Source organism: Lolium perenne, chromosome 2 (assembly GCF_019359855.2).
Source record: "Lolium perenne isolate Kyuss_39 chromosome 2, Kyuss_2.0, whole genome shotgun sequence".
Taxonomy (NCBI): Eukaryota; Viridiplantae; Streptophyta; class Magnoliopsida; order Poales; family Poaceae; genus Lolium; species Lolium perenne.
In genome coordinates this window covers 27,775,715-27,846,574 of record NC_067245.2, presented here as the reverse complement: position 1 = coordinate 27,846,574, position 70,860 = coordinate 27,775,715, and the positions used below count along the sequence as shown (strand labels likewise).

General features: G+C 47.1%; 4 protein-coding genes and 1 pseudogene across 4 annotated transcripts; 2 read left to right on the top strand and 3 right to left on the bottom strand.

The window, feature by feature from the left end:
- Positions 1–23,007: 23,007 nt before the first annotated feature.
- Positions 23,008–28,046, top strand: LOC127331619 (putative ubiquitin-like-specific protease 1B). Its single transcript, XM_051357790.1, has 9 exons — positions 23,008–23,739; positions 24,156–24,235; positions 24,331–24,424; positions 24,625–24,723; positions 25,099–25,191; positions 25,289–25,408; positions 26,999–27,099; positions 27,327–27,399; positions 27,617–28,046. Exons 1-9 carry the CDS (start codon positions 23,215–23,217, stop codon positions 27,677–27,679), a joined length of 1,248 nt encoding a protein of 415 aa, XP_051213750.1. The 5' UTR covers positions 23,008–23,214; the 3' UTR covers positions 27,680–28,046.
- Positions 28,047–28,581: 535 nt separating this feature from the next.
- Positions 28,582–32,394, bottom strand: LOC127331618 (probable E3 ubiquitin-protein ligase BAH1-like 1; annotated as a pseudogene).
- Positions 32,395–32,533: 139 nt separating this feature from the next.
- On the bottom strand, positions 32,534–36,071 carry LOC127331617 (probable E3 ubiquitin-protein ligase BAH1-like 1). The gene is made up of 6 exons (XM_051357788.2): positions 35,558–36,071; positions 33,962–34,206; positions 33,324–33,575; positions 33,084–33,221; positions 32,951–33,009; positions 32,534–32,838 (listed from the first exon to the last, which is right to left on the bottom strand). Exons 1-6 carry the CDS (start codon positions 35,760–35,762, stop codon positions 32,733–32,735), a joined length of 1,005 nt encoding a protein of 334 aa, XP_051213748.1. The 5' UTR covers positions 35,763–36,071; the 3' UTR covers positions 32,534–32,732.
- A 4,023-nt stretch (positions 36,072–40,094) lies between these two features.
- LOC127328319 (probable apyrase 3) lies at positions 40,095–42,704 on the bottom strand. The gene is made up of 6 exons (XM_051354926.2): positions 42,471–42,704; positions 42,252–42,380; positions 41,479–41,535; positions 41,276–41,368; positions 40,977–41,182; positions 40,095–40,906 (listed from the first exon to the last, which is right to left on the bottom strand). Exons 1-6 carry the CDS (start codon positions 42,702–42,704, stop codon positions 40,261–40,263), a joined length of 1,365 nt encoding a protein of 454 aa, XP_051210886.1. The 3' UTR covers positions 40,095–40,260.
- A 1,221-nt stretch (positions 42,705–43,925) lies between these two features.
- LOC139835430 (uncharacterized) lies at positions 43,926–62,451 on the top strand. The gene is made up of 4 exons (XM_071825282.1): positions 43,926–44,056; positions 44,189–44,300; positions 61,231–61,546; positions 61,844–62,451. Exons 1-4 carry the CDS (start codon positions 43,926–43,928, stop codon positions 62,449–62,451), a joined length of 1,167 nt encoding a protein of 388 aa, XP_071681383.1.
- Positions 62,452–70,860: the final 8,409 nt, after the last annotated feature.

Below are 70,860 nucleotides of genomic sequence, written 5' to 3'. Positions count from 1 at the left end.
CTTGCTCAGATGAAAAAGCTCAAATTGAATGAAAGTTGCGTACATATCTGAGGATCACGCACGTAAATTGGCAGAATTTTCTGAGTTACCTACAGATGGGGCTGCTAAATTTCGTGACAGTAAGAAATCTGTTTCTGCGCAGTAATCCAAATCTAGTATCAACACTACTATCAAAGACTTTACTTGGCACAATAATGCAATAAAATAAAGATAAGGAGAGGTTGCTACAGTAGTAACAACTTCCAAGACATAACAAAACAGTAATAAAAACATACATGGGTTATCTCCCAAGAAGTGCTTTCTTTATAGCCATTAAGATGGGCTCAGTAATTTTAATGATGCTCTTGCAAGAAATAAGATTTGAAGCAAAAGAGAGCATCAAAAGCAAATAAGAAACACTTTTAAGTCTAACCCACTTCCTATGAAAAGGAATTTTGTAAGGGAACAAGTACTGAAAGCACAAAGCAACAAGCATAGAAAGGCAACACAAGCGCAACTTCAAGATTCTCAACATAAAGAGGGGAAACTTAATATTATTAAGATGCATATAACCATGTTTCTCTCTCTCATAATAACTTTCAGTAGCATCATTGATGAAATCCACAATATAAATATCACATGAAACATTCTTATCATGAGCTACATGCATAAAATTATTACTCTCCACATAAGCATAGTCATTACCATTAATTGTAGTGGGAGCAAATTCAATAAGATAGCTATCATTATTATTCTCATCACCATAATCATCATATATAGGAGGCATGTTGTAATCATAATTAATTTTCTCCTCAATAGTAGGTGGACTGAAAATATGATAGTCATCATTGTAATCATCATATATAAGAGGTAAAGTATCATCAAAGTAAATTTTCTCCTCTGTGCTTGGGGGACTAAAAATATCATGCTCCTCAAAACCAGCTTCCACAAGCTTAGAATTTTCCATAGCATTAGCAACAATGGTGTAACATCACAAATTTCAAATAAAGGAAGAAGAACAATTACAAATATCCAAATTTCAGAACCAACAAAAACTTTTACTTTGCATATAGTACCCTGCATAGGACTTGTGCATTTTGAGTGATATGCCATGATGATTGTTATATTTGTGAGTATGATGAATTCTAAAACCCTAGAGTGATCAAGTGATGATCACAACTCAAATCAATCAAAAAGAGAAAGAAATCAAATATTATTAAAACCCTAAAAACCCTAACATATGGTCTATGTCATTTTTGTAAATTTGACCCTAGACCCATTTGATCTTCACCAATATTTGTAAAATGATATCAAAGAGTAATTACAACTTTGAGAATCAAAGATATACCATTTAAACCAAATTCAAAATTGAAAATATGATCACATATGATAATGGTCATTTCTGACTTTTATAGTCTGGTCACCACTTTGAGCCTCTCTATTTCAAAATTTCTAAACTAAACAAATCCAACTCTTTGCATGTCATCCAAGTACACAACAAGTTGAACAACTTTGGTAAAGATCATGATATCAAATTCAGTATGGATCAAGAGTTATGATCAAGAGAAGATGAGACATTGAAACATATGTAAGATTCCCAAAATTCAAAATGTGATCAAACCTGGCCAAACCTTGACCGCTACTTGCCCTAGCCATGACCCCTAGACACTCCTACACCGAGCCCATGCCAAGGAAACACCAGGAGAGGCCAGACATGGCGTGGACATGGCCATGCCGGCCACGTTCCACCTCGACACCTTCCCCTCTCTTTCCCTCCACGATCGGCCTCGCCACCTTGTCCAGTAGCTCGCCCTCGATCCCAGAAGATCTCCCGTACTCGCCTTTGACCGAGGAGACGACGACAGGACCCGGACGACGCGCGCCCAGGTACGCCTAGGTACGCCGCGAGCGGCATGGGCGACGTCACTGGCGCACGGACACGCCCACGCGGCGCCCACCAAATCTCACCGTACCCGACCACATCCGCGCGCCGTAGTACGTTTCTCGCCACGCGGAGCTCGCCGGACACGCCGACGTCATGCCTTGGCGACCACGGCCGCCGGAGAGGACGAACGCGCCCGCCACGGCCGCGACAGTACACGTGCCCGCCCGACCACCGTACGCGTCGCATTAACTCGCCGCGGACGCTCGCGGATTCGCCGTACCCTCACGATCGTCGCTGCATCACGCCTAGCCCTCTAGCTCGCCGGAGACGCCGCGCTCGCGACGACCAGCTCCATGCCTCGCAGCACCCCCTCCCTCCTATAAATAGAGCACTCCCTGGACACAACCAAGCACACCACCATGATCACCACTCACCACCGCCTCGCCCAGCACCAGTAGCCACCTCAATCGTCGCCGGAGCAAGGCCAATCGACGCATCACTGCCGCGGAAGCTCTGCAGCAATCGCCGTCGATCCAGGCCTCCCCAAGCGACGCCACTGCTACCAGGAGCCTCGCCGTCGTCTACAACCTCGTCGAGCATACTGCCAACCCTAGCTGGAGCTACAGTAAGCCCTCCGACCCCCTACCTGCGCCGCCGGCGAACTCTCTCTCGCCGTCGACGACGACGCACCAGAGCCGTTAGATCGCGTTCTAATCCAACGCCCCCTGTTGATTCATACCGCTTCGGCGTTAAGCGTCGCTGACGGGTGGAGCCCACTGTCAGGCGGCCCGCGCGTGCACAGATGCGTGGTGGGCTGGCCTTGGGCCGTTTTTAAACAATTGAGCCCAGTAGTTTTTCCCGCCAGCCCGTTTAATTCAAAACTCGTTTAATAAATTTAGTTTGAATTCAATACAGAACCCAACTTTGAAAATTCATAGAATCTGTTTGGCTTGGCCAAATTTAACAAACTTTATATATTTGGAAAGCTAGCAAAAAGATCTACATTATGCCACTGGTCTCACCTCGAGATCTGTTGTGGAAATAAAATGATAAAAAAGAAGAAGGCAGGGATTTTTTCATATTCAAATAATTATTAAAAATCAACCAAAATAGATATTGAATTAATTCCAACTCCTATAGCTCACATTTGACTTACACAAATTGTTTCTGCAAGGAAATGGTGTGGTCACTCTGCATGATCATGCCCTAGCTTAATTAATGGACTATATGGCTAGTTTAGCTATGTGATATTGTCCAAAACTATTATGGAAATCATATGAAGTATTTTACTTCATTTAAATCCTGTCCCAAATAAATTCATGTGATGTTTGTACCCCAGGTCCAAACACTCCTATATGAATATTTGGAGATTTAAATCATTTATAGAATTATAAAATGGTATGAGGTGACATACCTCATTTAAATCATTTTCTCAAATACTAATAATGAATGTTGACTTTGGTCAATATGAATTCAAGTATGGTTATTTGAGAAGTTAAATCTTAAGAAGATTTCAATGAGAGGAAATTAGTTTCCTCAAGAACTAAATGAAGATTTATTAACTACACATGCTATGAGAGGGAATCATTTTTCTTTAATAAAGAAAACCAATGCACCTAATTATTTTATGTGTGTGCTTAGCTTAGATTGTGTGAGATAATGATGTGCTTAGCATAGTCCTTGAGCTTGTTTAGTGATTATACCTCGTATTCAAATTTAGACGCTAGCACCGGAGATTTCCAAGAGGAAGGAGAATTCTACCCAGAAGAGGAAGAAGAAAACCTAGAGAACTACCAAGGCAAGCTAATACTCTTGCAAAGTGCAAAGCCCTCCTTGGGCAAGGCACCATGATTCTTATCTTTATTCATACCATCCTATCCTACATTTATACCATACAAGTTTTACTTGTTGTGTTTTCAAAAGAGTTGATATCAAATGGTATAGTGAATACAACTACTAGAGTAGCAAAGTTAGCAAAGCAATGTAGCACCCCTCATGATTAGTGCTAGTGCTAAAATACTAAAACTTGACTACTCTAGATGGGAACATATGACTTGTTAAATTTGAAACCTTGGAATGGTGAGCATTCCATTGAATGATGTGAAGTGGAAGGTGAACAAGAGAAGATAGTGATTTTTGATAAAACCCTGATATTGGTTTGAATGCGATACCTTTCCAATTTTTGAGTACCCCCACAATACCTGATTATGGGTAGGGCTTAACTGGAAGTTTATAGATTTTAGTATGAGTTCCCTCTGAACACACGTCATAGGGGTTATGCTGAGGCTGCCTCCGTTGTTCAGATATGATGTGACTTGCGGTGAAATTGTACGGCCAAGCCCTGTGCAGTTCCCAGGTTAACAGTTGGTTTTCACTGGGAGGCCAAGCTCATGGGGAGAGGTGCTCATACTAGGATGTGTAAGTGAAAGGTTATGGTTGATGATCCATGTACTGTGTTACGGTGACTCGGAGTTATTCCGACGGATGAAATCAAATGTTGTGGCACAAGTGTGCAACCTCTGCAGAGTGTCAATCTATTCGAATAGCCGTGTCCACGGTTACGGACGGTTGGAAGGGCCATACAGTTTCCGGTGTCAGATATTTTGAAAATCTTAGTGAATGTGAATGGTGATGTGTTGACTTGTTGAAATATTACCAATGATGTGGGAATGACACTAATGTTCCCATTTGAGTTAGTTAGCACATGATCCAAGCTTGTGAACTAAAATTTGGCTTATGCAAGTTAAACTAGAGCTTTAATACCTTTCGTGAGCATTTTACACTAGTACTAGTTTGCAAGTACTTAAAGTACTTACGGCTTTGTCCCTGGCTATTCAAATGGCCAGACTACGATGATGAACAGAATTATCACGAGGATGACCAGCAGGACGCCTACGACAACTAGGGGTTTCTGACGTCAGATGTTGGCCTGTGGACTAGAGAGTCCATCTATAGTTACGCTTCCGCTATGTATGAACTTGTGTATGTATGTTGATTGAAGGATCAACTATTTATGTAAGATGAATCATGTGATTCAAGATTGTATGACCTTATGGCTTGTAATAAATAATGACTGTGATATTCGACTATTATGCCTCGCAACAACATTATCCTGGGATTGCGATGAATGACATAATAGGCATCTGGACTTAAAAATCCGGGTGTTGACAAGTTGGTATCAGAGCCATTATTTGACCTTAGAAAACCTTAGTTAGAATGGGCGTTCATAAAAACCTACCTTTGAAATCAACATGAAAAGAATATTTATGAAAAACTTATTCGTACTCTTGTCTTGGAGGATTTTTCGAAAGTGGTTAAAACATGCTCTTTCTTACTATGTCTACTTAAAATTTTGCCACACTTGTTCAAATCTCTAACTTACTCTCCCAATTCACTTTCAGATGGAGCCCAACGCACCCGTCAACACCAAGTTTTACCAACTTGGTAATGGAGGCAGCTTGATTTTTGAGCATGATCTCACTGCGGTCTCGAACTTTCTGGGTCGCCTCCAGCCCGAGTTCCATGGGATCCAAGTGAACGATCAGCCTGTCGGCGAGATGCAATGGATCATTACTGTAGATCTGAGGGGGAACATGGAGTCTCCTACCACGGAGAGAATCCTGTTCTCTTTCCGTGAGAGCAACTGGCTCGATGGCCTTGCACGCGGCCTGCAGGAGGCACTGGCACGCCTCTGCGGACAAAACGCGGTGCGCCTGCTTGCGTCCCATTTCGCTCACCTAGTGAAGCGCGATGCCGCAGGAATACCCATGGCACTGCAGTCTCACCCTGAGCTGAGGCATCACGCCGAGCATCTAGACTTCATGCTGTACCATACTCAGCAGGATCTGGATAACGCCAGGATGTACGCGAACCAGACTCACCTCGCCCTGGCCACCCATGGCGACGCTATCAAGATGCTGTCTCGGGACCGCAACAAGCTTCGCCTGCGGTGTGCGAAGAAGGATGTCACCATCACGCGCCTTCGCGCTCAGATAGCGTCACTTGAGACCACGGTGAAGGCCCAGGAGGAGCAGCTACAGGAGATGGAGGAAGACGAAGCCGGTATCGATATTCAGGGAGGAGGTGCCTTCCTGAGTGACGATGATGACTTCGAGGATGACGAGTTCACTGAGGAGGAGGATTACGCGTTCCTGGAGCCAGGACCTGATGATGTCGTTCACATCGACCTTGAGGATGAGGGCAGCCACACCTGAGCACTGATGTAGGCATGAGTTGTATCCCGTCGGTTGTATCGTAGCATGTGAAATGGTTCTTAAAACCATTGGAGTGTTGAACTACTAGTTTGCAATATGTGATGTGGAATGAATGAATGTTTGTGTGTGTCATCCAAAGCATTCAAGTTTTTTTTACAAGTTTTTGACTCAATTCAAAATAAACCATAGAATTTCCCTCTTATCCTATAATCTCCTGTATATTCAGATGGCCCCTCCCAATCGCAACAACAATGATGCCATGATGCAACTGCTGCAAACCCTGCTTCAAGACAGGGAGACTGAAAGGACTGAACGTCAAGCCAACATAGCAGCCCTGCAAAACCTTGCTAATCAAGGCCATGGGAATCATGATCATCCTGGATCCAAACTCAAGAACTTCCAGAATACCAACCCTCCGGTGTTCAGTAAGACTGAAGAACCCCTCGACGCCGACGACTGGCTCCAGACTATGGAGAACAACTTAGAGGTCGCCGGAGTGGAAGCCAATGAGAAGGTCCTGTTTGCAACCCACTATCTTGCCGGACCAGCCCGAGCCTGGTGGACCAGCACCCGTGCCATGAACGGAGGTCAAGTCATGACTTGGGCAGATTTCAAGCTCAAATTCAGCAAGTACCATGTGCCCCCGGGTCTCATCAAGAAGATGCAGGATGAATTCTGCGAACTGAAGCAAGGACGAATGACGGTGGTAGAATACCGCGACAGGTTCCTTACACTGTCAAGGTATGCCCCCGATGAGACTGACACCACGGAGAAGAGGCAGGAGAGATTCCTGAATGGACTGCATGATGAGATGCAAACTGTCCTTGTCAACATCCCCTTTGCCGACCTTGAAGCCCTTGTTGACTCCGCCATTCAGATGGAGGGCAAGTTGAACCAAGCCAATGAGAACCGCAAACGCCGCATGATGCACCAGAGTGGGCCCAGCAATACTCCCAAGTATCGCCCCAGCTCAAGCGGAGGTTTTGCCCCCAGAAACAACAAACCTCATATGCAGACTTCACGCCCCGGTTTCCAGAACCGGAGTGGAGGAAACTCCAGGCCAGGAAGCCATCCCAACCACAACCACAACTACCAGAACAACACCAACAACTTCAACCGTGCCCCAATGAGAACTCCCAGCACCAACACCGCTCCAAGGACTGGGAGTAACGCCATTCCTGTCGCTACCAAGGACAAGTCCACCATCACTTGCTATGAGTGCGGTGTAGTGGGACACTACTCCAACGAGTGCCCCAAGAGACTCGCCAAGCTCGCCGGCAACCCTGCTGCACCTGTTCAGCAGCAACGCCGCGTCTCCACCGGAAAGAAGTTCGCCCCCAACAATCCCAATAACCGCAATGGCCGTCTCTTCCACATGAATGCCGAAGAAGCCCAGGAAGCACCAGATGTTGTGCTGGGTATGTTTCCTGTCAACTCAGTACCTGCTAGAGTGTTGTTTGATTCCGGAGCATCTCATTCTTTTATCACCGAAGACTTTGCATCAACCAGTAAAATTCAACCTCTCAGTTTGAAACATGTCATGATAGTTCAAATTCCCGGATCAACCACTAAAGCCAGAAAATTTTGTAAAAATGTACCCATCAGAATACATGAAGTAGATTTCTATGCCAATCTAATAATTCTGGGAACCAAAGGTTTGGAAATAGTGCTGGGAATGGATTGGATGGCCAAACACCATGGAATGATTGACTGTGCCAAGAAAGCCATCACCATGACCAGTAGCACCGGTATCATAGTAGAACATGTCTCTGAACTACTACCCAGAAAATTTACCTGCAACCAAAGTGTAGCCAAGCCAACCTTGGATCAAATCAGGGTCGTTTGTCGATATCCTGATGTGTTTCCTGATGGTTTACCCGGTATGCCCCCGGATCGGGATATCGAGTTCATTATCGAGTTAATCCCCGGAACTGGACCTATAGCCCAGAGAGCCTATAGCATGAACCCAGCAGAGCTCGTGGAGCTGAAGAAGCAACTGGATGAACTGTTAGCCAAAGGTCTGATTCGACCAAGTGCGTCACCTTGGAGATCCCCAGTTTTGTTTGTGGATAAGAAGGATGGTGCCAGTTGTTTATGTACGGACTATCGTAAGCTTAACGATGTCACCATCAAGAACAAATACCCCTTGCCAAAGATAGAAGACCTGTTTGATCAGCTGACAGGTGCTGTAGTTTTCTCAAAGATTGATCTCAGGACTGGATACCACCAGCTGAAGATTCGTGCATCAGACATTCCCAAAACTGCCTTTACCACCAGATATGGATTGTACGAGTACAATGTCATGTCATTTGGATTGACCAATGCTCCCGCTTATTTCATGAATCTCATGAATAAGATCATGAACTTTCTGGATAAGTTTGTTGTCGTTTTCATCGATGACATCCTCATCTACTCCAAGTCTGAGGAGGAACATGAGCAGCACCTAGAAGCTGTCCTGGAGACCCTTAGAGAGCATAAGTTGTATGCTAAGTTCAGCAAATGTGAGTTTTGGCTGAAGGAAGTAGGATTCCTGGGACATATCTTGTCTGCAGGAGGAATTGCCGTAGATCCCGCCAAGATCAAAACTGTTGCAGAATGGAAAGCCCCAACCACCCAGACTAAGGTCCGCGCTTTTCTTGGACTAGCCGGATATTACCGCAGATTTGTAGAAGGCTTTTCGAGTATCGCTCGACCAATGACCCAACTGCTGAAGAAGGACAAGAAGTTTGAATGGAATGACAAATGTGAGGAGAGTTTCCAACAACTCAAGCTTAGACTGACCTCAGCCCCAATTCTGATCATGTCGGACATCACCAAACCCTTTGACGTTTACTGCGATGCATCCAAGATAGGTCTCGGATGTGTGCTTATGCAAGAAGGCAAAGTGATATCTTATCTGTCCCGGCAATTGAAGCAGCATGAGCAGAACTACCCAACCCATGACCTCGAGCTCGCAGCCGTAGTATTAGCACTGAAGGTGTGGCGTCATTACCTCATGGGTAATCGCTGCGAGATCTATTCGGATCACAAGAGCCTGAAGTATATCTTTACCCAGAAGGAGCTGAACATGAGACAAAGGAGATGGTTAGAATTAATCAAAGATTATGATATGGAGATCCACTACCACCCCGACAAGGCCAATGTGGTAGCGGATGCGTTGAGTAGACTGCCGTGTCAGTTAAACTCAATGATAGCCGAAGAACAACCCAGCCTATACCAGGAGTTTGAGCAGTTTAGAATGGAGTTAGTCAGTGAAGGATTCCTAGCCAGCATGGAGCTGCAACCCACCTTGATTGGTCAAATCAAGGAAGCTCAGAAGGGAAATGCCAGCATTGATGGAATCAAGACCCAGATAACCGCCGGAAAAGCACCGGGATTCACCGTAGATGAAGAAGGAGTCCTTTGGTACAATGGACGTCTGTGCGTAACGTCAGACTCAGAGTTGAAGCAAGTTATTCTGAAGGAAGCCCATGACACCCTATATTCTATTCACCCCGGAGGTACCAAGATGTATCAGGACTTGAAGGAACAGTTCTGGTGGCATGGAATGAAGAGGGAGATCGGAAGCTACATTGCCAAGTGTGATATCTATCAGCGAGTCAAGGCAGAACATCAGCGACCCGTGATGCGTGTGGTTGGCACGTCCGTTGGGAACCCCAAGAGGAAGGTGTGATGCGCACAGCGGCAAGTTTCCCTCAGTAAGAAACCAAGGTTTAATCGGACCAGTAGGAGTCAAGAAGCACGTTGAAGGTTGATGGCGGCGAGATGTAGTGCGGCGCAACACCAGTGATTCCGGCGCCAACGTGGAACCTGCACAACACAACCAAAGTACTTTGCCCCAACGAAACAGTGAGGTTGTCAATCTCACCGGCTTGCTGTAACAAAGAGTTAACCGTATTGTGTGGAAGATGATTGTTTGCGTAAAACAAGAGAACAAGTATTGCATGATGATTGTATTTCAAGAAAGAGAATTGGACCGGGTCCACAGTTCACTAGAGGTGTCTCTCCCATAAGACGAACAGCATGTTGGGTGAACAAATTACAGTTGGGCAATTGACAAATAAAGAGAGCATGACCATGCACATACATATCATGATGAGTATAGTGAGATTTAATTGGGCATTACGACAAAGTACATAGACCATCATCCAACTGCATCTATGCCTAAAAAGTCCACCTTCAGGTTATCATCCGAACCCTCCGTATTAAGTTGCTAACAACAGACAATTGCATTAAGTATGGTGCGTATTGTATCTAGTGACTACATCCTTGAACATAGCTCTATTGTTTTATCCCTAGTGGCAACAAAGACAACACAACCTTAGAACTTTCACATCACTGTCCCAGTGTCAATGCAGGCATGAACCCACTATCGAGCATAAGTACTCCCTCTTGGAGTTACAAGCATCTACTTGGCCAGAGCATCTACTAGTAACGGAGAGCATGCAAGATCATAAACAACACATAGCATAACTTTGATAATCAACATAACAAGTATTCTCTATTCATCGGATCCCAACAAACGCAACATATAGGATTACAGATAGATGATCTTGATCATGTTAGGCAGCTCACAAGATCCTACAATGATAGCACAATGGGGAGAAGACAACCATCTAGCTACTGCTATGGACCCATAGTCCAGGGGTAGACTACTCACACATCACACCGGAGGCGACCATGGCGGCGTAGAGTCCTCCGGGAGATGATTCCCCTCTCCGGCAGGGTGCCGGAGGCGATCTCCTGGATCCCCCGAGATGGGATCGGCGGCGGCGGCGTCTCTGGAAGGTTTTCCGTATCGTGGCTCTCGGTACTGGGGGTTTCATCACGGAGACTTTTTATAGGCGGAAGGGCAGGTCAAGAGGCGGCACGGGGGCCCCACACCACAGGGCCGCGCGGCCAAGGGGGGGGGGGCCGCGCCGCCCTAGGGTGTGGCCCCTCCGTGGCCCCTCTTCGTCTCTCCTTCGGACTTCTGGAAGCTTCGTGAGAAAATAGGCCCCTGGGCTTTGATTTCGTCCAATTCCGAGAATATTTCCTTACTAGGATTTCTGAAACCAAAAACAGCAGAACAAAGAATCGGCACTTCGGCATCTTGTTAATAGGTTAGTTCCAGAAAATGCACGAATATGACATAAAGTGTGCATAAAACATGTAGATAACATCAATAATGTGGCATGGAACATAAGAAATTATCGATACGTCGGAGACGTATCAACCCGCAGGACTGCTGCAACCCCTACAGATTCCAGAATGGAAGTGGGACTCTGTAGGAATGGATTTTATCACCGGTTTGCCCAAATCCAGCAAAGGAAATGACTCCATATGGGTAGTTGTCGATAGATTGACCAAGGTAGCCCATTTCATAGCTGTCAAGACCACCTACCAGGGCCCAAAGTTAGCTGAGCTGTACATCTCCAGAATTGTCGCCCTGCACGGAACCCCGAAGTCAATAGTGTCAGATAGAGGTTCACAATTCACCTCAAGATTCTGGCAGAAGGTGCATGAAGGACTAGGAACCCGTCTGAATTTCAGCACCGCTTATCACCCCCAGACCGATGGACAGACTGAGAGAGTCAACCAAATCTTGGAGGACATGCTGAGAGCATGTGTACTGGAATATGGATCTAAGTGGGAAGACTGTTTGCCGTACACAGAGTTCTCGTACAACAACAGTTACCAAGCCAGTTTACAGATGGCCCCCTTTGAAGCTCTGTACGGAAGGAAGTGTCGTACCCCCCTGAACTGGTCGGAAGTCGGAGAAAGTCAAGTCTTTGGACCTGATGTACTTCGTGAAGCCGAAGAGAAGGTGCACAAGATTTGAGAGTATCTCAAGACGGCGCAATCCAGGCAGAAGAGTTACGCTGACAAGAGACGCCGAGAGATGACCTTTGAGATCGGAGATTTCGTCTATCTTAAAGTATCCCCCTTGAAAGGAATGCAGAGATTTCAGCTGAAAGGAAAGCTTGCACCCCGATATGTCGGACCCTTCAAAGTTCTGAGTCGCCGAGGAGAAGTATCCTATCAACTGGAGTTGCCCGAAGAAATGTCAGCTGTACACAACGTGTTTCACATCTCACTCCTTCGGAAGTGCCTTGAAGTTCCTGAGAAGACTGAAGTGTTCAAGAACATCGATCACCGTTCGGTGGATATCAACCAAGATCCGACATACCGCGAAGTGCCAATTCGCATCTTGGAAGAGGCATACAGAACCACTCGCACCAAAAGCATCAAGTTCCTGAAGATACAGTGGAGCAATCATACCGAAGATGAAGCCACTTGGGAGCGAGAGGAAGATATGAAGAAGGAATACCCAGATCTCTTTAGCACCTAATTTTCTTTAAGATCTCGGGACGAGATCTTTTGTAAGGGGGAAGGGTTTGTAACATCCCAAATTTCAAATAAAGGAAGAAGAACAATTACAAATATCCAAATTTCAGAACCAACAAAAACTTTTACTTTGCATATAGTACCCTGCATAGGACTTGTGCATTTTGAGTGATATGCCATGATGATTGTTATATTTGTGAGTATGATGAATTCTAAAACCCTAGAGTGATCAAGTGATGATCACAACTCAAATCAATCAAAAAGAGAAAGAAATCAAATATTATTAAAACCCTAAAAACCCTAACATATGGTCTATGTCATTTTTGTAAATTTGACCCTAGACCCATTTGATCTTCACCAATATTTGTAAAATGATATCAAAGAGTAATTACAACTTTGAGAATCAAAGATATACCATTTAAACCAAATTCAAAATTTAAAATATAATCACATATGATAATGGTCATTTCTGACTTTTATAGTCTGGTCACCACTTTGAGCCTCTCTATTTCAAAATTTCTAAACTAAACAAATCCAACTCTTTGCATGTCATCCAAGTACACAACAAGGTGAACAACTTTGGTAAAGATCATGATATCAAATTCAGTATGGATCAAGAGTTATGATCAAGAGAAGATGAGACATTGAAACATATGTAAGATTCCCAAAATTCAAAATGTGATCAAACCTGGCCAAACCTTGACCACTACTTGCCCTAGCCATGACCCCTAGACACTCCTACACCGAGCCCATGCCAAGGAAACACCAGGAGAGGCCAGACATGGCATGGACATGGCCATGCCGGCCACGTTCCACCTCGACACCTTCCCCTCTCTTTCCCTCCACGATCGGCCTCGCGACCTTGTCCAGTAGCTCGCCCTCGATCCCAGAAGATCTCCCGTACTCGCCTTTGACCGAGGAGACGACGACAGGACCCGGACGACGCGCGCCCAGGTACGCCCAGGTACGCCGCGAGCGGCATGGGCGACGTCACTGGCGCACGGACACGCCCACGCGGCGCCCGCCAAATCTCGCCGTACCCGACCACATCCGCGCGCCGTTGTACGTTTCTCGCCACGCGGAGCTCGCCGGACACGCTGACGTCATGCCTTGGCGACCACGGCCGCCGGAGAGGACGAACGCGCCCGCCACGACCGCGACAGTACACGCGCCCGCCCGACCACCGTACGCGTCGCATTAACTCGCCACGGACGCTCGCGGATTCGCCGTACCCTCACGATCGTCGCTGCGTCACGCCTAGCCCTCTAGCTCGCCGGAGACGCCGCGCTCGCGACGACCAGCTCCATGCCTCGCAGCACCCCCTCCCTCCTATAAATAGAGCACTCCCTGGACACAACCAAGCACACCACCATGATCACCACTCACCACCGCCTCGCCCAGCACCAGTAGCCACCTCAATCGTCGCCGGAGCAAGGCCAATCGACGCATCACTGCCGCGGAAGCTCTGCAGCAATCGCCGTCGATCCAGGCCTCCCCAAGCGACGCCACTGCTACCAGGAGCCTCGCCGTCGTCTACAACCTCGTCGAGCATACTGCCAACCCTAGCTGGAGCCACAGTAAGCCCTCCGACCCCCTACCTGCGCCGCCGGCGAACTCTCTCTCGCCGTCGACGACGACGCACCAGAGCCGTTAGATCGCGTTCTAATCCAACGCCCCCTGTTGATTCATACCGCTTCGGCGTTAAGCGTCGCTGACGGGTGGAGCCCACTGTCAGGCGGCCCGCGCGTGCACAGATGCGTGGTGGGCTGGCCTTGGGCCGTTTTTAAACAATTGAGCCCAGTAGTTTTTCCCGCCAGCCCGTTTAATTCAAAACTCGTTTAATAAATTTAGTTTGAATTCAATACAAAACCCAACTTTGAAAATTCATAGAATCTGTTTGGCTTGGCCAAATTTAACAAACTTTATATATTTGGAAAGCTAGCAAAAAGATCTACATTATGCCACTGGTCTCACCTCGAGATCTGTTGTGGAAATAAAATGATAAAAAAGAAGAAGGTAGGGACTTTTTCATATTCAAATAATTATTAAAAATCAACCAAAATAGATATTGAATTAATTCCAACTCCTATAGCTCACATTTGACTTACACAAATTGTTTCTGCAAGGAAATGGTGTGGTCACTCTGCATGATCATGCCCTAGCTTAATTAATGGACTATATGGCTAGTTTAGCTATGTGATATTGTCCAAAACTATTATGGAAATCATATGAAGTATTTTACTTCATTTAAATCCTGTCCCAAATAAATTCATGTGATGTTTGTACCCCAGGTCCAAACACTCCTATATGAATATTTGGAGATTTAAATCATTTATAGAATTATAAAATGGTATGAGGTGACATACCTCATTTAAATCATTTTCTCAAATACTAATAATGAATGTTGACTTTGGTCAATATGAATTCAAGTATGGTTATTTGAGAAGTTAAATCTTAAGAAGATTTCAATGAGAGGAAATTAGTTTCCTCAAGAACTAAATGAAGATTTATTAACTACACATGCTATGAGAGGGAATCATTTTTCTTTAATAAAGAAAACCAATGCACCTAATTATTTTATGTGTGTGCTTAGCTTAGATTGTGTGAGATAATGATGTGCTTAGCATAGTCCTTGAGCTTGTTTAGTGATTATACCTCGTATCCAAATTTAGACGCTAGCACCGGGGATTTCCAAGAGGAAGGAGAATTCTACCCAGAAGAGGAAGAAGAAAACCTAGAGAACTACCAAGGCAAGCTAATACTCTTGCAAAGTGCAAAGCCCTCCTTGGGCAAGGCACCATGATTCTTATCTTTATTCATACCATCCTATCCTACATTTATACCATACAAGTTTTACTTGTTGTGTTTTCAAAAGAGTTGATATCAAATGGTATAGTGAATACAACTACTAGAGTAGCAAAGTTAGCAAAGCAATGTAGCACCCCTCATGATTAGTGCTAGTGCTAAAATACTAAAACTTGACTACTCTAGATGGGAACATATGACTTGTTAAATTTGAAACCTTGGAATGGTGAGCATTCCATTGAATGATGTGAAGTGGAAGGTGAACAAGAGAAGATATTGATTTTTGATAAAACCCTGATATTGGTTTGAATGCGATACCTTTCCAATTTTTGAGTACCCCCACAATACCTGATTATGGGTAGGGCTTAACTGGAAGTTTATAGATTTTAGTATGAGTTCCCTCTGAACACACGTCATAGGGGTTATGCTGAGGCTGCCTCCGTTGTTCAGATATGATGTGACTTGCGGTGAAATTGTACGGCCAAGCCCTGTGCAGTTCCCAGGTTAACAGTTGGTTTTCACTGGGAGGCCAAGCTCATGGGGAGAGGTGCTCATACTAGGATGTGTAAGTGAAAGGTTATGGTTGATGATCCGCGTACTGTGTTACGGTGACTCGGAGTTATTCCGACGGATGAAATCAAATGTTGTGGCACAAGTGTGCAACCTCTGCAGAGTGTCAATCTATTCGAATAGCCGTGTCCACGGTTACGGACGGTTGGAAGGCTATACAGTTTCCGGTGTCAGATATTTTGAAAATCTTAGTGAATGTGAATGGTGATGTGTTGACTTGTTGAAATATTACCAATGATGTGGGAATGACACTAATGTTCCCATTTGAGTTAGTTAGCACATGATCCAAGCTTGTGAACTAAAATTTGGCTTATGCAAGTTAAACTAGAGTTTTAATACCTTTCGTGAGCATTTTACACTAGTACTAGTTTGCAAGTACTTAAAGTACTTACGGCTTTGTCCCTGGCTATTCAAATGGCCAGAGTACGATGATGAACAGAATTATCACGAGGATGACCAGCAGGACGCCTACGACAACTAGGGGTTTCTGACGTCAGATGTTGGCCTGTGGACTAGAGAGTCCATCTATAGTTACGCTTCCGCTATGTATGAACTTGTGTATGTATGTTGATTGAAGGATCAACTATTTATGTAAGATGAATCATGTGATTCAAGATTGTATGACCTTATGGCTTGTAATAAATAATGACTGTGATATTCGACTATTATGCCTCGCAACAACATTATCCTGGGATTGCGATGAATGACATAATAGGCATCTGGACTTAAAAATCCGGGTGTTGACAATGGTGTTCAAAGCATTTATACTAATAATATTGCCATTAGCATGCATATAAAGTTCCATAGGTTTTTTAATTTTCTCTTCAAACACCTCATGTCCTAACTCAAGATAAATACTATAAAGATCTCTAATATTTTTGTTGTTTTCCATTAAGCCTAACTAGTGAAATCACACTACTTAGTGTTCTCAGGAGTACTCATTTTAACAATAATAAAAATAAGTAAAGCAAACTAAATTAAGTAAAGTAAATGCAAGTAACTAATTTTTTTGTGTTTTTGATATAGAGAACGCAAACAAGACAGTAAATAAAGTAATGCAAGTAACTAATTTTTTTGTATTTTTGATATAGAGAAAGCAACAAAACAGAAAATAAAGTAAAGTAAAGCAAGACAAAAACAAAGTAAAGAGATTGGAAGTGAGAGACTCCCCTTGCAACGTGTCTTGATCTCCCCGGCAACGGCGCCAGAAAAAATCCTTGATGCGTGCAGTCGACACACGTCCGTTGGGAACCCCAAGAGGAAGGTGTGATGCGTACAGCAGTGAGTTTTCCCTCAGTATGAAACCAAGGTTATCGAACCAGTAGGAGTCAAGGAACACGTGAAGGTTGTTGCTGTCGGAGTGTAGTGCGGCGCAACACCAGGGATTCCGGCGCCAACGTGGAACCTGCACAACACAATCACAATACTTTGCCCCAACGTAACAGTGAGGTTGTCAATCTCACCGGCTTGCTGTAAACAAAGGATAAAACGTATGGTGTGGAAAATGATGTTTGTTTGCGAAGAACAGTAAAGAACAGAGTTTGCAGTAGATTGTATTTCAGATGTAAAAGAATGGACCGGGGTCCACAGTTCACTAGTGGTGTCTCTCCCATAAGATAAATAGCATGTTGGGTGAACAAATTACAGTTGGGCATTTGACAAATAGAGAGGGCATAACAATGCACATACATATCACGATGATTACTATGAGATTTAATCAGGGCATTACGACAAAGTACATAGACCGCTATCCAGCATGCATCTATGCCTAAAAAGTCCACCTTCGGATTAGCATCCGCACCCCTTCCAGTATTAAGTTGCAAACAACATATAATTGCATTAAGTATGGTGCTTAATGTAATCAACACAAATATCCTTAGACAAAGCATTGATGTTTTATCCCTAGTGGCAACAGCACATCCACAACCTTAGAGCTTTCTGTCACTGTCCCAGATTCAATGGAGGCATGAACCCACTATCGAGCATAAATACTCCCTCTTGGAGTCACAAGTATCAACTTGGCCAGAGCCTCTACTAGCAACGGAGATGCAAGAACATACACAACACATATGATAGATTGATAATCAACTTGACATAGTATTCCATGTTCATCGCATCCCAACAAACACAACATGTAGCATTACAAATAGATGATCTTGATCATGATAGGCAGCTCACAAGATCTAACATGATAGCACAATGAGGAGAAGACAACCATCTAGCTACTGCTATGGACCCATAGTCCAGGGGTGAACTACTCACACATCAATCCGGAGGCGATCATGGTGATGAAGAGTCCTCCGGGAGATGATTCCCCTCTCCGGCAGGGTGCCGGAGGCGATCTCCTGAATCCCCCGAGATGGGATTGGCGGCGGCGGCGTCTCTGGAAGGTTTTCTGTATCGTGGCTCTCGGTACAGGGGTTTTCGCGACAAAGGCTATAAGTAGGCGGAAGGGTAGGGTTGGAGGCGGCACGGGGGCCCCACACCATAGGCCGGCGCGGGCCCCATGCTGGCCGCACCGCCCTATGGTTACGGGCCCTCGTGGCCCCACTTCGTATCCCCTCCGGTCTTCTGGAAGCTTCGTGGAAAAATAAGACCCTGGGCGTTGATTTCGTCCAATTCCGAGAATATTTCCTTTGTAGGATTTCTGAAACCAAAAACAGCAGAAAACAGCAACTGGCTCTTCGGCATCTCGTCAATAGGTTAGTGCCGGAAAATGCATAATAATGACATAAAGTGTGTATAAAACATGTGAGTATCATCATAAAAGTAGCATGGAACATAAGAAATTATAGATACGTTTGAGACGTATCACCTACTTTTGCATGTTTTACACCTGCATCATTGTTTCCACCCACCGCTCCAATTCTATCGGTGGCGAGCTTGATTCCAATAATTTGATAGCTAGGGTCTTCAAACTAGCTAGTGGCTTGTGGGGGGAGACCTATACAGTCTCGACAATCCCCTTGTCGATTCTGCTCCATCATATAGCTTGTGAGTGCCTCAACTCCTGCTACTCCAACATGTGGAGGCAACAAGTTTCTATGATCATTGATGCAACATGTATTACAGAGCAAGAGTGTATTTTCATGTTTTTTGAATCCATCATTTGTGTTTGACGTACACGGGAAGAGATAGAATGTGAATTTGATGCCACGAATCAAACGAGATCACTTATTGGTTGGTATAATGGAAATTACACAATTTCCAATGGTTAATATATAAGTATACACATAAAGGTAGACATGCCATCAACTAACACCATTACATGCACATGTTTCAATAGTTATATTTAACACCGGTAACCATACATTTCATACTTTACCTTTTTTTTATTTCTTTATCCTATGAAATTTGCAATGAATTACATGCAAGAGTGGTATCAAGCCTGTACGCAATGAATCATCCTTCTCTAAATTATTTCTCCACCGTATAGAATCCGCTGACATGACAAGAGCACATGACCTACTTGATATATTCATTTGTGGAATATCACATGATATTAGCTTCTAACAAAATATAATTATGTCATATGGAAAATAAACCAATAAACATTTCATAACACAACACAACACAGGAGTGAAGTATAATTCACTTAACTCATTTGTGATTCCACACATGAGTCAAGTTAATAAACCTTTTTTTTGTTCTCACATATAATTATTGTTATCATATGCTAAACATAGTACTGAACTGAATCACCAATCATTTATAGTACATGTGCTAATTATGGCTTGTTGGATATTTCATTCCCTTGTTTGAAACCTTATATTTATCCAATTTTATATCATTTAAAACACTAATGACAACTATGTCAAAACCACACTCGTATCAAAACAATTTGACGCAACATCGGACTAGTGAGAATGTATGGATTAGCACCTTTCGCGGGTGTTAGAAAAATAGTCGATATATTTATATTAAACAAGTTTACTTCTTTCTTTATAATCCATTAGCTAGTACACTTTCGTGCTAGCCTTTTATTTTTGCTCCATCCTATATAACAATGTCATGACATGAGTGTGTTGGTTGTATTGAATATTAAAATTTAATAATTTGTAATTAGAAATAAACTAGATCTAAAGTATAACTACACTTCTAAACCGGTTTATATCAAATAAACCCATATAAAATGAAGAAAAACACACATTTCAACAGGTTAGTTGGTGCCACCGAGATGTACTACGATGTGGTTGTATTTATCTTAACATATTTAAATATCATTATAAAGGATCTTACAAATTACGACATTAAGAAATATCCAAATTTTGGATGCTAGAATTGTCTTGCTTGGCAATAACTAATGAAAATTGTAATGTGTGTGATAGGTATGTGCAAGTGGTTTGTTCATGAATCACTTATGCTAGACCTTCTAGTAGGCCTTGCTCCCGTTTTCATTTATTCGGGATATAGAATTTTCCCGCCATGTCATTCAATATTTAGCATGTGTATAAGAAAACCAGTCTCGATCTAGGATTTTTTTTTTTGCCTTTTCTGCTTCTTTCAACATATATAAGAGGATAGTAGCCTGTCTAAACTAAGAAAATCCTATTTGGGAACCAGCAAGACTTTTTAAACCATCTTAAACCAACTATTTGTAACCATTAAAATTTATACACTTGAGGAGCTAATTTAGAGTTAAATATTGTACCAAAAGTGTGAACATGGAGTATCAATGTATGTCTACAGGTTGGGTTTATAAGGTAGAATGTATCGTAAGCGGGTGACCTTATTGTTCTATCCTACGACAGGCCAGACTGTGAACTCTGTCTTTGTTTTCCACTAAGAAAATAACCGACCAAGCTCAAGATGAATCATATAACTTTTTGCTAATTGCATGGACAATAGATGAGATATAAATGTAAAGCGTTTCTTGATACTCCATGGTTGATCATGGTTTGGTGGACAACTGGACTGGATTCAAGCTCGTAAGACTGGCGGTCTTGAGCTTATTTGGATATACTCGCTCTGTTCATTAATATGAGATACTTTAGTAGATATGTAGAAGTAGAGTAGAGGAGGAGCAGGAAGTGCTGTTCGAGTTCGTCGTCGTTCTTAAGGGCGATCCCACTCGGCATCCAGAGGATGCCGAACAAGTTTGCCGACTTTGTCGCCGGCAACAAACTGGCATCGCTGCATCTTCGGGAGGCTGCCTGCGATTGCTGCCGGTGGCCGGTGGACGTGCTCTTCGACGGGCGCGGCAAGATGTACCTCCACACCGGCTGGGAGAAGTTCGCGCGCTACCACGACCTCGAAGCCGGCTGCGTGCTCACATTCTCCTACCTAGGCGAGGGGGATATGAGCGTCAATGTGTTCGACAAGACGTGATACGTCCATTTTGCATCACTATTTTATATCATAATTTACTGTTATTCATTGATATATTTCATATTTAGAGATGATACTTATGTTATTTCACCTATTTTGCATGTTTCATGATTATTGGAGAATTACTCACCGGAGTCAGGATTCTGCTGGAAAAAGCACCGTCAGGATACAATATTTCTGAAGATCAACAATTAACGGAAAATATACCGAAGCTCCTATTTTTCCAAATGACGGAGCCGGCCAGAAGGGGAGGCCGAGGAGGGCCACCATGGGCCCTCCCCATAGGCCGGCGCGACCACCAGGCCTGGCGCGCCGCCATGTGGGGAGGGGGCCCACGACCCCCCTCGGCCATCGCCCTTTCGCGTACTTCATCTCCCAAAAACCCTAAGGTGCGGGGGAATCATCGAGGATAGTCACAGCCGCCTCTGCGGGGCGGAAAAACACCAGAGAGAAAAGAGCTCTCCGGCAGGCTGAAATCTGCCGGGGAAATTCCCTCCCGGAGGGGGAAATCGTCGCCATCGTCACCGTCATCGAGCTGGACTTCATTGGGATCATCATCAACATCATCTCCACCGCCGACACCATCATCTCCACCGCTGCACCTCGTCTCCGCTGTAACATCTAGGGTTGAATCTTGATTATTTCATAGGGGAAACTCTCCTGGTGTTGATTACTCCTTGTTATTGATGCTATTGAGTGAAACCATTGAACCAAGATTTATGTTCAGATTGTTAATCATCATCATATCACCTCTGATCATGTTCCATATGATGTCTTGTGAGTAGTTCGTTTAGTTCTTGAGGACATGGGTGAAGTCTAAATGTTAGTAGTGAACTATGTTGAGTAATATTTAATGGTTTGATATTTAAGTTGTGGTGTTATTCTTCTAGTGGTGTCATGTGAACGTCGACTACATGATACTTCACCTTTATGGGCCTAGGGGAATGCATCTTGTATTCGTTTGCCAATTGTGGGGTTGCCGGAGTGACAGCAACCTGAACCCCCGTTGGTATATCGATGCATGAGGGATAGCAGGATCTCAGAATTTAAGGCTGTGGTTAGATTTATCTTAATTACTTTCTTGTATTTGCGGATGCTTGCAAGGGATTTAATCACAAGTATGTATTAGTCCTAGGAATGGTGGTGCATTAGCATAGGTTCATCCACACAACACTTATCAAAACAATGAAGATTAATCAACTATATGAAGCGAAAGCACTAGACTAAATTCCCGTGTGTCCTCAAGAACGTTTGGTCATCATAAGTAAACAAACCGGCTTGTCCTTTGTGCTAAAAAGGATTGGCCACTCGCTGCAATTATTACTCTCGCATTTTACTTACTTGTAATTTATTTATCTGCTATATCAAAACCCCCTGAAAACTTGTCTGTGAGCATTTACGGTGAATCCTTCATCGAAACTGCTTGTTAACACCTTCTGCTCCTCGTTGGGTTCGACACTTTTATTTATCGAAAGTACTACGATACACCCCTATACTTGTGGGTCATCAAGACGCGCTGCGAAAATACGCACGTATGTTTTTGGATGTTCTTTCTCGAAAGGATCAACTAGGCTATCATCACCAGCTGGATTTTTCAGTTTGGGTGACTGAGAGTGCCTGGAAGTGTTCTTTCTTGGCAGCAAACACACGAAATCTACGATGCCAACACTAGTTAGGTTTCCTCATTTTCCAATATTTTAATTTGTGTCAACCATGGTTCAAACTATGTGTTAGTTTGTGAAAACCATGTTCCAAACTATGTCTTAGTTTATGTAAACCATGTTCCCAATTATGATTATTTTTCTCACAGTACAAACTCACTTGATGTAGTCTAACCCTAAAGAAAGGCTGTCTCGTCTAAACCATATGAAACACATCGATAATTTGGTCGTTTTGGCCGTTTTCGAAAAAGAAAGGACAAATCCGTCGTCAATTTACCATCCGACATCGAATTGGTGCCGGCTAGGGGATCTCGCCGCCGGATCGTGTTCCCAATTTCAAATCCGGTGGCGCCGCCTGCTCATCTGCCTCCCCAAACCCCAGCTGTACCGCCGCCGGCCTCCGCCGCCCTAGCTAGGATTTTTCGCTCCCCCGCAAGAACATCCTATGCCCCGTGCTCCCGCAGCCCACCGCGGCGGCGGCAAGCGGCCCATCGGCGGCGCTCACTGGACCAAGTCCCCGACTTACCGCCGCCGCCTTCCCGGCCCCAGTCACTTGCTCGCCGTCCGTCCCTTCAGCCTCCGCTTCGCCCTCACCACCGCGCTCCACCGCCCCCGCAAGCGCCGCACCGACGGCGCCAGTCGCCCCGCCCCCAGCCCCCGCCGACGCAGCAGGCGCGTTGTCGACCTCCGCCAATTCCTCGCCCTCGGCTCATTCGCCCTCCGTCACGTCCTCGCGGGCGTCGCATCGGCCTCCTGCCGCCGCCGGAAGGCCTCCTTCTCCTTGAAAAACATGGGCTGCACCTTGTCGCGGGCCTCGAGGGTATACAAGAAAGCTGTCGAGGGGTTGCGGGAGGTGGGAGATCTCAGTGCCAATCAGGTTCAAGCGGACAAGGCTGATGCGGCCAGGAGGGGTATTGGCGATTGGACCAACATTAGATCGGAGGAGGTGCCGAGCTATAAGCCCAAAGAGGTAACACCATTTCAATCTCATGGGTCATGGCATAAGAAGAAATTAACATGGTTCGCTGTGGTGAAATGGTTAATGCACCTGCGTTGGCCTTAATGGCGTTTACTGTGATGACTCGTAGAAGTAGCTCTTTAAATAGCTGTTTGTGAACTTGTTAGCCAGAGTGAATTCACCCATATAACTAGTAGAATTTTTCTTTGGATGGCTATTTTTTTTGTTCGATGCTGTGATCTCTGTATCAAAGGTGAATGCTTTTGAGTTCCTCAAAGAAAAAAGATGTTTAGAGGGGTTAGCTCTGCTTTTGTACTCTAGCTATGTTAAATGGATCAATTAGTGCATTGTCGATTAACCTGTCCGCTGTGACTTTTTTCAACAGCTTTTCACATATAAGTCACATAGTTTGTACTTGTCATTTTCAGGATCTGCCTGAATTATTTACAGCTCTCACAAATGAAGAAGAAAGTTTAGTACACAACTATTTGTATGGTAGTGGTCACAGGTACACACTTGGCAATCATGCTTAGTGAATTTTATTCAATACTTCTGCTCTTATCTTGTTAGCACCATTAAGCATTATCCCTCTTCTGTTTGCAGTAAAGAAATATTAGTACAGCATGAGCCTTCAAATATCGAGATTACCAGAGAGAAACTATGGTGCTTGAGGCCTCGTGGTTGGTTAAACGACGAGGTGAATATCCAAACTGAAGAAATTATTTCATTAAGGAAAAACGTACTGAAGAATATGCTTAAATGATGTTACCTTTTTTTTATGAACTGAAGAAATACCCTTCCCCAGACCCCACAATGTGAGGGAGCTTTCAGCACTGGGTACACCTTTTTTTTAATGTTCGAAGGCTTTATCTTGTATCCTATTTTCACCCCTTTCAGGTCATCAATTTGTACCTAGAATTGTTAAAGAAGAGGGCAAAAGAAGAACCCACAAGATTTTTAAAATGCCATTTCTTTAACACATTCTTCTATAAGAAGGTTAGCTGATCTGCATTCTTTGTCTTTCTGCCGATCAAAGTTCTATGGTAAGGGTATCCAGTCTTGGCTTGACCACCTTAGCTACATGGCTAGTCTCCTTGACCTGTTTATCCATACCTCATGGTTACGTAATTTTATGACCCCTTGTTAATTACAATGCATTTGTGGTACTTGTTATTCTATATATAAATGTTGTATGCTGTTCTTCTTCTTCCAATAAGGGTCAACATTCCATTTCTAATTTTCACTTGTCAGATCCCCTTGCTATTTGACTATGTGTTAATAACCTTTATTGTTAGATCTCCTGTCATGATCTTTAACATGAAGCTTGCACTGAAGAGTGAACACTTCATGACTTTCTGAATTCTTGTTCAGCTTGCTGGTGGAAAAACTGGTTATGACTATGAATCTGTCAGAAGATGGACAACCCTCAACAAGTTGGGTTATGAGCTTCTGGACTGTGATAAAGTAAGTTGCTACGGGATCCACTTCTGTTGTTACTAATATTTTCTCTTTTACATGTTCATTTCTCACGATCAACTTACATTCAGAATTTCGTGTGCAGATATTTATTCCAATTCACAGAGATTTACATTGGTGCTTGGCAGTTATTAACATGAAGGAAAAAACTTATCAATATCTTGATTCTTTTGGTGTCATGGACTTTGATGTTCTGAGAATACTGGTAGGCTTAACCGATGTCTTAGAAATAAATTACCATCCGCTTAGATGATGTCTTAGACTACAAGTACTATTTTAGGGAGCCAAGAGGTATAAATATAGCCTCCAGTTACTTGTCTCATGACTTGTGAGAAAATGGTTCCTGAACAGTCCAGTGATTATGAAAACTTGAGGTGACCGTCTCAAATCATGTGGTACGCATAATTTGATTTCTCCATTTGGATGGCAGAACTAGCTAGTATATATATATAGTAGTAAAAAGAGCACTATTATGGTATGACTTATGTATGTGTGTCATTCACATGATTAGCTGTGCGATATATATAAAGATATGTGTTAATTCCATGATTTTAGTGTATCTTATAAACCTATGTTCTTCAGAGTTATCTTTTATCCTTCATCATTTAAGATGTCTGCATGTTAAACATACCAAGCAGAAAATTAACATTATTACTTATCAATTTAAAATATATCCATAGGTTGCAATTTAGGGGTGGAATCGAGCCGAGCCGGCTCGAGGCTCGGCTCGGACAGGCTCGTGAAATTTTGAGCTAAGCCTGGCTCGGCTTGCTACTAAAAATTTCTGAAAAAGCGGGCTCGAGGCTCGGCTCGACAAGCTTGTAGCTCGGCCTGGAAGGCTCACGAGCCGGCCGCCACATCTCAGCATCCCAGTCTGCTTCCCTCGCATGGTGCGATTTCCTACCTTCTCCCTTCTCCCGCCCATCCCTCCTGCTCGCTAGCTGCCCCATGGGGTTAGCGTCGGTCACCGCCGACCGCCGCCACGCGCGCCCACCTGGCCACTCCCCCATTTCTTCCTCCCATGACTGTCTCTACCGCCTGCAGCGCTGCCCCTCCGCTGCTTGCTCCTCCCGGTTCCCTCAGATGCGCCTCGCGCAACGGGGGTCAGTCGCCTGCTCGCCTGCTTGTGATCCTCTTCGGTCTTCGGCGCTTCCCGCAGGGCCGCAGGCAGTTCCTTGAGGGCAGCCGGGATTATTGCTTTAGGCAACAATCAGAAAATTAAATTGATGGGAGAGAGAGGATGAGGCTGTGCGGGACGATGAAGAAAGCAGTGGGATAGAGTTTCTTTTCGATGACCTCGATGGATTTTCTATGCTGCAGTTTCATGTCCATTCCAATACCACAAACTGTTAGAAGAGGTAGCGGGACGTTAGATTTATCTGTTAGACATACACATGACATTAGCTTGATCAGATTAGAACAAAGCTAGTAACTAATGTTGGCGCACTACACGGTTGTTCACCTAACATGCAAACCAAGTTATCTAATATGAGAGGCAATTGTTGATTACAATTGTAAATTATTAGTAAGGGTAATGCTTTTTTTTTTTTTGCATCGAGCCTTCGATCCGGCTTGCGAGCTTCATCGAGCGGGCTTGTCGAGCCTCGAGCCTCGATCGAAAGGTTTGGGCTTGGCTTGTCCACCCTTCGAGCCAAGCCGAGCCCGAGCCGAGCCTTGTCGAGCCCGAGCCGAGCCTCGAGCTTTGTGCCCACCCCTATTGCAATTGTCGTTTTTTAATATTGCTAATTATTTCAATATTTGTTAAAGTGGAGTTATGTTTTTCTGTTTCTGTCAGGCTACATATATTATGGATGAAGTGAAGGACAAGAGTAACATAGAGTTAGACGTTAGTTCTTGGCAGGACGTATCAGTTCCTCTTCGTATGCAACATAATGGGTAAACTTTCTTTCCACTGCCTAAAGGTTTAAATTCAGCTGTGACTTGAGGAATAAGAGTTTTCTTCTGGTTGTGGCAAACAACTCATATGACCTGCTAATTATCACCAGACACTCAGTGCATGGCTGCATTTTCAACACCGGATTATTCTCTAGCTGAAAATCTCAGTTGTGCTTCCGCAGCGAGTAGATATGGATTTGTTTGACACTGAACTTGTTTTGTAATAGATGGGATTGCGGTATGTTCATGCTCAAGTTCATCGATTTCCACAGCCGAGGTGTCAGTCCATCTTTTAGTCAGGTGGGTATAATAGGCGCCTTCTGACTTTCAACTTAGTAAATATGCTTGACTGGTGTCTCTTTGGAGGTGCTTGAATGTCTGCGAGCTCGAGGATTCCTAGATCAGGCCCAGCATGCTGACATGAGGCTTAATCTCTATCGCACACCCATATATAGTGGGCATTAACGTCTACCTGGTACTATGTAGTTTGATTTGAGTAATCAATTACTCTTTGCAGGAAGACATGGAATATTTTAGGAAGCGGACAGCAAAGGAGATCCTGAGATTAAAAGCTGAGTAAGGAACAGGCCCTTCATGATCAACATCTAGACATTTTACCATGTCAGGTATTCTTCTTGCATTCCGCTGGAAAAGATGTGAGGAACTATCTCTGTTGTCAACTAGGGTCGTGGTGATTAAGCTCTAAGAGTAAATCACCATGCCACCACAGTTTTGTAAAATCTCTAATTCATATTCATCTAGGATCTGATTTTGATAGAATAGGAAGGATGGAGAAGAGATATATATAGGGAAGATAATAAGACTTGTTTAGAGGTAGAGTGCTCTGCTCCCCCCAATACCATGTATCAGCAATTGTAATCTGGAACTCAAGACAGTACAAGGCCGGCATGAATTATTCCTCTTATAGCCTTATTCCATTATCTAAATATTGCATGTACTGTCGTGAAAATTTAATCAGATAATGATGTTCTGCGGTTACAATGTTCGTCTTGATCGTTATTGCAACATCCACAAATGGTGTACTAGAGGGAAACTAACATCGATATGTTATCCCTACAGCATGATGCACATAAAAGGGTTGATAAATGATCAAGATAAAACTTTCATATTTTACATTCTGAAATGTTATTTTTATTATAATAAAGAGTAGGCGAATCCACTTACTAATTTACGAATAAAAAAACTAAAAAAATAGTAGAAACTTCCTATTTGGAATAGAAATAGGCTATGCTTCTGGCAGTATTAGCTGTTTAGTGACTGTACAATAAATAACTAAATAAATAAATGGAAGGCCTAGATAATCCTGTCACTCAGAAAGGAAGATCTAGATAAATAGGCCGGGTTGAATATAAATATATCTGCAATTCTACCTACTCCCTCCGTTCCTTTTTAATTGACTCAAATTTAGTATAAAGTTGTATTAAATCTGAGTCAATTAAAAAAGAACGGAGGGAGTAGATAGTAACTACAAATTTACCCCCATTTTACATCAAGGTGCACAAAAGTGATCTCCCATTTACAAACCAATTCATTTCAGCAGGATAGATCGAAATTTATTGCTCAAGGAGTTGTGACAAAGCGAGATCTGACCAACAACGACGGGAAATCCCATTTTTATCAATAGTATAAGTTCCATCAGATGCCCAAGAATGCTCTGCATTGGGACTCCCAATGCTCCTTAGCCAAGCGAACACGCTCAACACGCTCCATCTGCATTCTCTTCTCCCAGTACTCTGGACAACTGTCGATAGTTCAACAATTCAATGCTAATAAACTAATCACAAGAAACAGAAATTGTTCCTTTCTTCTGTCATACCTCTGCTCACTGAGAGCTAGTTAGGGTGTACACTTACCTATAGCTTAGTAACATGTTCAGCTCATCCAAGTGTATAGCATTAGGAAACACCCCAGCCTGAAATTGGAAATTAGGTCAGTCAGCAAGTCACCCACATACATGTGTCCACAGAACAGATGGACGTATTTATACCTGTCGGCACAAAGGGCACTTTGATCTATGTTCTGCAGACTTCAGCCCATCAACAATTGTCACCGATGCAGCAGAACAACAGCACAAGTAGCAAAATATGTGTCCACAGGAGAGAGAGACCGGATCAAACATCGTGTCCTACAAAAATAAAGAAATCACCTAGTTTATGTGGTGTACTGAGTAAGAGAATTTGCAAGGCTAAATAGATCTTGGCTTAGATGTCAGAAGTGCATACTGACCAAGCAAATTGAACATGTCAAGCTAATGTCTACGCGCATAGAGTCAAAGAGGTTGCATGAGAGCGTAGGCTGGTCATCGTCAAATGTGAGCAAACAGTCGCCAAAGAGCTCCATCGCAGCCTCATTGTTCTTGCTCCTTCTCAGGTTCATGTAGAAAGCCATAAGCTCAGACAGCCATGGGGACTGAAGTATCTCAATGTGCAGGCTCTGGGCTTGAGCTTTGAACTCCTGCCCTTGCTTCGAATAATGTATCTGCGAAAGGTAGTTGCTCATTGTTTTAAATTACTTATTACAAACTTTCATTATCTGAAATGCAATGGCAGTTACAAGTTCGATAGTTTCATTCCCCTTTCTGGTTAATGAACTCAATAGAAATATGATAATGCAGTTCAAATATACCATCATACCCTCTTGAGTATAGTCCATGTGATTCCTATATGCATTGGCATCTAAGACTTCACTGAAATTTGCTTGTTTAAGCCTAGAATGCATTAAACACATATGCTTTTCCCCTCTAACGCAGGAGTATCTAGTTTTTTCCCTTTCCTTTTTATTATTATTGTATCGAGAAATTAAATGTTAATGTATTTCACTTTTAAAGAAAAGGCAGGCCCATCTAAGTCCATGGCCATACCTTGTCATACTTCTTTAGGATTTTTCTCATGGCCACAGCGTTTATGATTGCATATGAAACCAAGTCTTTGCCTTGCTATATCAGTTTCCCATGGCTCTTGTGACACCTGTTGGTGTCTTGGTGACACATGGCATATTTCTTGAAACCTGACGCCAAGTGTAGTTCAAGAAGCTTCTTGGCCTTCTCGTTGAAGCAGCCAACAACGGCTGACATCTCACCGAAAAGGGACGGGAAGAAACTCCCATCACATACTGCATATTTATTAATACATTGTCAAGTAACAAACCATGAAAGGTAATATAAACACCACTTGAACTAGAGTATTCTCAATGCCAGTCGAACCGTCCATGGATTATTCTTTCTTTTGTCGGCACTTTGCAGTCTTTACGGAAAAAAATGCCCCAAAGTAGAATAGAGATTTGGAGTGAAAGGCACAGAGGCACCAATCGCAGTAAGCTCCTTGTTAAACCTATTAACATAGCGCATTTGACTCTATACTGGTTGGTTCCCTTAGTTATAGAGTTGTTTAAGCGACTTTACTAATAGATGCCACCACGTTCAGTACTTTGACTCTTATCAACATGAACATTTTCAATTTGTTAGCTGTGCCTAGATATGTAAAATAGCACTCCATAGTTTATTGCTGAAGCCATCTCTAGGTGTATCCACTTTGAACTAATAGTAGGTTTGGCCCTGTAGTTGTAGCGCCGTGCTGCCTCCATGTCGATCTGTGGGCAAAATTTAACCACTCTGGTTTATTTTACGGGTAGAACCAAATATATCACACCTTATTCTAGTGAAGAGAGAGACTTGGGGGCTTACTGGCTAGCCCGAGTGCAAACCCACCGCTCTCTTAATCAGGTACCACAGTGGTTCCTCCCACTGTTTGTCTAGTTTTATTCAACTCAGGGGCTCCTCTCTGAGTTGGTCTTTGCATGCATGTGTGCAGCTTTGTGAATGCTTGAGTCTTTCTTGATCGGTGCATAACCTATGTTTCCGCTAGAGCAAATGTTAACAGAAAAACTGAAACTGGTGGTGAAAAACCATTTCTCTAAATTCTAGGGGCATCTGCGTGAGCAAACCATGAATACCCACATTAGTCTTTTTTTCCTTTGACAGAATGAATCCCAACATAAATTATTTTATTTTATAAACTATATATGAATCCCCACGTCGTTAATGGCTTTGACTCTATGTATGTATCTATCTGCGAGAAGTTATCATAGCTGAAGAAAGGCAAGTGGGCCTGGTAAAATATACAGGTGGATTTTGCCAGCAAGGATCACCTGTAGAATCCCAAAACCACGGTGTAGCTAGGCCGCACACGCGTTGCATGCGGAATTTGTCAAGATGATGAGAAAGTAAAATGCAAGAATATTGACACTGACAACGACCGATTCTAATTCTCTTCTAGGTTTGTCATTTTGCCAGGGGGGGGGGGGGGGGGGGGGAAACCACTAGGGGCCTCTTATTCAGAAAAAAAGAATGGATACACCGGGAAAGATCCGAGAAAGCAGGAGGCTCCAAAGTGCGAGCCAAAACTGGCAGAAGCAAATCAAGAACCATTTTTTGGTGGATTATTTATAGTGGAAACAAATAACAAACTTATAACGTACGCCACCACAAAAATAGTGACAGAATGAAGCCGATATGGCCGTGGTTTTTACCTGAGCAGTGGCCGGCGCACCGGACGCTGCCGGCGGCCGAGGAGGAGGCTGCCGTTTCGTGGTGGGAGCTGGGCTCGGAGCGGCATTTTTTGAGCATCCTCTTGAGGCGTTTGAGCCCCACGCCGGGGAGCTCCTCCTCCACCCTGACCCCCCTCATGTACGTCTCGTACTTCTTCGTGGACTTCATTGCCGGCCGGCCGGCCGGCCGGCTGATTCCACCGGTGGCAAGGTCACCAAAGCAGAAATGAGCCAAGCTAGCTTGGTTCTTATACTGTACATCAGATAAGAAGTTTTCTCCGATGTTAATAAATTCAGAATAGCAGATGAGATCATGAGGAGGTCTGTCTCGTGTACAATGCAATGGTATGATAGATGGTGCCGTGGATGCTTGTACCTTCCCGATTTACTTGCCTAAATTCAGACGAATCAGGTGTGTAATGTGGTCATGGCCGGCAACGTGCTACTGGCGCTGGCACCTCAGCATGCTACGCTGATATAAGAAATTAAAACAGCAGCGCAAGTTGACGAGCACGAGTAAACAACATATACTTTGACTGTGTCGATCACGCAAGATATCGATTTACAATAAATCTACCCTAGTTAACAATGTCAAATGTTTTTCATCGGTTACAGCTAGAAGGGCAGCTTCAACGCCCGATTATTATCTACCTGAAATTCTGTGTTGTACTTCAGCAATGAGTAGACATGGATTTGTTTGACGCTGAACCTCTTTGTAATAGATGGGATTGTGGTATGTTCATGCTCAAGTTCATGAAAGATGCAAGATAGAACTGGTGGAAACATGCAAGATGCTCCGTTGAATAACATTGGAGACCATCTACAAGTTAGAGGAGGTGCCTCTCCTCCGGATAGCAGACCTAGATCGTTGGTGAAAAATGGCAAACCCAAACCAACCAAATAGGCTGGATTAAATATAAATATATTTACAAGTATATTCGGTTGGTCACCATAATTTTACTCCCATTTAAGTGACCTCGCATTTACAAATCAATTCATTTCAGCAGGATAGATCAAAACCAACAATGATGGGAAATCCCATTTCTACCATTAGACAACAAGTTCCATCAGATGCCCAAGAATGCTCTGCATTGGGACTCCCAATGCTCCTTCGCCAGGCGAACACGCTCAACTCGCTCCAGCTGCATTCTCTTCTCCCAGTACTCTGGGCAACTGTCGATAGTTCAACAATTCAACTCTAATAAACCAATCACAAGAGAAAGAAAAGTGTAATTTTTTGCTGTCATATCTCTGTTCTCTGAGAACAGTTAGGGTGTTCGCTTACCTATAGCTTAGTAACATGTTCAGCTCATCCAAGTGTACCGAATTAGGAAAGACCCCAGCCTGATATTGGAAATTAGGTCGTCGGTTAGTCGTCCACAAACATCTGTCCACTGAATTGATGGAATTATTTATACCTGTCGGCACAAAGGGCACTTTGATTTGTGATGTGCAGACTTCAGCCCATCAACAATCGTTACCGATGCAGCAGAACAACAGCACAAGTAGCAAAATATGTGGCCACAGGAGAGAGAGACGGGGTCAAACATTGTGTCCTGCAAAAATTAAGAAATTACCTAGTTTATATTGGTGTGCTGAGTAAGAAAATTTGCAAGGGCAAATAGAGCTTGGCTTAGATGTCAGAAGTGCAAACTAACCAAGCAAATTGAACACGTCAAGCTAATGTCAACGCGCATAGAGTCAAAGAGGTTGCATGAAAGCGTAGGCTGGTCATTGTCAAATGTGAGCGTACAGTCACGAAAGAGCTCCATCCCAGCCTCGTTCTTCTTGCTCCTTCTCAGGTTCATGTAGAAAGCCATTAGCTCAGACAGCCATGGGGACTGAAGTATCTCAATGTGCAGGCTTTGGGCTTGAGCTTTGAACTCCTGCCCTTGCTTCGAATAATGTATCTGCAAAGTAGATGCTTCTGGTCATTCTTTTTAATTACTCCCTGATATCCAACTATTATTATCTGAAATGCAAAGCCACTTAACATTCAATAGCTTTATTCTCGTTTCTGGTTAATAAACTACCTAGAAATAAGATAATACAGTTCAAACATACCATCATACCTTCTTGAGTATATTCCGTGGGATTCCTATATGCATTGACGTCTAGGGCTTCTGAAATTTGCCTATTTAAGCATAGAATGCTTTAAATTAACATATATGCTTTTCCCCTTTAATGCAGGAGCATATCGTTTCTTTCTTTTTGTCAATACTGTATCGAGCACTTAAATATTTGTGTTTTTTTACTTCAAAAGAAAAGGCAAGACTATTTGAGTGTAAGGTCATACCTTGTCATACTTCTTTAGAATTTTCCTCATTGCCACAGCGTTTATAATGGCATATGTAACCAAGTCTTTGCCCTGCTGTATCAATTGCCCATGGCCCTTGTGACATCTGTTGGTGAACCACATGGCATATTTCTTGAAACCTGATGCCAAGTGTAGTTCAAGAAGCTTCTTGGCCTTCTCGTTGAAGCAGCCAACAACGGCTGACATCTCGTCGAGAAGGGATGGAAAGAAACTCCCATCACATACTGCACATTTTATCAATAATTTGTCAACTAATAACCAACCATGAAAGGTAATATATACACCACTTGAACTAGAGTATTCACAATGCCATCTGAGCCGTCCATGACTCCATGGTTTGTTCTCCCTTTGTTTTCACTTTGCAGTCTTTACAAAAACAATTGCCCCAAAATCGAAGCAGGCAACTTCTGGGGCTCATTATAGAATTGAAATTGGAGTGTGAGGCACAGTTTGCACCAATCACAGCAAGCTCCTTGCTAAGCCTATGAGCACATCAGAGTTGACCATATAGCTATAGAATTGATTAAGGGACTTTACTAATACGAACATTTTTAATTTGTTAGCTGTGCCTAGAGATGTGAAGTAAGCAGCATATAATTTATTGCGTGAAGCCATCTCTAAGAGTAGTCAGTTTGAACTGATAGCAGGTTCTTGGACCTGTAATGGTAGCACAGTGCCGCCTCCATGCCGATCTGTGTGCGGAATTTAACTACTACTCTGTTTTATTTTACAGCATATAATCGAGTCTATGACACCTTAATCGAATGACTCGGGGGCTCCTCTCCTAGTTGATCTTGTGTTTTTAGTTGACAGTACAACATGCTAGCATGCAGCTTTGTCAACTAAAACGATGGCTGAGCCTTAATTTCTCGATCTATGCACAACCGATGTTTTTCTTTGCTAGACCAAACGTTAAGAGAAAATTTGAACCAGATTGTGAAAAATATGTATTTTCTAAATTCGAGGGGATCTCCCTGAGCGAACAATGAATCCCTACATTGGTTCGTTTGATTCTTTGCATGTATCTATCCCTGAAAAGTTATCATGGATTAGCGCCGTTAGCTGAAAAAAACCTTGAACGAGCTAATTGAAATAAAACAGGTGGGCCTGGTAACATGTACATGTGGACTTGTAGAAAATACCAAAGCCACGGCTGTAGCTAGAACGTACAGATTCCATCCAGAATTTGTCAAGCTGGTCGCAGACTGAATTAGTAAAATGCAAAAAAATTTGCGCTGATAGTGACCGGTTCTAATTCTCTCCTAGTTTTGTCATTTTGCCAGAGGAGGAATCCACTAGCGACCTTATTCACAAATAGAAAGAAAACCGGGAAATAATTCCAGATAGCAAGGCCGCACAGGTTTGCATAGTTGCATGCAGAATTTGTCAAGCTGATCAGAGCCCGAAGCAAGGTTTGTTTTTTTCATAGGAAGAATCCACTAGCGAACCTTATTCAGAAAGACGGGAAAATAGAACTCCGGGTAAGATTCCAGATGGAGCAGTAGGCTCTGAAGTGCGGGCCAAAATTGGCACAATGAAATGAAGAAAAGAAAACGAAATGGTGGTGGTTTTTACCTGAGCAATGGCCGGCGCAGCGGACACCGCCGGGAGCGTCGGTGGTGGTGGCGGCGGTGGCGGAAGATGCCGTTTGGTGGTGCGAGGCGAGCTCGGAGCGGCATTTCTTGAGCATCTTCTTGAGGCGCTTGAGCCCCACGCCGGGGAGCTCCTCCTCCATCCTGATTCCCCGCATGTACGTCTCGTACTTCTTGGTGAACTTCATGGCCGGCCGGCTGGCTAATTCCGCCGTGCGGCAAGATCACCAATGCAGAATAGAGCCAAGCTAGCTCGGATTTTCCAGTGAATTCCCAAATTCTGGCAGGTTGAGGAAGAGATGGGCAGCGTTGGACGGATCAAGCACGAAAAGGAGGGGAGTCACGTGCTCACGGACGGAAACAAAGTGAGGGGTGCAAGAATCGTGTGAACCTGCAGCGTTTGGCTCACGTGAATTGAGAGAGAGAGGGAGGAGGAAGAAGAAGATTATTAGCAACACATTGAGAAACAGAGCCTTTTTGCGATGGCAAACGGGCGGGCATATATAGCCCCGAGGCGATGGCCGACGGGCGACGGGAGGGGAAAGTATAAGCCAAATGGTTCCATGACGAGACGACGGGGTGTTCCCTGCGTGCGGTCGTGGTCGCGGGGCTCCGCTCGTTTTCGTTTTGGTTCGCGTCGTTTTTCCCTGTCTTTTCTGCCGTCTCACGATGCATGCCGATCGATGACTCGATGAGGATATTGCTCATCAGGATAGGGTGCGATTCTCCGTTTCCCAGTGTTGGAGTTGGAGTGCGTGCGCTGCTGGAGGGCCACGACCGCGACGTGTAGATCAGCAGCCATACCGTGTGTGGAACGTGGAATTAATGTGCTACTGATTGAGTGACGTGTTAGTTAACCGATCGCCTAATTCAGTTAAACTGTCGGTTCATGCAAGTGTTGTGTTTGTATGCTTCTTCTGTACTTCTGCTGGCTCCATCTCCATCAGATGCCAAGATCGGAGCGTGCGTGCAGGCAAGATCGGAGCGTCTCTCGCTGCTCGTTCTTTTTTGGAGTATATTGTTTAAAAGTCGAGATCGTGCAGCTCTACACGTAAATATTGCTCTCTCCTAATGTTCCATATTTTTGTTGTGTTTTAGTTTAAATTTAAATTATAACCATGATAAGAATTTTTATTCTTTTTGTGAATCAGGAGCTTCAATAATTAAACATGGTGGTTACAATCCTTCATGGCCGAGGATATCTTCTAGGAAGGTAGGGATAAAATTTATCCACAGACACCTCCTTCTAGCAGCACTAGCCCTATGAGCACATATATGGGTAGCCATACTAGCTAGCCTGTTTACATAATTAATCTCAAAGCTAGAAAAAAACCCCACTAAGCTCCTTTATTTCTTGGCTTATACTAGTAATAATTGACCTATACGAATTATGGAGCAGAGAAAGCACTAAAATATACTAGCTCACGAAGGTTATCTTAGATTTAAGTATGTGGATACATCTAAATTTAATCAAATCTTCGACAAGTTTCATGAGGCAGAGAGAGTATAGATGATGATTTAGATATCACACAACTCTAGTAATAATAAACATTATTAAATGTATGAGAGATCGTATAGAGCATGATTTAGATTATCCACTACTAATGGAAGGGATATGGATGAGAAGGATCATTTTAGATCAAAAATGCATACATAACGGGATATGGACGAGATACTGAAGATGTTCTCATGAGCTGGAGATGGATATACCAGCTAAGCTAGGAGTATTTTTTTCCATCCCACTTTTAAAAAACAATACTGTACATCAGGTAAGAAGTTTTCTCTAAATGTTAATTAAGAATAGCAGATAAGGAGATCGGTCTGTCTCGTGTACAATGCAATGGCGTGATAGATGGTGCCGTGCATGCTTGTACCTTCCCGATTTCCTTGCCTAAATTCAAACGAATCAGGTTGTGTAATGTGGCCAGGGCCAGCAACGTAGTACTGGTGCTGGCACTTCCGCATGCTATGCTGATAACAAATTAAAACAGCAGCACGAGTTGACGAGCACGATTAAAGAACGTATACATTGATCGTGTCCATCACGAAAGATCCATTTACAATAAATCTACACTAGTTAACAAAGTCAAATTATTTTCATCGGTTACAGTAGAGGGGCAGCTTAATTTATATCGCCGACTATGGAAATGCCTGGAGGCCAATGACCGTTTATCCACGATAATGAAAGGAGGCGTGTACCTAGTCAAGACCGAACCTGAAATGCTGCTTTCTTTGGACTTTGGAGACGAAGAAAGGCTTCTCAAAGGAAGGTAGAAAACTGTACAATACATGGACATCCGTCTTCGGCAACATACCCAATGAACGTGTTTAAATTCTCAGCTGGTCTTTGCGATGATCTGACACAAATCACAAGGGGTTTCTAGTGTGGGGACGAAGTTGTCAGAAGAAAAGCACATTGAATATCTTAGGAAAAAATGATTAGGCCACAAAATCATGACGGTATGGGGTTTAGAGATTTGAAACTTTTCAGTCAAGCCTTGTTAGTTAAACAAGCTTAGAGATTAATAGATAAACAATATAGTTTGTGTGCATTTTTTTATTAAAGGCAAAATACCACCCTAGGGGAGTCTTATTGATACAAACTTCATTCAAAATACATCTCCTTGTTGGCCAGACATCATGCATGGCTTGGAAATGTTAAAGATGGGGATTATTTGGCGAATAAATTCGGGCTCTAAAGTGAAAATGTGGCGTGACAACTGAATTCCAAATGGGCATTGAAAAAGCACAAAAAAAGGATCAAATATTAGAGAAAAGTGGGTTTTGGATTTGATCAATTTTGTACCAATAGAATGGAAAGTCGAACAAGATAGGAAAATCCTCCACCCAGCCGATGCTGATCATATTCTGCAAAAATCAGTTCCTGGGGAAGCATGGACACATTATCAAGGGTGTTCATGGAGATGCTAGATCTAAGGGCATCTCCACTGGCGCCCCAAAAGCGCTCCCAAAGAGCCCCTAATGGACTATGGGGTGCCGGGCAGAAAACAGCCCTCAAAGGCAGCCCCATCAGGTTTCGGCAGCACACGCGTTCCAATCATCTGTCCACCACCAAGACACCACATGAAATCCATCTTCTCTAAAAGCGACGCTTCCGGGAAGGAAACAATGCATGTCCTGATCATAGATCATAGGTTTTCACCATGGAGAAAGTCCGCTCTCTAAAAACAATGCCTTCAACAAGAACATTGTGAGGCACAACCAATTAAGGCCAGACCTTGGGATTTCACCTTAAAGTTTAGACTCTGATCTCCATGCATGAATCTCCCGGTGGAGTTCGTCGGCCAGATCAATGAACACATACGTTTTTGTCTTGGTGCGAGAGTAACCCTAGGACCGCTGCCTTTATATTGATGCCGAGCAAGCACCCCCCACGCCTCTGTTCGCCGGATGACCCCTTTCGATGGAAGAAGATGCAAGCCAAAGCAGGAACCACACGCTCGGGCCAACCTGATGATCTCCGTTCCGAGCAAGATGCCTAACATGACATCACAGCAGCGAGGCCGGCAGCCTGGACCACGCCGCCTCCCCACGCACTTCCGGGTGATGATCTAACCGATGGCGGATGTAGACAGGAGTCTAGACCTACAACCGTCGTGTCACCCCATGGTCGGCCCAAGGGTAGCCGCCGCCACCACGAGCAGGGCCCCGCCTGAACGCCCTGAGACCGTTCCACCACACGGGCACCATGTCCAAGGGGCCGCCGCTGCCGCACGACCGGGGATCGCCACCCCAGCCTCCGTGCACAAATGGTTGGTGGCGCCGTCCCCATCCGCCACCAGTGATTCACTACTGCGAAACAGCCCCCGGCACCTTCGGCACTGGGCCTGCCGCAACCGCGGCCCAGGCCTGCGGCAAGGGAGGCCACCAGGTCGAGGTGCTTGGCGACTAGGGTTGATCCCCGATGTCGCCCAGGGGGACCACACGGGAGCCAGGGAACGGTTCCCACGTTTGCTTCTTAATGATTCCAACACGTTTTATACTGTAGAGTTAAATACTCCCTCCGTCCATAATAGGATATCAAAAAAAATTCTAAGTTCTGACGTATCAAAAGTTTAAAGTGTGGGTAGATACGGATGAAGATTTCTTGCTCCCGAGCTCCAGTGCTCCTGGTTAGTTTAAAAAATTCAAAATCATATTTGTGAGTTTCATAAAAAATTGAAAAAAACATTCGAATGTAGCTCATGAATTATCCCACAAACTTGTAAAATATCACTTCCAAAAAATTTGTATCCTGAGCTGTACAAAAATAACAAAAATGTAGATCTGTAGAAGTATGTTTGAAATCTCAAAATTTTATCAGATTTGTCATTTTTGTGTAGCCCATAATACAAAAAATTTAGAGTCACGATTTTACATGCTTGTGGGATACAACACTAACTATGTGCCGAATTATTTTCATATTTTTTTGAAACTTTTAAACCATGATTTTAAATTTTTTTAATGGCGAGAGCACTGGTGCTCGGGAGCAAATGACACTTTCCAGGGTAGATACATCAAAATTTTGACAAACTTGGGACATCTTTTAAAAGACAGAGGTAGTACTATGGGCCAGTGTATCCATGATATAGTGCTGAATTTTCTCTCTAAAACAGGTAAAGATAATTCATGTAGATGTAGCCGCGGCAGGCGGCACAGATCAATAGCTAGCGATCATGCAACATTCTAGACACGAAGATCAGACGAGGCGTGGTGGGAGAGCTGCTTCTTGGGCGCGACGGCCTCGATGGCTTCCCCGAGCGGCCACTTGGCCTCCATGAAGTACTCCCCATGCTTCACCCTGTCCACCAGCGTGATCTCCCTCGCCGGCGCGAGCCCGAACCCGTCGGCGAGCAGCGTGTACTGGTACACTAAATCCATGCAAACGAAGTCCACCTCACGCACCCCGGGGTACGCCGCCTTGGCCTCCTCCACGCTGAGTGGGCAGATCTTCTCGGCCGCCGCCCTGAACGCCGCCGGGTTCGACGTCGCGCTCGGGGCGTCCTTCTTCACCCACCCGACCTGCGTCGCCATGCCGTAGAAAAAGGAGGCCGCGTAGAGCGTGGCCTGCCCGGCGCCGCTTCCGCCGCCCCACACACCGCCGAAGGTGCAGTTCTTGGCCGGGCACGGCGCGTCCAGCTTGAGTGCCCTGGCCACCTCCTCCCTGCACCTCCCGTACGCCGCGCCCTCCGGTGACGCCGCCGCGTCGTAGACCTCATCGTTGTAGGTGTAGTTTCTGACGGTGGATCCACGCTGCATGCACGAGCTGAAGGGCCCCTTCTTGGTCTTGAGGATCTCCACCCGAGCAGCCAGGTTGCCGTAGTACAAGTAGCTGCGCGCCGAAGTCATCAGTACATTTTCATGCGAGATCAAGATTTTCAGGCAAAGGGCATGTGAGAAACCTGTGGACATAGACGTTGTAGTCTTTTCCCTTGAGGTACTCCTTGGTGATGTAGGGATCCTGGCCATGGCGCGCCGCCGGAGCATTTGCCGCAGCGTTTGCGGAGACGGCGTACGCCATCTGGACAGAGCCGCCTCCGAGGTCGATCACGCCTACCGTCTTCCAGTAGTCTCCTCCCAGTCTATCCAGCAGATAGTTCAGACCAACCTAGCAGAGAAATCTCATGTCATGGGCACGGGCTCAAACTTGTCTGTATTGCTCTTTTGCAAGAAAGACACACATGGGTGGACAGGTACGTACCCACATGTAGGATCCTTCCTGAGATCCCTCGAGAACGTTTATCCACTTTGGGCTGTACTGGAATCTGCTATTGGTATGGACAGCATCTCTGACCTGTAGACAGATTCAGGTCGATCAACAAGCTGTTGTACATATATATGGCTTATCAAATGGCTAAATTATCATCAAAAAGTGAGTTGGACAGAAAGGTGTGTCGATCGTACTGCTTGCAGAATCTGCTCTGATTGCTTGTCTCCGATAAGTCTGAGTCCGGCGGTGGCCTGCATGTTTGATGTAACGAGGTCAGCTTCAAGGTTGAAAATAATTTACGTTCGATCTTAAAACTAATTAAACATCCATTTTTTAAAACGGAGGCAAAAAATTTACCTCTTTCCATTAAATAAGGAGGGAGTTTGACTAGGAAATTAAAACAATGGTATCAAAAGGAATTACTCTCCCAGTATTACTCAAATGTTTAGCACCCGTGGCCACCCAACGCCTAACCCCACTCTTAATGGAGCTTAGAAGCACCGTCGTAGAAACGAATTTGTTGCGAACACCCTCGCGTTCCTCTCATTCCATTTGATCCAGTTAATGAGCATGGTGAGGGATGGCCACGGCCTTGCGATTTGGGACATTCACGTTTGACATATTAGGCCACCAAGATAGGATGGATAGCTCCGGAGTCCACTTGGTGGTGGAGATAGAGGCGATGATGAGCCTCTCTTTAACCATCTTCCAAAGCCTTTTGGAGAACCGGCATTGGAAGAAAAGACTTTTTTTTTCGGATATGCAAGGGATTCAATTTACTTTTAAGATCTGAAATGCATGTCGAGATCTGAAACTAACTAATAGGTGTGCATGATATACTTGCTTAAGTATCTTGATAGAGACTGGCCTGATCACCAGAATGTGTTTTCTCTCTTACTATCAGAAACAGTTTTCAGTTTTCGTGATGGGCCTGTACTTGAGGGCAAACTTTTATTGACGTACGTACCCCTAGTTTGAGGGGAGTTCTGTTCATTTGCCACCAGGGCACAACGCTCTTGGCCTTGTCTAGCAGGGGTATCATGGACTTTGCAGCCTCCTGCGGCCGGCCAGAGTAGGAGCTCAGCCCGGGAGTCACCTGCACCATGCATGCAAAAAGATTTACAAGACTGGGTGCGTGAAGTCACCTGTGAGGGAGGGTGTGACTACATAAACACTCTATGCATACCTTTGCGAAGACCTCGATTTGGTTGTCGATCTCCAGGAGGTCCATCTTGTTGTCGAACTTGAAGACGTGCACTCGCGTCCCCGTGCTGCCGGCGTCGAGGATCACGACGTACTTGCCCAGACCAGGCGTCTGTGCTTGCTTCGGTTCGCCCCCCTTGCGTCCGAGCGCCGTCTCCGCAAAGACGGCGGAGAAAGAGGCGACGAGGAGGTGGAGCAGCGGCACGACACCGGCCATTGTTTAGAGGCTGTGACACAGTACAGTAGCTATCTACCGGCAAGTGCTTGGCGACGGCTGAATCCAATTTTGAAGGCTGGTTTTAAAGAGCCGAGGCGAGATCGCGTCTTCATTTGATCACCACCCTAATTAGCTTCTGCTATGCAATTCGGTCCCTTGCCAGCATAAATCCAGCATGGCAACGTACACACACATACAAACACACAAGATTAAAGAAAACAAAAAGGTAGATGCGCCGACGACCGGATCGAGATTTCGGTGCATAACATGTTCTATGTACGTCTCGTTTTAACACCAAAAATGGTTTACAAAAGCTGGACAACCATGCTTAACGTTGCAAAAACTGTGGATATAAAATCACGCGCACGTGATCAATGCGTCTCGGACACTGTCCATTGCAACACCACATCGTTCCAAATCTGATCACACATGGATCAATCTTGTTTTCCACCTGCTCCGATCTTGTTGCCAAAACTCTGGATTTTTGTTTCCAGATCTGACCTGGTCGCTCCCCGCAGGCAATTCTAGGGGCAACCAACCCTAAACCTCCGGCGGCAGCGGCCTTTCCTCTACCCAGTGTAGACTCCTCCCAGGTGGGGCTGCTTGGAAGGCGGCGGTGCACGGTGGAGTCGCATCCTTGGTGTGGTTGTGCTGCTTGGCGCCAGGCAGAAGAGGCGGCTCAGTTCAAGGTGGCCTGGTGGCGGCGCCGGAGCGGCGGGTCGGCGCGAAGGTGGTGGTCATGTCCTGATGGCATAGATCTAGGTATGCACGGGTTGGCCTGTTCACACCGTTAGCACCCCCGTGGAGTTGGTTGTACTGGTGCAACGCGGAGCAGGGCCGGCCGCGGTGGTCTATGTGCTGCAGTGTGGCGGCATGGACTTTACGAGCCCAATATGGGCCCAGTCAGGCCTATTGGGCCTGGTGTGTTCCTGCTACCGCGTCCGGTCGGCACCCACTGACCACGGATGAGGACGACTTCCAGGTGGATGTGCTTCTGCAGCCCTCCGGTTCCAACCTTTCTACCTCCTCCGATTTGCAGGTCACAGGTTCGCATATGCTCGGACGGCGGCCCTGAAAGGTGGACTGCATAGGTGGATTTGACCCCGCTCGTCCAAAAAGTCAATCGGTCCAAGCACGTAATAGCAGCAATGTCGACCTGATAGAAACCGCTAGTCGGTACTATGAAACGGATGAAACGGAAGATGAGCATGAGGAGGGAACATGGAGAAACTCCACAGGAGGCCAGAAACACCAGAACCGCCATGGCAACCAATACTACTCAGAGTCCGCCGCGAGCCACAGAGAAGCAGGGTCCCCGGCGCCATGCTACAACATTCGAAGGAAAGGAGACGGTCTCTCCGTAATCAAAACCAACATTTTTCCCAGAAAAACGTTCACCTTGGGTTGATGAACGGTTCCTCCATAGTAAATAGCAAGGGTACAAGGCCGGCCTCATACATATTGTTGACTGTTTTCAATTTCAGGAACTCTGGAGACTTCAAGGCTAGCGAAAGCGAGGCGGACATGATGATAGCCACAAACTCTGCAAGTCCGAAGGCTATGTCCATATTTTCATCGCTCACACCGTCCACAATGGTACATCTGCCTTGTGCAAGGACTTCAATGTTTGCAAGCAAATCCTCATAAGAATATCGGTGATAATAAGTAAACTGTGCTGCAAGTTAATAATAGTGATAGTGTGCATGCTTAGAAATTTGAGCATATGAGGTTATTAACAATTCTTTTGCTGCAATAATAATAGAGGATGAACTGCCATTTGAATTTGGTGAAATCCTGGGTTTAAGGAGTTTTTGTCTGTAGCGCTGGGGATGTTGTTCTCATTTTTTTGAAGATAAGTCTAAATAATTTTTTTTTGAAAGAACAATGTGAAAGGGTGTGTCTTGCAACTTATTGTTGGACTTCTCAACAACAAGAAAGCTTCATGGTTGTTACTGCCCACTTTATTTGTAATGGTTGGAAACTTCACGAAAAAGCTATAATCATTAGCCTTTTCAAGGTTAAGGTCATAAAGGAGATGATATTGAAAACAATTGCAAAAAACCTTGATTGATTGGGGAGTAGACAAGATCATGAGAATTACTGTTTATAATGCTTCTAGTAATGATGATGGTATTTTTTACATGAAAAAGGAACCGAGTAAAACTAATAATATCACTGCCGGTGCAAAATATATTCACATGAGATGTGTTTCCCACATTGTGAATTAAATTGTGACGGATGGTCTAAAAGAAGTTGAAATTTCAGTTAAGCGTGTGCGTGCAACTGTTAGATATGTGAAGAATAGGCCAACTAGGATAACTAATTTCAAAGAATGTACTAAGTTCAAAAAATTTCTCATAGCTAACTGATGCCTTCATCATAAAGTATGTGGAGTTCCACCTAGTGACAACATCTAGATTCAGGAATTATTAGTTTTACTCGGTTCCTTTAGTACATTCTTTGAACTTAGTTATCCTAGCTAGGTTATTTTTCACATATCTAACAGTTGCACGCACACACTTAACTGAAATTTCAACTTTTTTCGACCATTCGTCACAATTTAATTCACAATATGGGCAACACATCTCATTTGAAGATACTTTGCACCATCTAAGCTATTATTACCTTTATTTAGTATTTTTCATGTAAAAGATAGCACCATCATTACTAGAATTATTAACAACAGTAATTGTCATGAACTTATCTAGTCCCCAATTAATCAAGATTTTTTGCAAGTGTTTTCCAATATCATCTATTTTATGACCCTTAACCTTGAAAAAGCTAATGATTATAGCTTTTCTTGTGAAGTTTACAATCATTACAAATAAAGTGGGCAGTCAACAATCAGTCGTTAGACACACCATTTCACATTGTTCTTTCAAGAAAAGTTTCAGTTTAGACTTCTCTTCAAAATAAATGCGAACAATGTCCCTTGTGCATGTTATCCTAGACGGAACCAAGAAACATGGGAAGGCTACAGACACAAACTTTTCAAACCTAGATTTTTCACCAAATGCAATGTCAATTCATACTTTATTATCATTGCAGGAAAATAATTCCTAATAGCTTTATGGTCAAATTTTCAAGCATGCACACTATCACCAATATTAACATGCAGCATAGTTTGCTTATTATCGCCGATATTTTTATGAAAATTACGCTTGCAAACATTAAAGTGGCTGCGCAAGGAATATCTACCATTGTGGACGGATCTTATTGAAATGGTTCCACATCTGAGATCTTGAATCCATCTGCTTTCGAACCTCCCTCTTTGCACCCTCCTTCACAACTTCAGGGGCCTTCTCTTTGCTATCATCCTCTTGCCCTGCTTCCACTACTTGCAGCTGACCAGCACCACCACTGCCACTGACATTCCCTGCATCCGCAGCTTCCACACTAGCAGCATCGCATCGCTAGCAGCCTAAAACTCCTCTGTCTCCGACGACATCTACAAAATAAAGCAAATGGACAACGAAAATCATCAAGGATTCACAGGCTAGTAGCAAACACTTATTGATCTTCAGATTTTGATGTTTGGTGTATACAGATCACTTATCAGAAGTTTACAAGTATGATGCGACTACAATTATTTATCTCATCATGGTAGCATAGTAGAATATAGTAGATTGTACTCAGTAATTATATGTGTAGTCCTAGTACGAGTCATCCCCATGTGCTTATTAAGTTCATCATTACTGATCTGGTTGAGTAAAAAATTGTACGGTAACTAATTTAGAGATCTCACTATTAACAGAATATGGATGTACAAGTATACGAATCTGAAAGAAGTGCACACGAGGTATGTGTTATCCATGGAGAAAATGAGATCAACTCATGTAGCTGGAATTCAAGGTGAATCAAATCATGCACGGAATGTGTAGGACACAGAAAACTTGGATCAAACTAGGGTGAATCAAAAACACCAACTTACATTTCAGGCTAGCAGTAGCTTTTTGGTGCAGAATCCGGCCAGTCGACAGCCACGGCTTGCAGCGGCAACTGTTGTTCCTCCAATGCGAATTCCGGCCGGCGCCGACGAACGCTGAGGTACTGCAGTTTGCATTGGCCCGTGGCTAGGTTTTGGGGCGTCAAACTGATGAATCGGGGCGACCAAGAATTGGAGACCATATAGGGATTTGGGAAGGCAAGAGATCAAGTGAACAAGGAGAAGATCAATCGAGGCCTCCATTTCAGGGAGGGGATTACAGTAGGGGAATCAGTCACGATCTCCGGCAGGAGAATTTGGGAGGAGAACGGGCGACTCGTTTCTGCGGCATCAATTGAGGGAATTAGCAAGTAAGGCAGGGCATCGGTGCTTCGGGGTCCATTCGGTTGACCCAGAGACCATAACAATGAAATATAATGTAGAATGGGTGGAGCGGTGTTTTGGAACATGGGTGCATATGCTCCCTATATTTCGAAATGCATCTTACATACATTTTAAATTTTTTAAATTTTGAAACTAAAAGTTTGCACGTACATCTTCACGTGCTACGTGCTCACAAAGTCGTTTCATAAAAAAATCGACTTATCATGTGACGTGTGTAAAAAAGACAAATTTCAGTGCTAAAAATAATGCTTTTCACAAGATAAACTTTCTCTTTTTTATATAGACCACACAAAATATTGATTTTTCGTGAAACTTGACGAACGCACGTATATTATGGAGATGTACATGTAGAATTTTTTTTCCAAATTTTTCGACATTTCAAAATATGATTTTTTGGTAGAGGGAGCATACGCACCCGGGAGCCGAATTGAATTTCCGGTAGAAGGGGTTGTTTTTTAGTTTTATCTTTAGTAACGAGACATTCTAAATTTTTGGTGAGAGAGATTGTGGTAAGAGATAATCTCAGTTAAGAGAAGGAATTCTCTTTCATCCAGCAAAACGTTTATGCTATGTGGCACTACTAAGATATCACCATTGTACATGCCAACCGAGAGGAATCGGTTTTGGCCACTTCGGCTTCGGTAGAGGTTAACTCGGTTCGATCGTTCAGTTCTCGGTTTATATGCCCACCCCTAGCTACAACATTAGATAGTGCATTACAAACAACACGACCCGGCGAAGGCATTGCATTATAGTGTCATGCATAAACTTAGAGTGACTACATAGGCGAAACACGAGGCTAGGAGGCTCAAAACCACTCAGATGAATTCGCATTTCCCAATCGAAGATTATGGGCGAGGTCATCACCTCAATGGCAAGCAAACACCGAAAATTTACCGAGGGCTACGACTTGACTCCATAGACATCAAAGCATCAACTATCTTCCTCCTGGAAACGAACCACAGATGGCCCCACACTATGCGCAACAGAAAATTCCGACAAGTGGCATCTCCAGCGGCCCGATGCAGTTCGGATACAAGCACAAGAAGTTTTCGTTTTGGTCTGCTTAGGTTGGCTATGGCCACCAAATTGGCCCGGTTGCCACAAATGTTTGTCTGGGCAATTTCATTCATTTATCGCCATATTTTCAACCCAAATTACACTTAGGTATATAAATTTTTAATCTTGCAATAAAACAATGTTAAGTATTCCGTGGGTAGTCAGGGTGGCTGGGTGTGCCCCTCGCGGTGGTGACATGGTGGTTATGGGTGTGGGTTTGACCCTATTATTATAGGTTTTTGCCTGATTTTCCTAAATACTAGATATTTTCTTCTTAACTAATGGATGAGGCAAAAGATTTGCCTCCGTTTAAGAAAAAACTCAGCGAATACACATCTTCGTACCTAGCTAGTAGCTACAACCATGGCCATCAACACCAACAATGACCGCGAATGAATGAGAACCTAAATGAAGAGCATGCATATACTCCATCAAGATACCAGGAGTAAAAGAATCGATGAAGCCAACGGCTTCAGAAATCAGAAAGCTGCGTCACCATTGATAGTTGATGGCGTGTAACTCACACGTTCGTTGGGAACCCCAAGAGGAAGGTATGATGAGCACAGCAGCAAGTTTTTCCTCAGAAAGAAACCAAGGTTTATCGAACCAGGAGGAGCCAAGAAGCACGTTGAAGGTTGATGGCGGCGGGATGTAGTGCGGCGCAACACCAGGGATTCCGGCGCCAACGTGGAACCTGCACAACACAACCAAAGTACTTTGTCCCAACGAAACAGTGAGGTTGTCAATCTCACCGGCTTGCTGTAACAAAGGATTAACCGTATTGTGTGGAAGATGATTGTTTGCAGAAAACAGTAGAACAGTATTGCAGTAGATTATATTTCAGTAAAGAGAATTGGACCGGGGTCCACAGTTCACTAGAGGTGTCTCTCCCATAAGATAAACAGCATGTTGGGTGAACAAATTACAGTTGGGCAATTGACAAATAAAGAGGGCATGACCATGCACATACATATCATGATGAGTATAGTGAGATTTAATTGGGCATTACGACAAAGTACATAGACCGCCATCCAGCATGCATCTATGCCTAAAAAGTCCACCTTCAGGTTATCATCCGAACCCCCTCCAGTATTAAGTTGCAAAGCAACAGACAATTGCATTAAGTATGGTGCGTAATGTAATCAACAACTACATCCTTAGACATAGCATCAATGTTTTATCCCTAGTGGCAACAGCACAACACAACCTTAGAACTTTCTGTCACTGTCCCAGGTGTCAATGCAGGCATGAACCCACTATCGAGCATAAATACTCCCTCTTGGAGTTACAAGCATCTACCTGGCCAGAGCATCTACTAGTAACGGAGAGCATGCAAGATCATAAACAACACATAGATATAACTTTGATAATCAACATAACAAGTATTCTCTATTCATCGGATCCCAACAAACGCAACATATAGAATTACAGATAGATGATCTTGATCATGTTAGGCAGCTCACAAGATCCGACAATGATAGCACAATGGGGAGAAGACAACCATCTAGCTACTGCTATGGACCCATAGTCCAGGGGTAGACTACTCACACATCACTCCGGAGGCGACCATGGCGGCGTAGAGTCCTCCGGGAGATGAATCCCCTCTCCGGCAGGGTGCCGGAGGCGATCTCCTGGATCCCCCGAGATGGGATCGGCGGTGGCGGCGTCTCAGTAAGGTTTTCCATATCGTGGCTCTCGGTACTGGGGGTTTCGTCACGGAGGCTTTAAGTAGGCGGAAGGGCAAGTCAGGAGGGGGCAGAGGGGCTCCACACCATAGGCCGGCGCGGCCAAGGGGGGGCCGCGCCGCCCTAGGGTTTGGGCACCCTGTGGCCCCACTTCGTTTCGTCTTCGGACTTCTGGAAGCTTCGTGGCAAAATAGGCCCCTGGGCGTTGATTTCGTCCAATTCCGAGAATATTTCCTTACTAGGATTTCTGAAACCAAAAACAAGCAGACAAAGAATCGGCACTTCGGCATCTTGTTAATAGGTTAGTTCCAGAAAATGCACGAATATGACATAAAGTGTGCATAAAACATGTAGATAACATCAATAATGTGGCATGGAACATAAGAAATTATCGATACGTCGGAGACGTATCAGCATCCCCAAGCTTAGTTCTGCTCGTCCCGAGCAGGTAAAACGATAACACAGATAATTTCTGGAGTGACATGCCATCATAACCTTGATCATACTATTTGTAAAGCATATGTAGTGAATGCAGCGATCAAAACAATGTATATGACATGAGTAAACAAGTGAATCATAAAGCAAAGACTTTTCATGAATAGCACTTCAAGACAAGCATCAATAAGTCTTGCATAAGAGTTAACTCATAAAGCAATAATTCAAAGTAAAAGCATTGAAGCAACACAAAAGAAGATTAAGTTTCAGCGGTTGCTTTCAACTTGTAACATGTATATCTCATGGATATTGTCAACATAGAGTAATATAATAAGTGCAATAAGCAAGTATGTAGGAATCAATGCACAGTTCACACAAGTGTTTGCTTCTTGAGGTGGAGAGAAATAGGTGAACTGACTCAACATTGAAAGTAAAAGAATTGTCCTCCATAGAGGAAAAGCATCGATTGCTATATTTGTGCTAGAGCTTTGATTTTGAAAACATGAAACAATTTTGTCAACGGTAGTAATAAAGCATATGTATCATGTAAATTATATCTTACAAGTTGCAAGTCTCATGCATAGTATACTAATAGTGCCCGCACCTTGTCCTAATTAGCTTGGACTACCGGATCTTTGCAATGCACATGTTTTAACCAAGTGTCACAATGGGGTACCTCCATCTTTGCTGTACAAAGGTCTAAGGAGAAAGCTCGCATTTTGGATTTCTCGCTTTTGATTATTCTCAACTTAGACATCCATACCGGGACAACATGGACAACAGATAATGGACTCCTCTTTAATGCATAAGCATGTGGCAACAATTAATAATTTTCTCATTTGAGATTGAGGATATATGTCCAAAACTGAAACTTCCACCATGGATCATGGCTTTAGTTAGCGGCCCAATGTTCTTCTCTAACAATATGCATGCTCCAACCATAAAGGTGGTAGATCTCTCTTACTTCAGACAAGACGGACATGCATAGCAACTCACATGATATTCAACAAAGAATAGTTGATGGCGTCCCCAGAAAACATGGTTATCGCACAACAAGCAACTTAATAAGAGATAAAGTGCATAAGTACATATTCAATACCACAATAGTTTTTAAGCTATTTGTCCCATGAGCTATATATTGTAAAGGTGAATGATGGAATTTTAAAGGTAGCACTCAAGCAATTTACTTTGGAATGGCGGAAAATACCATGTAGTGGGTAGGTATGGTGGACACAAATGGCATAGTGGTTGGCTCAAGTATTTTGGATGCATGAGAAGTATTCCCTCTCGATACAAGGTTTAGGCTAGCAAGGCTTATTTGAAACAAACACAAGGATGAACCGGTGCATCAAAACTCACATAAAAGACATATTGTAAACATTATAAGACTCTACACCGTCTTCCTTGTTGTTCAAACTCAATACTAGAAATTATCTAGACCTTAGAGAAACCAAATATGCAAACCAAATTTTAGCATGCTCTATGTATTTCTTCATTAATGGGTGCAAAGCATATGATACAAGAGCTTAAACATGAGCACAATAATTGCCAAGTATCACATTACCCAAGACATTTATAGCAATTACTACATGTATCATTTTCCAATTCCAACCATATAACAATTTAACGAAGAAGAAACTTCGCCATGAATACTATGAGTAGAAACCAAGGACATACTTGTCCATATGCTACAGCGGAGCGTGTCTCTCTCCCATAAAGTGAATGCTAGGATCCATTTTATTCAAACAAAACAAAAAACAAAAACAAACCGACGCTCCAAGAAAAGCACATAAGATGTGATGGAATAAAAATATAGTTTCAGGGGAGGAACCTGATAATGTTGTCGATGAAGAAGGGGATGCCTTGGGCATCCCCAAGCTTAGACGCTTGAGTCTTCTTGATATATGCAGGGGTGAACCACCGGGGCATCCCCAAGCTTAGAGCTTTCACTCTCCTTGATCATGTTGCATCATACTCCTCTCTTGATCCTTGAAAACTTCCTCCACACCAAACTCGAAACAACTCATTAGAGGGTTAGTGCACAATAAAAATTAACATATTCAGAGGTGACACAATCATTCTTAACACTTCTGGACATTGCATAATGCTACTGGACATTAATGGATCAAAGAAATTCATCCAACATAGCAAAAGAGGCAATGCGAAATAAAAGGCAGAATCTGTCAAAACAGAACAGTTCGTATTGACGAATTTTAAAATGGCACCAGACTTGCTCAAATGAAAATGCTCAAATTGAATGAAAGTTGCGTACATATCTGAGGATCATGCATGTAAATTGGCATAATTTTCTGAGCTACCTACAGGGAGGTGGACCCAGATTCGTGACAGCAAAGAAATCTGGAACTGCGCAGTAATCCAAATCTAGTACTTACTTTTCTATCAACGGCTTTACTTGGCACAATAAAACACTAAACTAAGATAAGGAGAGGTTGCTACAGTAGTAAACAACTTCCAAGACACAAAATAAAAACAAAGTACTGTAGGTAAAAACATGGGTTGTCTCCCATAAGCGCTTTTCTTTAACGCCTTTCAGCTAGGCGCAGAAAGTGTGTATCAAGTATTATCAAGAGACGAAGTGTCAACCTTACCTTGGGCTTTACCCCTACCTTTCTTATTGTTTTTTCTTTCCCTTTGGTTTAGGAAATATATGATTTCCCCCCGGTATAGAGGTGAATTTCAGAGTGCCTTCTCCCACATCAATGACTGCTCCCAATAGTTTCAGCAGGGATCTTCCGAGTGTGATTTTTCCTGTTTCAACAACAAGATAATCAATGGATATTGTTCTTCCAAGAATGGTTGTATGCACACATGCGGCTATTCCCTTAGGAATTATAATAGAGTTATCAATGAGAGTTATTTCTTCTCCTCCTTCATCGACTCCCCAAAGTTTCAAAGATTTATAAATGCTTTCAGGCATAAGGCAAGATTCATACATAATATCACAATAGGCATGAAGAGTTCGATCACCGATAGCAATTTTAACAGTAGGATCCCACAATGAAAGTTTAGAGTTCACTAAAACATGTTCAAGACGATTACGAACGTGGCAATAGTTATCATCCAAGCGAGATGTACTTATCTCGAGATTGTTTAATCTACTATATATGCTAGTGAGGGCTGAATCAAAGTTATTAGCTGAATCATGTGATGCAACCAACTTCTTTATGGCATTAAAAGCTTGATCCCCGTTGCAATGAAGGAAATCTCCTCCCACTAAAGTATCCAAAGCATATCTATAGCGAACCATAAGACCAAAATAAAAATTACTAAGGAGCAAACTTAGAGTCATTTGAGGTTCAGTTTTACGATAAGAAGTAAAAATTCTAGACCAAGCATCCTTAAAACTCTCCTCATCCCCTTGTTTAAAAGTGAAGACTAATTCTTCAGGCGAAGAAGTAACGGGTTCAGAGCTAGACATGATAACAAAAGTAACTAATTTTTTTTTGTATTTTTAATATAGAGTGCAAGACAATAAATAAAGCAAACTAGATAAAGTAAATGCAAGTAACTAATTTTTTTGTGTTTTTGATATAGCAAACAAGATAGCAAATAAAGTAAAACTAGCAACTAATTTTTTTGTATTTTGATTTAGTGCAGCAAACAAAGTAGTAAATAAAACTAAGCAAGACAAAAACAAAGTAAAGAGATTGAGAAGTGGAGACTCCCCTTGCAGCGTGTCTTGATCTCCCCGGCAACGGCGCCAGAAATTTAGCTTGATGGCGTGTAACTCACACGTTCGTTGGGAACCCCAAGAGGAAGGTATGATGAGCACAGCAGCAAGTTTTCCCTCAGAAAGAAACCAAGGTTTATCGAAACAGGAGGAGCCAAGAAGCACGTTGAAGGTTGATGGCGGCGGGATGTAGTGCGGCGCAACACCAGGGATTCCGGCGCCAACGTGGAACCTGCACAACACAACCAAAGTACTTTGTCCCAACGAAACAGTGAGGTTGTCAATCTCACCGGCTTGCTGTAACAAAGGATTAACCGTATTGTGTGGAAGATGATTGTTTGCAGAAAACAGTAGAATAGTATTGCAGTAGATTGTATTTCAGTAAAGAGAATTGGACCGGGGTCCACAGTTTACTAGAGGTGTCTCTCCCATAAGATAAACAGCATGTTGGGTGAACAAATTACAGTTGGGCAATTGCCAAATAAAGAGGGCATGACCATGCACATACATATCATGATGAGTATAGTGAGATTTAATTGGGCATTACGACAAAGTACATAGACCGCCATCCAGCATGCATCTATGCCTAAAAAGTCCACCTTCAGGTTATCATCCGAACCCCCTCCAGTATTAAGTTGCAAAGCAACAGACAATTGCATTAAGTATGGTGCGTAATGTAATCAACAACTATATCCTTAGACATAGCATCAATGTTTTATCCCTAGTGGCAACAGCACAACACAACCTTAGAACTTTCTGTCACTGTCCCAGGTGTCAATGCAGGCATGAACCCACTATCAAGCATAAATACTCCCTCTTGAAGTTACAAGCATCTACTTGGCCAGAGCATCTACTAGTAATGGAGAGCATGAAAGATCATAAACAACATATAGATATAACTTTGATAATCAACATAACAAGTATTCTCTATTCATCGGATCCCAACAAACGCAACATATAGAATTACAGATAGATGATCTTGATCATGTTAGGCAGCTCACAAGATCCGACAATGATAGCACAATGGGGAGAAGACAACCATCTAGCTACTGCTATGGACCCATAGTCCAGGGGTAGACTACTCACACATCACTCCGGGGGCGACCATGGCGGCGTAGAGTCCTCCGGGAGATGAATCCCCTCTCCGGCAGGGTGCCAGAGGCGATCTCCTGGATCCCCCGAGATGGGATCGGCGGTGGCGGCGTCTCAGTAAGGTTTTCCGTATCGTGGCTCTCGGTACCGGGGGTTTCGTCACGGAGGCTTTAAGTAGGCGGAAGGGCAAGTTAGGAGGGGGCACAGGGGCCCCACACCATAGGCCGGCGCGGCCAAGGGGGGGGGGCCGCGCCGCCCTAGGGTTTGGGCACCCTGTGGCCGCACTTCGTTTCGTCTTCAGACTTCTGGAAGCTTCGTGGCAAAATAGGCCCCTGGGCGTTGATTTCGTCCAATTCCGAGAATATTTCCTTACTAGGATTTCTGAAACCAAAAACAGCAGAAAACAGCAACTGGCACTTCGGCATCTTGTTAATAGGTTAGTTCCAGAAAATGCACGAATATGACATAAAGTATGCATAAAACATGTAGATAACATCAATAATGTGGCATGGAACATAAGAAATTATCGATACGTAGGAGACGTATCAATAGTTTGGGAGAATGATAACTTGTATCGATTTAGATAATATTATAATATTTATATATAAGAGAGGAGGGGGTCGGTCGGCCTAGGGTTAGGCTCAAACCGACTTAGGCTAGAGTTCTAACATAACACAAAACAAACTCTAATATCCCCCTCGCAGTGTCAACATCGGGCACCACAATGTTGAGACTGGAGCGTATGTCGATGAAGGACGTAGGATGGAGTCCTTTGGTAAAAATATCTGCAAATTGTGCACTTGTTGAAACATGCAGAACACAAACTTCTTCAAGAGCATCCTTTTCCCGAACAAAGTGAATGTCGATCTCGATGTGCTTGGTACGGCGATGCTGCACAGGATTAGAGGCCATATAGAAGGCTAAAATGTTGTCGCAGTAGACAATAGTGGCGTGCTCGACGGGGCGCTGGAGTTCCACAAGTAGTTGGCGAATCCAAACTGCTTCGGCAACAACATGCACAACCGTCCTGTATTCCACTTCAGCCGAAGACCGAGATACCGTAACCTGCCTTTTTGATGACCAAGAAACAAGATTATCACCCAAATAAACACAAAAGTCGGATGTGGATCGTCGAGTGTCTGGACATCCTGCCCAGTCTGCATCAGAATAAACTATCAAGCTTGTTGCGGAAGATGAGTTAAGTAATAGGCCATGATCAAGAGTTCCTTTTAAGTAGTGAAGAATCTTTTTGATATGAGAAAGATGAGATAAACGAGGATCATGCATATAGAGACATGCTTGCTGAACAGAATAAGAGATGCCGGGTCGAGTGAGAATAGCATATTGTAAAGCACCAGTGAGACTACGATATAAGGTTGGATCTGGAACAGGATCACCATCAGCCGAGAGTTTAGTGCCAACATCAGCCGGTGTACGACAGGGTTGACAGTCAATCATGCCAGCTCGGTTTAAGAGATCAATAATATATTGCCGTTGAGAAAGAAAAAATGTAGAAGATGTTCTAGTGGCAGTGACACCAAGAAAATGATGAAGTGATCTTAAATCAGTCATAGAAAATTGTTTGTTAGGAAGAGTGATGATATGTTTAAGAAAAGAATCAGAGGAAGCTGTAATAACAATATCATCTACATATAAAAGAAGATATGCCATGTTAGAGGAAGATTGGAAAATAAAGAGAGATGTGTCAGATTTAGAAGGGATAAAACCAATAGTTTGAATGAATGTAGTAAATCGTTAAAACCAGGCACGAGGAGCTTGTTAAAGACCATAGAGGGATTTCTTGAGAAGACAGACATGATTTGGATTAGAGAAATCTTCAAATCCAGATGGTTGTTGACAATAAACGGTTTCATTGAGAGTACCATTAAGAAAGGCATTTTTAACATCCAGTTGGTGAATAGGCCAAGATGAAGAAACTACAAGACTGAGGATGATGCGAATTGTCGTGGTATCGTCACGGCATATGCCATAGGGTGGCTAATCGAAGTGGTTCCTGAGGGATCTCACGGCGGTATCCGGATGCGGGTATGGGCACGAGCGACACGGCGACGTACCCAGGTTCGAGGCCCTCCGATGGAGGTAAAACCTCTACTCCTGCTATGAGTGTATATGATGATCACACAGTACAATGGTGCTCCTAGAGCTGTGTCCGGCTGCTCCTGAGAGGCTAAGGGAGACGATGGTCTCTCTCACAGGGCAGCTCTGTAGGTGGGTGAAAGCAATAAATGATCGATCCCCTGCACGAGAGGGGGTAGTGCGGCTTATATAGGCACCGGCACTTTACATATAAGACCCTATAGTTTACTGGCCGGCTGGGCCGGCTCCGGCCTCCGCTCCTTCCCGAGGCGGTGACGTCAGGAGTGGTTGAGGCATCGTGGCCTGTCCCATCCGGCTGCCACGGTCAGCGGTATGGAGGAGGTGTCCCTGTCGCCGTCAGCCACTGTAGCCAGTACGGATCGTCGTAAGCCCTGACGGCCTGTCCGGCGCGTGGCACTATTGCTCCACAGTGCCCCGCGCTTTACGGAAGATGGAGTCAGCGTGGACTTTGGGAACCCGGATCACCTACCCGGTTCCTTCCAGTGCAAGACTCGCCAGCCTCGAGTCGGTCTGAGGTACAAACCCCAGTCGGATATGGCTTGTAGAAGCCGGCCCAACTACAGCATTGGTGGCCGTAGCCAGGCCGACTAGGACCTAGAGCCAGCCGGCTTCCGGACCAGCCGGCCACGGCGCCAGCCGGCTGCTCCTCAGCCGGCCTTTGCCGCGAGCCGGCCAGTGGCCAGCCGGCTGCTCCGCGTCCATTGCCCTACCCGGGGTCTTCCCCCCGACATTAGCCCCCGAAGCTGGCAAGGTCCTGCGTTTAGAAGGGCCTAGGCAGGTTTTCCTGGCTTCTTGAATATATTAGACGGCACTTGGAGGGGCCGACTGAGAATTTCCATTCAGCCGGCTGCGCCCTCATCCGGCTCGTTCCTGCCGGCTGCGTCTAGCCGGCCGCTTTTTATACTTGTACAGTTTTCGCTTTCTCGCAAGATCTGATGGCGCCTCCGCCTTGCTGATGAATTTTGGCTCGAGTGGAACTTCTTGTCCGGCTCCGGCTCGCTGCGCGCCGGAGTCTCCGCCGCCTCGGGTCCTGCGCCCGACTTGACCGGCCTGACGCCAGGGCTCTGCCGCCGGTTCGTCTGGTCACATCAATGTCCCTCCGGATCCGGTGCGGTAGTGGGCGACGTGGTGTGGCCGTTTCTGGTAACGGTAGCGGTCGTGGGAGGAGTTACGACGCAGTAAATCCGGAGACGTGGCCCACGTCGGCCACTTGGAGGCCAACCGCCCGCCGCGGTCGGCTATAAATGCCGCGGGGGCGGTATCGAGGCGGCACTTGCCCCTTTCTTCCTCCTCGCGCTCCTGCCCCGCTCCTTCTCTTCACTCAAGCTCTTCGCTACTCCGACGCCATTCCTCTTCCGTTCTTCTGGCGAACCTCAGCGAGCGGTCGCCCCGACGATCCTCCGCCGAGCTACCGCCGCAAACCCGTCAATCCGGCGCCACGGGGCCACGCGCATCGACGGTGCGCACTTCTCCACCGCGATCTCCTCCGGCGAGGAGCGGCTCTTCTTCGCCCTTCCGCCTCTCTTGGACCTCCTCTTCTTCTTCGTCCTCGATGGCTCAGCCGAGCGGCTCCTGGAAGGGTTCCTATATGCAGGACGACGACATTGCCCGGCTCGTGCGCCTCCGCCGCATCCCGGCGGGGGTGATTACCAGGGCACCGGGCGCGGAGGAGGAGCCTCGGCCGGAGCCCGGCGAACGCGTGGTCTTCGGCGCGCATCTCGACCGCGGGTTGGGTCTGCCGGCTTCCAACTTCTTCCGCCGGTTCCTCGATCACTTCGGCCTGCAGCCGCACCACCTGCCGGCCAACGCCATGATCCTCCTCAGCTGCTACGTGGCCTTCATGGAAGGCTACGCCGGCTTGTGGCCGGACGTGGAGTTTTGGAGCCGGCTCTTCTACATCAAGGCGCAGACGACCGAAGGCCGCCTGAGGACCTGCGGCGCCGCCTCCATCTATCCCCGTACGGGTACGTCCTTCCCGCGGATTCCGACTGTCGATTCTGTAAAGAATTGGCAGATGTCTTTCTTTTATGTGCGGAACGAGAGCCCGGCCTTCGACCGGCTCAACCTGCCGGAATTCAACCCGGCTCCGCCAGTCAGCCGGACCAACTGGGGCTACAACCCCAAGTCCTCGGACCCGGACGCGGAGGTGAACCTCCTGTGGGACTTTCTGGGCGAGTGCGTCACGGGGGGCCGGCTGAGTGCCGAGGACCTCCTCTGCACCTACATCTCGCGCCGGGTCATACCGCTTCAGTGGCGCGTCCACAAGATCGGCCACATGTCCGGCTGGCTCGACCCGACACGGACGTCGAAGTTGGAGCTCTCCAAGTCCCAGGTGGCTCACCGGGTGAACAACATCACCAAGGCCAACATGCCGGACAACTGGGACTGGGGGCTGGCGCCTTACGATCGGGAGCAGCCGCCTGAACTGGTAAGTTTGATGTTTTTCCGTCTTCCGACTTGCGGCAGCATGGCCGACTCGATATTTATCTTGTCTTGTTTTCAGCTTTTCACCCGCCAAGGCATCGAGGATGGCGACTTGGCAACGAAGGTCTGGACGCCGGATCTCATTGACCCGGCTGACTTAGCCGGCGACCAAGCTGGCGACGACGATCTGCCGGTGGCGCAGGATCAGGGCGGCCAGGGGGAGCATAACCCGCCGCCTTCGCCTGAGCATGGGCAGGAGCAGGAGTAGCTGCAGGCGGAGCCGGCCCAATCCGGCACGGGGCCCATCCCGGCGGTGCCTCTGCGCGCGGCGCCGCCTACGAGCACGGCGACTTCTGCGCCGAAGGGGAGGAAGCGGGCCGGCGTCGGGTCCACGGCCGCTTCGGAGGCGAGGGCCAAGAAACAGCGCCGGCTAGCGCCCAAGAAGGTCCCGGAGAAAGCCGGGTGAGTTCTTTTTCCTCTGTTGTTTGATTCCTTTTCTTTCCTTCCTCTCTGTATTTATCTTTTCTTGCTTGTTCGACTAGGGCCGCGATTAAGTTTACCCAGGGAGGCGGCTCTCGGCAGGCTCCTCCCGTCACGTCGCCGCTTCAGCGGCAAAGGAGGGAGCCAACCCCGCAACCTTCAGCACGCGCGCGCACGCCGCCGGCTGCTAACGTGCCGCCTGCGGCCACGCCACCTTCTGCGGGGGCGTCTTCTTCTGCCGCGCCTTCTGCGGCGCCTGGCGGCAGAGACCAGGGTCAGTCGGCGCGCCGGCCGACCTTAGACGACATGTTTCCGCGCCGTGCCCCGTTTGTGGAGCGGGCAGCCGGAGCTGGCAGGGGCATGCCATCTGCGGCAGGAGCTGGAGCTGGTGGGGCTGCGCCGCCTTCGACCGGAGTCGGCGGGCCCGCGCCCAACGTCGTGGTGCTGGAGAGTTCTCCGAAAGGAGCGCCTCAAGCGCCGGATGCGACGGCTCCCACCGGGCCGATCGCCCGACCGCGCCGCCTCCAGCTTCGGAGCCGACGAGGAGGGAGCCGACCGGGAAGGAGCCGGCGAGGGGGGAGCCAGCACGCTCAAAGGACGCCGACTCCCGGGCTCTGGTGAGGACGAGGGGCCCGCCGGGCCCAACTGAGGGCCTTCACGTGGCCAAGGGGGCCCGGCTGCTGCATGTGCCGTCTGCCTCTGACTCCAGCCTTGGCTCGGCTGGCACCATGGAGGCTGCGTGGCATACGGCGGATTCTTGCGAGGTGTTCAACCGGGAGGGGCAGCCTGGTACGGCGCCCATGAAGATGGTCTTCTCCGGCTACCGGGCCGGCCTTAAGAACAAGGCCGCCGAGGCCCTTGCCCAGCTAGCAACGCTGGAGGATACTGACAAGGTAGGTGTCTTCTTGTTTTTGCAATTTTGTTATTATCCTGGTAGCCCTCCGAGGCATGGTCCGGCTGCTTGGAGCCGGTCCGGGTTTCGTCTGGATATCTGATTATTTCTTTCAGGCGGTTACGGAGCGACGCACCGTCTTGTACAACAAGGTGGTGACTAGCTACCACAAGGCCAAGATCGAGCGAGCCGGCTTGGCTCGCGAGCTGGAGGCTGTCAAGGGTGAGGCTTTCTCTTCTTTGCCTTTACTCTTTTACGCTTCTGTTTTACTGACGGCTTGTTTTTGCCGGCTTGCAGCTGAGGCCGCCCGGGTCCCACAGCTTGAGTCGGACCTCCGAGTTGCCCGCACTCAATGCGCCACAAGTGAGGAGGCGAACCGGGCTGCTGCCGCCAAGCTGAAGGTGGCTGACGGGGAGCTGAAACGGCTGCGCCTTCTTGAGGCTAACCATCTCAAGGAACTTGCCGCCCTCAAGAAGGAACAGGAGGAAAAGCTGGAGGGTCTGAGCAAGCGGTTGGAGGAGGTGGAACGGCAACGGCTTTCGCTCCAGCAAGAGGTGACCACCAAGTCCAACGAGCTGTCGGCCACCGCCAAGCGGTGGTTGGGGGAACTTAGCGCGCTCGACCGCGGCTTGGCGGGTGAGTCTTTTGTCTTATGCCTTCCCCTTTGCCGGCTTTCGGCCGTCGGCTGCCGGCTTAGGTTGGCAACCGGCGGCAGAAACTTGATTTTTTCGATATCTCCGTCTTCGGGCTGGGGGCAGTCGGTTCTTGCCGGCTGTCGCCAGGCTTTCTTTAGAGCTTTGGAATCTCCATCTTCAGGCTGGGGGCAGTCGGTTCTTGCCGGCTGCCGCCAGGCTTACTTGAGGACTTCGAAAATTTGCATTTTTCAGCTTATTTCGGCTTTGATGGCTTCTGACATGCTTTTCTTCTTTGCAGCGGCCTTCCCTGAGGCGCAGGAGGAGGCGTTAGCGGCTGTTGGCAGGGCGCGGGAGGATCGCCGGCAGGCCACTGGGGAGCAGAGCTCCGACTGCTTCACCATGGACGACTATCTGGCGTCCATCGCCGCCCGCGTGGAGCCGGTCACCAAGCTTGGCTGGGAGCTGCGGAAGGCGGCGGAGGAGCTGATCCGACTGCTGTGGCCGACGGAGACGCTGCCAGAAGATCTCTCCAATCTCATCGCTTGGCTGGACAGGGCTCCCGACCGCTTCTTGGACTGGAAGGAGTCGGCCACGCGCGCCGGAGCCGATATGGCGCTATCTTTTGTGCTCTCCTGGTATAACGAGGTTAGCCTCGACCAGTTGGAGTTCCGGCGCGCCGACGTGGAGGACAAGCTCCCGGTGGAGAACAAGACTGCTCGGCTTGCCCGTGCCTGCGCCATTGCCGACTTCGTCGACAAGTCCATCTTCATTGCGGACCCGAATCCGCCGTCTGACGACGAGGAGGAGGCGGCTGAGGACGAGGAGGCGGACGACGTGCCCGAGGATGACCCGGCGGCCGGCTCTGCTGATGCTCCCCCGGCTGGTTCTGATCCAGCCGGCGCTTAGCTTTTACCTGTTTCCTTATGCTTTTGCCAAGACAATTCGTTAAATCCCCGGGATGCCGGGTGCATATGTATGAATATTATCGCCCTTTAATTATGTCACACTTTAATGTATTTGTTAATCATTTGTGTGCCGAGTTGCTTTCTTTCGACTCGTTCGCTTTTTCCCATCCGCCCCACTCTTTGGCTGTGCTCTTGCCGGTCGTACGTCCGACTTGCGATCCGTCGCCGGATCAAGAGCGGGCCGCTGGGTGAGGCTGACAGTATTTCAGTCGAACGAGCTGAATTCGGCAATCCGGCACTTATATGAAAAGTTGCAAGTCAACTCGCTTTTACTCTTTCCCTTAGTCGTTTTTCGCGTGCCGGCTCCCTAGACCTTACTCCCGCCAGCCGGACAGCCGGGTTGCGGTCTGTAGCTGGATCGGAAGCCGGCTATCGGAAACCGGATCACGTTACTGAGCCGGCCGCGTGAGAGGGTTCAAGCCAATTGGCGAAACAAGGTAAAGTACTCGAAAAACTTGTCGGAAACAGCGCTCTTGGCGCAAGCTTTTTCATAACTCACAAAAGGGATACAAGGGATACATACATTCCTGCTCTCATGTGTAAAATGGGCGGAGTAACCTGACATTCCAGGGACGTTTAGTCTCCTCGTCAGCCTTGTCCGGCTTGTTTTTCTTAGCCTCTTGGGCATCTATGAGATAGTAGGAATCATTGCCTACTGCCTTGCTCACGATGAAGGGACCCTCCCATGGGGATGACAGTTTATGCTGTCCGGCTGTCTTCTGGATCAGCCGGAGCACTAGGTCTCCTTCTCGGAATGCTAAGGGCTGGACCTTCCGGCTGTGATAGCGTCGGAGGCTTTGCTGGTAGATAGTAGATCTAGACTCAGCCAGCAGCCGGGCCTCTTCGACCAGGTCAACTCCATCTTCGCGAGCTTCTTTGGCTTCGGCTTCTGTGTAGAGCTTGATCCTTGGCGCGTCATGCTCGATATCAGTCGGCAAGACGGCTTCGGCCCCGTATACGAGGAAAAATGGTGTGAAGCCGACTGAGCGGTTTGTCGTTGTGCGCAGGCTCCACAGCACATTGGGCAGTTCTTCAATCCAGCAGCCGGCTGCTCGCTCGAGCGGCTCCACCAGCCGGGGCCGGATGCCGGCTAGGACTAAGCCGTTAGCCTTTTCCACTTGTCCGTTGGACTCTGGGTGTGCCACAGAAGATAGGGCCATCCGGATCCCCATTTCCCCGCAATAGCGAGAGAAGATGCCTTGGGAGAAGTTGGTGCCGTTGTCGGTGATGATGGTGTGGGGGTAGCCGAATCTCACAATGATTTCCTTGAGGAATGTGACGGCTGTGGACCCGTCCAGTTTCTTGATTGGCTTGGCTTCGATCCACTTGGTGAATTTGTCAATCATCACCAAGAGGTGTGTCATGCCGCCTCGCGCTGTTCTGAATGGGCCTACCATATCCAAGCCCCATACGGCAAACGGCCATGTGATGGGGATGGTTTTCAAGGCGGAAGCCGGCTGGTGTCTTTGCTTTGCGAAGCGCTGACAGCCGTTGCACTTCTTCACCAAATCTTCTGCGTCTCTGAGCGCAGTCGGCCAGTAAAAACCGTGCCGGAAGGCTTTGGCCACTATGGCTCTGGACGAGGCGTGATGTCCGCACTCTCCTTGATGGATTTCCCGTAGGAGTTCAATCCCTTCAGCCGGCTCGACGCACCGCTGGAACACCCCACTTACGCTGCGTTTGTACAGCTGGTGGTTGATGATGGTATAGGCCTTGGCCCTTCTCTCAATCTGCCTGGCCTGGACTCTATCATCAGGCAGCACACCGTCGGTGAGGTAGGAGAGGAATTCTTGTGCCCATGAAGGTACGCATCTTATCTCGAATACGCTGACCAACAGGGCCTCCTGCGTGGGAGCTTCCGGATTCGACTGCATGGTCACCGGGTTTGGCTTGCTAGCCGGCGGGTTCGGCTTGCTAGCCCCCGAGTTTGGCGATGAAGCCCCCGGGTTCGGTATGCTAGCCGGCGGGTTTGGCTTGTTAGCCCCCGACTTGGGCGATGAAGCCCCCGGGTTCGGCTGAGCAGCCCCCGGGTCAGCCGGCACGAATATTGAATCCGAGTCCGGTGACGGTATGATGGACGGCTTCTTGAGAACCGCCAAGGCGACACCCGGCGGAATGGCTTGCCGGGTTGAGCCAATCTTGGATAAGGCGTCAGCCGCTTCATTGTTTGCTCGTGGCACATGGTGGAATTCGCAGCCGTCGAAGAAGCCGGATAGCTGCTGGACATGGAAGCAGTATGAGGCCATGTTGGCGTCCTTCGCGTCCCAGTCGCCAGATGCTTGCTGTATGACCAAGTCGGAGTCGCCGAAGCAGAGTATGCGACGCACGCCAATCTCCTTGGCCAGCTTCAGCCCATGAATGAGCGCTTCATATTCCGCCACGTTGTTGGATGCGGCGAAGTGGATCTGCAGGACGTAGTCCAGCCGGTCTCCCTTGGGAGAGGTGATGACGATACCGGCTCCCAAGCCGTTGCGCATCTTCGAGCCGTCGAAGTGCATCTTCCAGTGTGTGGAATCCGGCACAGGCGGCAGGTACTGCATCTCAGCCCAGTCGACGAAGAAGTCCGCGAGGATCTGCGACTTGATGGCTGTGCGTGGCTCGTAGAGGATGGTGTGGGCGGCTAGCTCCAGGGCCCACTTGGCAACCCGGCCGTTGGCATCCTTGCTGCCGATGATTTCCGCCAAGGGTGCTGTGGCAACCACCCTGATGGGGTGCTCTTGGAAGTAGTGCTTGAGCTTCTTGGCCGCCATGTAGACGCCGTAGGTGACCTTCTGGTAGTGGGGGTAATTTTGCTTCGACTGGGAGAGCACTTCGCTAAGGTAATAGACTGGGCGCTGAACCAGCTGCTCCCTGTTGCCGGCTTCTCTGCGCTCCACCACCAGGACAACGCTAACCACTCGATTGGTGGCTGCGATGTACAACAACATCGGCTCCATTGAACCCGGCGTTGCAAGGATTGGCGCGGTTGAGAGCACGCGCTTCAAGTCACGGAAGGCCTCATCCGCCTGCGGTGACCAGACGAATTTGTCCGCCTTCTTCATTAGTTGATACGAGGCAGTGCCTTCTCCCCAGCCGGCTGACGAAGCGGCTCAAGGAGGCCAGGCAGCCAGCAAACTTCTGGACGTCCTTGAGGCACTGCGGCAGTTCCATCTTCTCTAGGGCACTGATCTTGTCCGGGTTGGCTTCGATCCCTCGCTGAGAGATGAGGTAACCAAGGAGCTGGCCAGACGGCACGCCGAATGTGCATTTGGCCGGGTTGAGCTTCATCCGGAATCTTCTCAGATTGGTGAAGGTTTCTCTCAGGTCATCAAGGAGGGTAGTCGTCTCCTTGGTCTTTACAACGACATCATCCACATATGCGTGAACGTTTCTGCCGATTTGGTCCTGCAAGCATTTTTGCATGCACCTTTGGTAGGTGGCGCCTGCATTTTTCAAGCCGAACGGCATAGTCGTGTAGCAATAAGCCCCATACGGGGTAATGAACGAAGTCTTTATTTGATCAGCCGGATTCAAAGGAATCTGGTGGTAGCCTGAATAGGCGTCTAAGAAAGACAACAGTTCACAGCCGGCAGTCGAGTCTATGACTTGATCTATGCGCGGCAGGGGGAAGGGATCCTTTGGGCACGCCTTGTTCAGGCTGGTGTAGTCGATACACATGCGCCAGGAGCCGTTCTTCTTCAAAACCAGGACCGGGTTCGCCAACCAGTCCGGGTGCAGCACTTCCATGATGAAGCCGGCAGCTAGGAGCCGGGCGATTTCTTCACCGATGGCCTTCCTTCGTTCTTCGGCGAAGCGCCTGAGAGGCTGCTTCACCGGCTTGGCTTCAGGCCGGACGTGGAGGTGGTGCTCAGCCAACTCCCTCGGCACACCCGGCATGTCTCTTGGAGTCCATGCGAAGATGTCCCGATTCTCACGGAGGAAGCTGGTGAGCTCGCTTTCCTATTTCTTGTTCAAGCCGGCACCGATGGTGACGAACTTGTCCGGCTGCGCCGGGTCCAGCAGGATCTTCTTGGTGTTGTCGGCCGGCTGGAAGTGAGTCGTCCCAGCCGGGTTGCCCGCAGCCGGCATGTCTGTCTGCGCGGCTTTGGCGAGGGCGACGAAGTCGTGGATGAGCTGCTTCTCGGTGGCGATGACCAGCGTCTGGGCCATCTTGGAGCTCTGTGTGGCGCAGTCCATGGAGCGGCGATAATCGCCGGCTACGGTAATGACCCCCTTGGGGCCAGGCAGCTTCATCTTCAGGTACCCATAGTGGGGCACCGCCATGAACTTGGTCAGGGCCGGCCTGCCCAGGAGCGCGTGGTAGGGACTTACGAGGTCCACCACCTCGAACTCGATTCTCTCGGTGCGGAAGTGGTCCGGCTTCCCGAACATCACCTCCAGCGTGATCCGGCCGATCGGCTGGCAGCAATGGCCTGGCACGATGCCATGGAAGACGGTGGGGGTGGGGCGCAACTCGGCCTCCTGGATGCCCAGCTTGCGGGCGGTGTCGCGGTAGAGGATGTTGATGCTGCTGCCGCCGTCGATGAGGACGCGCGAGAAACGCACGCTGCGCCGGGTTGTGCCGATGGTGGGGTCGAGGACCATGGCGTAGCTGCCCGGCTTCGGCAGGACAGCCGGTGTGTCGCGGCGATCAAAAGTGATGGCCTGCTCTGACCAGTTTAGGTACTGGGGGACCGGCGGTATGACCGCGTTGACCTCGAGGGAACGGCGCTCTTGGCTCGTCCTGTCCTCGGGCTCGGAGGTGAAGATGATGTAGGTGGCGTCTTCGACCAAATATCGGCCGCCATGGTGCACTTGGTTAGCCTCGTGGTGCTCGAGGTTGGCGTTCTCTGCGCCGGCTTGGCCTCCCGGCCCGCCGGCTGGTGGAGGCGGGGGTGGAGGCGGTAGAGGTTCACCGCTTGTCAGCCGCTTCATGAAGTGGCAATCGCGGGTGGTGTGGTTGGAGGGGTTCTTGCCGCTGTGGTACTTGCACGGCGAGTCGAGCATCTGCTCGAAGGTGTACTTCGGCTTCCACTGCCGGTCTTGCTTCTGGCGGCGGCTGCCGCCTGCCGCGTTGTCTGCCACGGCGGCCACGTGGGCGGAGCCGTACCGGCGGTCCGGCTGGTCGCTGTGACGCTTGCCGCGGTAGTTGTCCCGCCGGCTGCCATGCGAGCCGCCTTCGGCCGGCTTGTGCTCAGCCGGCCTGTTGTCCCGTCTTGCTGGGGCCGGTGAAACATCAGCCGGCGCCTTGCCGGCTTCCTCTGCCAGCGCGTACTTGTCTGCGATGACCATCAAGGCGGCCATCGTCTTGGGCTCGCTGCGGCGTAGCTTGTGCCACAGCATGGTGTTGGGTCGGCAGCCGCCCATGAAGAAGCTGATGGCTTGCATCTCGTGCACGCCCTCGCAAGAGTTGCGCATCTCGCACCAGCGCGTCAGGTACGCGCGATCCGTCTCGTCCGGGCCCTGCTTGCACATCTCAAGCTGTTGAGGGCGACCCGGCCGGCGATAAGTGCCGGTGAAGTTGCTGATGAAGGCGGCTTCGAAGTCCAGCCAGCCGTTTATGCTACCGGCTGGCAGGTTGTTGAGCCACGTGCGGGCGGAGCCGAGTAGCATGAGGGGGGAGTAGCGCACAGCCCAGCGCTTGTTGCCCTTGGCGATGCCGACTGCCGTGGAGTAGTCCAGCAGCCAGTCTTCCGGCTTGGCGGTGCCGTCGTACTTGGGGGTGTCGCGCGGGAGCTGGAAGCCATCGACCATGGGCTCGTTGAGGATCCGCGGCCCGAAGCACTTTGGGCCGGCTGGCCCCTCTTCTTCCGCGATGCGGGATTGAACCAGCCGGTCGAGGCGGTCTCGGGCGTCAGCGGGCTCGATGCGCGGGCCCAGCCGGGAGTGTGCCGGCTGGCGTGCGCCGCTTGCTTCTGGAGCCGGCCGGTGATGACGGCGGGGCCTGGAGTCTTGCTCCTGGTTCCGGCTCGGAGGGGGCCGGCTGCGGCTGCTGCCGCTCGGCTGGTGGCTTGGCCGGCCCGAGCTGTGCGTGGCCCGGGAGTCATGGCGCCGGCTTGGTGCTGGGGAGGAGGACTCGGCCGTGTCCCCGGCGCCTTCCTGTCGTTGCCTGCAGCTCCACGAGCGTGAGAAGCTGCAGGGGCATTGACATACCTGGGGTCGGCGATCTGCCTGTTGGCTGCGTTGAGCAGCTCAGTCACCCGCCTGGTCTGGCGGCGTAACTCTTCGCCCTGAAGGCGGTTCAGCTCTTCTGCGGCGGCTTCTGCCGCGCGCATGTTCTTGTCGGGGGTGTTGTAGACGGGGAGCTCCGCGGACGGAGCCGGCGAGGGAGCGCCGTCGCGGGCGATCTCAGCGCCAAGGTCGCGGCCCCTGCGGCGGATGTGGCCGGCTCGGCTTGGCTCATCGCCGCCTGGAGTGAGGCCGTGGGCGCGGTTGTACTCGCGCTGGGTGATCTCCATCTGGCGCTTAGCAGCAGCCAGTTCTTCGGTTTGCTTGAGGAGGAGCTGGCGGTGCGCCTCCAAGTCCGCCTCGATGGCGGTGGGGTCGGCACCAGGCGTGAGTGGGGTGCTCAGCTTTGCCCGGACTTCGTCCAGCCGGGACGGTGGTGGTGGCGCTTTCGGGCCCGAGCCGGAGGCGTTGGGGTCGATGTTGCGCTCCAGGTTGGGGCCGCGCATGCGTGGGTTCTTGGTGGGGAGCTCGTCGCCAGCCATCATGACTTGCACGACGGCGGGGCTAGCGGGAGCGCTGCTGCCGGCTCGCGGAGGAGGGCTAGCGCAGCGCAGCACCTGCCGCGGGTAGCGCGGTGGTGCGACGGTGGCGACGTAGACGTCGAAGCCGCCGAAGGAGATGACGCTGCCGCCGGCTGGGAAGGGCCGGTCAGCGAAGCAGCCAGCGTTGTCGCTGACGCAGTCGAGGGTGCCGAATCTCCAGATCAAGCCTGAAGCGACTCGCTCGCCGGTGGTGGTGGTGAGGCCCGTCCGGATGAAGACACCGGCCGAGGATGCTGAAGGCCCCACGGTGGGCGCCAAATGTCGTGGTATCGTCACGGCATATGCCATAGGGTGGCTAATCGAAGTGGTTCCTGAGGGATCTCACGGCGGTATCCGGATGCGGGTATGGGCACGAGCGACACGGCGACGTACCCAGGTTCGAGGCCCTCCGATGGAGGTAAAACCTCTACTCCTGCTATGAGTGTATATGATGATCACACAGTACAATGGTGCTCCTAGAGCTGTGTCCGGCTGCTCCTGAGAGGCTAAGGGAGACGATGGTCTCTCTCACAGGGCAGCTCTGTAGGTGGGTGAAAGCAATAAATGATCGATCCCCTGCACGAGAGGGGGTAGTGCGGCTTATATAGGCACCGGCACTTTACATATAAGACCCTATAGTTTACTGGCCGGCTGGGCCGGCTCCGGCCTCCGCTCCTTCCCGAGGCGGTGACGTCAGGAGTGGTTGAGGCATCGTGGCCTGTCCCATCCGGCTGCCACGGTCAGCGGTATGGAGGAGGTGTCCCTGTCGCCGTCAGCCACTGTAGCCAGTACGGATCGTCGTAAGCCCTGACGGCCTGTCCGGCGCGTGGCACTATTGCTCCACAGTGCCCCGCGCTTTACGGAAGATGGAGTCAGCGTGGACTTTGGGAACCCGGATCACCTACCCGGTTCCTTCCAGTGCAAGACTCGCCAGCCTCGAGTCGGTCTGAGGTACAAACCCCAGTCGGATATGGCTTGTAGAAGCCGGCCCAACTACAGCATTGGTGGCCGTAGCCAGGCCGACTAGGACCTAGAGCCAGCCGGCTTCCGGACCAGCCGGCCACGGCGCCAGCCGGCTGCTCCTCAGCCGGCCTTTGCCGCGAGCCGGCCAGTGGCCAGCCGGCTGCTCCGCGTCCATTGCCCTACCCGGGGTCTTCCCCCCGACACGAATAGTGCTTGGCTTGACAACATGGGAGAAGGTTTCATCAAAACCAATTCCTCATTGTTGTTGTTGAGAAAAACCCCTGCAAACTCAACGAGCCTTGTAGCGAGCCAAAGACCCATCAGAGTTATACTTATGACGAAATACCCACTTCCCCGAGACAATATTGGCACCGGATGGTTTAGGAAAAAGATTCCGTGTATTATTTTGAATAAGAGCATCAAATTCATATTTCATGGCCGAGTGCCATAATGGATCAAGAAGAGCACGTTTGTAGGAGCTTGGGATAGGTGAGATCGATGGAGTAACTGAGAGATTGAGAAAACGTCGGGAATATGAAAACCCTTTTTACCACGAGTACACATGACATGATCATTAGTAGGGATAGGTATGGGAACGGCATTAGTAGGAAGTGGATTAGTTGCTGAAGAAGAAGGTGTCGTGGACGTGGGAGAAACTG

What these genes read in the sequence shown, in the direction of transcription:
- LOC127331619 (XM_051357790.1), top strand. Translation starts at nt 23,215, where the DNA reads ATGCCCCGTGCTCCCGCAGCCCACCGCGGCGGCGGCAAGCGGCCCATC. An exon ending in TTGATGTTCTGAGAATACTG is followed by an intron (nt 25,409 to 26,998) that starts GTAGGCTTAACC and finishes TGTTTCTGTCAG; the next exon opens with GCTACATATATTATGGATGA. An exon ending in CTTCGTATGCAACATAATGG is followed by an intron (nt 27,100 to 27,326) that starts GTAAACTTTCTT and finishes GTTTTGTAATAG; the next exon opens with ATGGGATTGCGGTATGTTCA.
- LOC127331617 (XM_051357788.2), bottom strand. Translation starts at nt 35,762, where the DNA reads ATGAAGTTCACCAAGAAGTACGAGACGTACATGCGGGGAATCAGGATG. An exon ending in TGACGTGTTCAATTTGCTTG is followed by an intron (nt 33,222 to 33,323) that starts GTTAGTTTGCAC and finishes TAATTTTTGCAG; the next exon opens with GACACAATGTTTGACCCCGT. An exon ending in AACATGTTACTAAGCTATAG is followed by an intron (nt 32,839 to 32,950) that starts GTAAGCGAACAC and finishes AACTATCGACAG; the next exon opens with TTGCCCAGAGTACTGGGAGA.
- LOC127328319 (XM_051354926.2), bottom strand. Translation starts at nt 42,704, where the DNA reads ATGGCCGGTGTCGTGCCGCTGCTCCACCTCCTCGTCGCCTCTTTCTCC. An exon ending in GAACTCCCCTCAAACTAGGG is followed by an intron (nt 41,536 to 42,251) that starts GTACGTACGTCA and finishes TCAAACATGCAG; the next exon opens with GCCACCGCCGGACTCAGACT. An exon ending in AGGAAGGATCCTACATGTGG is followed by an intron (nt 41,183 to 41,275) that starts GTACGTACCTGT and finishes TTTCTCTGCTAG; the next exon opens with GTTGGTCTGAACTATCTGCT.
- LOC139835430 (XM_071825282.1), top strand. Translation starts at nt 43,926, where the DNA reads ATGGAGAAACTCCACAGGAGGCCAGAAACACCAGAACCGCCATGGCAA. An exon ending in CATTCGAAGGAAAGGAGACG is followed by an intron (nt 44,057 to 44,188) that starts GTCTCTCCGTAA and finishes TTTCAATTTCAG; the next exon opens with GAACTCTGGAGACTTCAAGG. An exon ending in CGCTCACACCGTCCACAATG is followed by an intron (nt 44,301 to 61,230) that starts GTACATCTGCCT and finishes CGGGTCCCACAG; the next exon opens with CTTGAGTCGGACCTCCGAGT.